General features: G+C 38.1%; 1 protein-coding gene and 2 long non-coding RNA genes across 4 annotated transcripts; 1 reads left to right on the plus strand and 2 right to left on the minus strand.

The window, feature by feature from the left end:
- Positions 1 to 5,500: 5,500 nt before the first annotated feature.
- On the minus strand, positions 5,501 to 7,154 carry LOC118491347. Of its 2 annotated transcripts, XR_004891383.1 has the most exons (3): positions 7,010 to 7,154; positions 6,677 to 6,909; positions 5,501 to 5,962 (listed from the first exon to the last, which is right to left on the minus strand). It is a non-coding gene; the product is annotated as an uncharacterized LOC118491347 (long non-coding RNA). The 2 variants fall into 2 exon arrangements; XR_004891382.1 differs by having other exon boundaries at positions 6,677 to 7,146.
- A 24,137-nt stretch (positions 7,155 to 31,291) lies between these two features.
- LOC110936502 lies at positions 31,292 to 36,061 on the minus strand. The gene is made up of 12 exons (XR_002590068.2): positions 34,981 to 36,061; positions 34,839 to 34,875; positions 34,470 to 34,564; positions 34,174 to 34,236; positions 34,016 to 34,095; positions 33,796 to 33,945; positions 33,326 to 33,723; positions 33,024 to 33,251; positions 32,786 to 32,878; positions 32,211 to 32,354; positions 31,681 to 31,783; positions 31,292 to 31,595 (listed from the first exon to the last, which is right to left on the minus strand). It is a non-coding gene; the product is annotated as an uncharacterized LOC110936502 (long non-coding RNA).
- Positions 36,062 to 37,443: 1,382 nt separating this feature from the next.
- On the plus strand, positions 37,444 to 39,437 carry LOC110933449 (glutathione S-transferase T3-like). The gene is made up of 3 exons (XM_022176670.1): positions 37,444 to 37,714; positions 37,771 to 38,243; positions 39,297 to 39,437. The coding sequence occupies exons 1-3, from the start codon at positions 37,444 to 37,446 to the stop codon at positions 39,435 to 39,437; spliced, it is 885 nt and encodes a 294-aa protein (XP_022032362.1).
- Positions 39,438 to 72,089: the final 32,652 nt, after the last annotated feature.

Consider the following 72,089-nt stretch of genomic DNA (forward strand, 5'->3'; position numbering starts at 1 on the left):
TGAGAACGCTAAATATTGTGAGAACCGTGAGAACGAATGAAAAACCAATCAAAACAATTTTTTTTAATACAAATCTCTTTGTAATTAAGATACAACATTAATTAAAAAACGAATTTACAACATCAAATAATTTATTTCTCCTTTCAAAATCACTTTTTTAGTTTTTTTACACATGTGTAAATATAACAGATTTACACATGTGTAAATGGCAAACTTACACATGTGTAACTTTTTTTATTTACGAATTCACGTAAATTTAAACGTGTAAAGTGTAGAAAAAAAGATTTGAATTTGAATTGTTTTTGACCAAGTTCTCGCGGTTTTTTCATTTGTTCTCACGGTTCTCACAATATTTAGCGTTCTCATTTAAACACTCCTCTCTCTCTATATATATATATACAGCGAAAGGATGTATAGAAAACCCACTTGTCGTTAGAAAACCCGGGAAACTCAAAGCTCCCGAATTTTTTTTTTTGAAAAAATTTACATATGTTATATACATGTTTTTAAGGGTTTTGGAAAAAAAATCTAAAAAGCGCCGAGTAGATATTTAAAAAAAATAAACAAGTTTTGGTGTAACATATGTTACCCCAGAAATTTGTTTATTTTATCCACTCATCGCTTTTTTTATTTTTTTTTGCCCAAAACCCTTAAAAACATGTATATAACATGTGTAAATTAAAAAAAAATTGGGAGGTTAGAGTTTCCCAAGTTTTCTAAATTATAAGGGTTTTCTACAGATACTTCCATTATATATATATACATATATATATATTGAAATTTTTTCCCTTTAATTAACTTAAATTTAATTAAACAATGAACCGAACACATCATTTTTGGGGGTTTCCGAGTGTGTCGAAATCAACCAAGAAGAAAGAAGCCCGGAGAGATGGAAGAAAAGACGCAACGATACGTTTTATAAAAGAAATCATCATGTCTTAGAAATCCAAACGTGTCAAAAATCAAATGATGTGCTTTAAAAACTTGAACATCCAGCGAAAAATTGGATACTTGTTTGCTACAGTAAGAACAACTCACATACACTAAGTTGCATTCTAAAAGGTAACATAATATAATATGTAATATTGAACACATAAGACGCCAGGGAGTGGGCTCGGGAAAGGAATCGGGGGTCTGGCGTGGTGGGGGACCCCGTGGGGGAACACCCCCCCCCCCCCGGTCGATGATTCGGTACAATCGGGGAAACTTCCCCGTCCTCAACGATGATTGTTGTTGGTGATGTTTGTTGTTGTTGATTGGAGGGGGGAGATGATGAGGTGAAGGGTAACCATGCCCTTTCATGAGGAAGAGGATGAGAGAGGTAGTGATATGGAGATGAGGTGGAGCTTATGTGGATGTTAGGGGAAGCCATCCCACACCAACAGTCTAACAAAGATTACAATATTTGATGGTTCATGTGGTTGTAGGAGTAATTTCTTGATTGTTACATTTCATTTTTTTTATTTAACAAATTATGAATGAAACAAATTTTCTGAATTTCAGTTACTACATGTTTCAATTCTTTCAAAGTTATTACATGAACCAAAACCTCTTAAGAACGTTACTTACTGACAGGGGCGGAACCATAGGGTTAGTAACCGTAGCACGGGCTACGGCTCAACCCCGTATTAGTAGTGTGTTTTTTTTTTGTTTTTATACAAATGATACCCCTAAAAAGTACGAGGATATCCATAACCAAAAAATTGGATATTTGCTTTTAGTAAAATCCAGTTTTTCTTAGGAGCCTAAACATTTTACAACCCGAAAACTTGTAGAATAATTAAGCCCGAATGATAAAATAAGCCCAATTAACAATAATAGATTGAAAGGAGGCCCAAAATATAATTGATAAAGTTAGCGCAAGACCCAAAACAATAAAAAAGAATTGGAATACCCCTAAATTAATGGGCTAACTCTATCACTGCTTACTGAATCATGCATGGCACCGTAATGTGTATGTTTAGGGTCCAGTGATCCAAATATAAACCCGATCTTTTCACCCTCCACCAAGTGATAATATATAATCTCTAGGGGTGTCCAAGATCGGATTATCCGGTTTTCGGATATCAGAAAACCGGATATCCGAAAATTTCGGATAATGAATATTGATATCCGAATCCGTATCCGAAATTTCGGATATCCGATTTTCGGATATCCAAAATTTCGGATACAGATTCTGATATCCAAACGGATATCCGAATTTATAAAAAGAAATCAAAAAATCTGTTTCGTATATAGATTAAAACTAAACTTATATTCAATTTTCCAAATTTACAACATTTAAAATTAAAAACAATCATAAATTCACACGAATACAATTATTTACTACTTTTTTACTATTTTTTACAATACTGCAAACTAAATATAATGCTCATATACTATATATATTTATAAAAAATAATTAGTTTTCGGATATCGGATAATCGGATTATCCGAAATTTTTGAAATTCATATCCGAATCCGAAAATTCGGTATCCGGTTTTCGGATATCCAAATTTTCGGATATCCAAAATTTCGGATATTTCAGATACGGATTTTCGGATATTTCGGATTCGATTTCGGATCCGGATTTTTTTGAACACACCTAATAATCTCTGCCTTCCTCACTCCTCAGTACCTATCACCTTCTTCTCCAACTATTGTATATCTCACGTCTTGTGTGTTAAAATAAATAGCATACCTAAGAAAAAAAAACTATATCTTTAAAATGCAAAATTACCTTTCTAGAATTGAAAATACAACTCTTTAAGAGCTAGAATCCATGCCAAACATATATACATTTAAAAGATATCTAAAATTAAATAACTTAATTTAGTAAAAAAATCGAGCTAGGTATAACTTTTCCATTATCTTTTCCTTAGAACTTGAATTAACAATCACTAAATTAAAGAAGCTTAATATATTATTATAATCATCATAGAAAATATTATCTTTTACTCTTTAAGACAAAAAGAATCAAGAGGAAATAAAAAAAAGAACGTGACTTGTAGATTTGCACGGAAACCAAACCAAATATTTCCAAATTATCATATGTAGTTTTCCACTTTTAATATCGTAAGTTGGTTTTGTTTTTTCACCTTAAATTTGACACCATTGTATCGTTTTGATATCCATATATTTAGAGTTTTAGAAAAGATTGTAGTAAGGGTGACATATAAATCATCATCATATATAACCAAGTAGTTATTGAGGCAGATTTATTATGTGTGTAGAATTTAGGTGATTGGTTCAAATGAGAGTTTTTTTTTTTTTTTAAAGACTAACCAAAAAATTTTATTCATCTCTTCCAGTCAACCAAATCAGTTGACCAGAAAGTTTACCATTACATACACCAATGCTTTGTACTTAAACTATCAAAACATATCAAAGTTAAAATCGCACCAGTTGTCCCATGCCAAACGATCCAGCTTCACCCTGCTTTTTAACCACATATAGCCATACATCCTCACTTCCTCCTTCATTCTGTTTACATTTGAACGTTTGCCGTTAAACACCGCATCATTTCGGCTCCTCCAAATCACCCATATTGCTGCTTGCGTTACAAGAGAGACCGCCTTTTTCCGTCGCTTCGAGCCCCTATTCCTTTTGTGAATATTTGCCAGATCTTCTAGTTCTAAAATAAAAATCGGTTGAATCCTACACCAACTCGAGACGAAATCCCATATTTGAATCGCCGCTTGACAGGAACCAAACAAATGAAGAGCCGATTCGTCCTCTTCTTCACATAGCTTGCACCGATTACTAGCGATCACAACGTTTCTTCGAGCAAGAGCTGAAACCGTTGGTACTTTGTCTTGTATTATTCTCCACACTAAAAAATTAACCTTTATTGGGGACCAATTATTCTATTCAAACTCCAACCCGAGGTCCGAAAAAGTCATGATGTTTACTGCATTCCTCACACTACTAACCGAGTAAACTCCCGAGTTTTCCAACGTCCAGGTTCACCTATCCGAACCCAGCCCAAACTCAAACTCCATAATGGCAGTTGAGAGGCTGTGAAGCTCATCTTTTTCAGCTTCAGTTGTTGGGAGTCTGACCCACAAAAACCTTAGTTCTCTACCGTCTTCCCCATCCACTACTCGTTCCTTTAGGTTCAAATGAGAATTATTTAGTATATATATATATATATATATATATATATACACATTAATATCTTTGTGTGAATACACTATAATTTTGAACATAGTGTATTTACCAATAAATTTAATATAGTTTCTAATGAATATACTTATAGTGTATCAGTTATTGTATTTATTCATTTGTTAGGCTAAAGGGTGTGTAGGCTTGTAAACGAACTAAACGAACACGAACACTGGCATGTTTATGTTCATTTATTTAACTTTAACCGAACACGAACATGAATACGAACATATAATCGAACACATTTTTTTTGTTCGTGTTCGTTCATTAAGAAATCAGGCATATTCGTGTTCGTTTATGTCCGTTCGTTTAAAGCCTAAACGAACAGTTCACGAACATAAACGAACATAAACGAACATAAATGAACATAAACAAAAAAATTAACTGAACATATTGGAATAAACATAAACAAACATAAATTAACATTTATTAAACAAACATAAACGAACACAAATGAACGTAATTGTACATATATAAACAAACACAATTTAACATTAGTGAACCCGAACAAACATGTCTAATATATTACAGTTCATCCGAAACACATCTAAATTAGCGCTCAAAGATACTAAAATTTAGTAATTGTTTTATATGAACATTAAGTAAGTAATCAATTACGATCTAAGAAAAAAATTTGGATTTCATTTCTATTACTAGAAAACTCAATTACTAAGTAGTTATGTTTATATAAGTAGTTAGAAAACCTAATATTTATATAAATATAACTATTTATGTATTTAAGTTATGCTTATATAAGTAGTTAGAAAACCTAATATTTATATGAATATAACTATTTGTGTATTTAATATTATTTAACGAATGTTCACGAACATAAATGAACGAGCACAAGATGTGTTCATGTTTGTTCATTTAGTTAAACGAACAAAATTTTTTGGTCGTGTTCGTTCGTTTATTAAATAAGCGAACATAGACGAACTTCCCGCCGAACAAGTTCATGAACAGTTCATGAACGTTTGGTTCGTTTACAGGCCTAGGTGTGGGGGTCATGGTTGGGACATGATTCGCCACGTAGGAACATGAATGGAAGGCTACACCACCCCCTTTGCATGATCCACTATGGTTTGCATGGATTAAACAATGGCAACCATGGTCCTCATTTCCATTTTTTAAGAAATCATTTGCTTTTTCTTTAGACAAAGATAAATTAAAATAAATAAGGGGATAATGGTTTGGGTCATGACCACACTTTTAGGGTATTGGTTTTGGATGGTGGATTAGAGGTGGGTGACATGGCACTGACGTAGAGGGACATGGTGTTCATGACCATACCCTTAGCTTACTATATGGTGTTATACTAGGTGTTTACCCGGGATTGCTTCCCGGGCTCAAAAAAATAGATCCAAAGTATTTTTGAAGTACTTGAATTCATGCTCAAATTTAAAAAGTTGCAAAATGCCTATAAAGGCTATCTAGGGTCAATCTCTTTTATGCTAAATATTGAAACCTACTCGACATAAACAACTAAAAAAAGATACATGCCAGAGTTGAACTTGAACTGATTCAAATTATTGATCAATGTCGTTGATAGATACCCATCGCTCCTCATCCAGATTAGACCACAAAAGGTTGTGTTTTACCAAATCTACATCATCGGAATGTATATATCAGCATACATAATCCGGCTTACTGCAAAAGAAGATTGAATTCGCGGTAACTTCATGAGTTTCTGACTAAAAATTCTTGCATCAAAATTTTGTTACTTTGATCTTGTGAATCTTGACGCCATTTGAATCGGTAAACACTCCATTGGTGGCAACCCTGAAACTACCATTGTTCGACATCCAAGCTTGTAGAGCTCCTATTAAAAACCACCATCATCATCTTCAAAAAAAAATTACTAAGGTAATTAAAAACCACCATCATCAATTTCAAAATATAACTACTTAGGTAAGTTATCGCGAGAACAAAATGATTAATCTAAATCCTTTAAACTTATATTTACATACAAATAAATATTACATTAGTATTATTTTCTCTTGTTTTAAGAATTTTTGACATTAGAAAAGTAAATAACAGCCGGGTGACACTTTGACATGAATTAGAGTATACAGACCATTTAATTTTTATGTACAAAAAATTAAATGTTGTATGCAAGATTGACCATGTATGTATCTTGGTAGCACCAATATAATACCCAAATAAAAAGCTACCCAGTGCTGAGGATAAAATCTAAATGTTCAATAAAAGTTACCATAAAGTATAGAGTTATGTGCTTTCTTTACTTCTAAACAAGCTAGACCTAGAACATGCGTATAATTTGTCCAACCTGATATGGTCTTGTTAATGAGAAAACAATTAAATTTGGTGGCACTTGTTCAGTACCGGTATTTATCGGTTTTTACCTTTAAATACTTGTTTGTATTGGTACCGAACCTGTACAGGTAATGAACCATACCGTACCAGGTATTTTTGGTACTGGTATCAGTACCCGTTTTTGGAAATTTCGGTACCCGTTGATCCGCGCTCATCCCTAGATTATAGCGGGTAAAGTTGTTGTATGATTAAAACTTACATTGCTAAATGCTCCCATCAATGAGCTATATGATATGATCCCCGATATTCCTTTATTATTCCTGGCTTCTTGTAGAATTCCAAATGAAGCATCCAACTTCCCATCATGTCCTACCACATCTATCAATGCACTAAAACATCTATGCATAAAAAGGAAACTTCTTTTATATATTCATTTATAAAATAAACCTTAGATGGAGATCACCTCTTGAATCTTGATTCTAGAAGGACCCACTTACATATCAAACATGGGAAAATAAAACTTTCAATCAACAAACTTATATAAAATTCAGTTGATCAATCAATAAAAATTTTAAAAGGTGAAAACTTGAACCTTGAACAGGACATGATCAAGCAGTTCCTGAACATAGGGTAAAAGCTATTCAAACTCTCCAGCTAGCTGTTGCGTACCATATCGAACTCCCCAGCTAGCCGATGCATAATATTGAACCACATTCCTTGTGGTTGAAATGGGTTGGCTCACTGGGCCACAAACACATCATTTACCAATTTTAGTTATACAAAATCTGTATTATTACAATGTATTCTAACCATTTATGAGGACTCATTTTAGGTTTTGGTGTATTTACATACACTTCCACTAAGTTTTAAATCGTTTGACCAAGCTTCACTCATCTAATCAGTTAGACTCATTCAACCCATTCTCTTTAGTTAAATCATTTAGAACATAATATGTTTAACCCGTTTAAAAAAAAAATTAACCTACTAATATATAGAAATATTAACTCTTCTTAATTGGTAATTTATACCTGTACTTAGCCGAAGCCAGACAGCTGGTTGTCGGTAGCTTGGAGTTTAAGTCCCAAAATCCCAGGTCGACGTCGATCAATTTCCAGTGTGGCTATCAGGGTTCAAAAAACATATTAAAGAGGTTAGAAAAACAACAAATAAAATACACCAACATTTTTTTTGCTTTCAGTTTCAACCCATTTGACCCATCCATTTTCTTGCTGAAATTCTGTTACTTGGCCTATTGTGGGTCAAAACAGGTCTTATCAAATTGGATCCAGTTAAGAGACAAATATGTTATTTTGGCTCGATCCTTTTAACCCGTTTTCTCTTTTGTTGAAATTTTCTTAGTAACCTACATAGACTCATGTCAAAATGGATCTGAAATATGAAGGAACATAATACGGAAAGTAAGGTGCACCAAGTGTTTAGTTGAGTGGCAAAACAATCAGGTTTGGATGGGAGGTGGTGGGTCAGGATGTGTTCAGGTCGAAATAGGTCAGTTCAAAACATGGTTATACTAGGTCGGGTCAGAATGGGCTTTTGTCCAAATTAGGTTCAGGTAAAAACAGGTTTTATAACAGTGGTTGAAACCACTGTTGGGTAATATTTTATTTGGTTTATTAGGTTAAAACAGTGTTTTGTGGAGAAAACAGTGGTTGAAACCCATTGTTGGGTTAAAACCGTGGTTTGAAACCACTGTTCGGCCAAAACAGTGTTTTGTGGAGAAAACAGTGGTTGAAACCACTGTTGGGTTAAAACCACTTGTAAAACCCGAGAGGATCTTTCAATGATATCAATGTTAACTTGTGTAAGTGCGGAATCCAAACACAAGCGGATTCAAGAAAACAATAAAGTAAAATAAACACAATAATCAAATCAAAATACTATCTTGCATTCACCTTAGAACCGATGACTGATACAAGATGCACAAGGATCTCGAGTGGCCTCTAACTCTCTACCAAGCGATCAACCCCCTAAACACAACAAGGGTTTTCTTATATACTAACTAGAATGGGTCGAAACCATTCCTAGGCCCACTCGAGATCACTAAGACCCATTTACACAAATGTGACTCAAAACTAACATGTTAAAACATTACAAGATCAACCCTATACTTTAGTATTTCTCTATGAATAAACCTCAAGGTTCCAACAATCTCCCCCTAGGTTTATGTATAGAGTGTCTTAAGACTTCAACCATCACGAGCACCACCCAGACGATCTTTGAGCCCACCAAAACCTTTTGTGCGAATGTGAATGGCTGAAGCAACAGCTGCAGTCCATCCTTTAGCAATTTCTTCATATTTTTCAGTAGCTCTAATTTGATTCTGAGCTAACACCTCTAGATCTTCATAGGCAAGATTCAGTAAATCAACTTGATCCACCAAGCGGAAATTCACATCATTATCACAAACAATCACTGCCTGCCCTAAACGCTCATCATAAGCCCAAAAATGCAAAGACTTCAAAGCGCCTTTTTGAATCTTTCTTACTATAGGAATCACTTTCTCCTTGTCAGTTGCAGGCCAGTGAACAATCTTCATTCGCTTGTTTGTATATGGATCTCGAACACCTTTAGCTGGTTTAACAAGAGACTCTGCAGTATGCATAGAAGGAAACCCACAAAGAACCTCCCTCTTCAATCTCTCATAAAACAAATAACCACGACCTCCAGGCTTATCATCCACATAAGGTGAATTGGACAGATTTGTCAAATCAACCTTTGTAAACGTCTGAAATTGAGCTGGATTTTTGTACCACTCCACTGGTCCAACCTTTCTCTTGATCCACCATCTTCGACGATCATGATCAAATCCCCAGCTAACCACACCAGATCGATTTCCAACTTTATCGTAGAGAGTTTCACCAACATCCATTAGATGATGAGTTGCTTGAGCATCATCATCATCAGGATTAAGATTCTTGTTCTTCAATATAACAAACTCCCTTTTCTTCTTAATTCTCTCAGCCTTTTCCTTTTCTGCAACAGGATCAATCACCCTTTCAAAACACTTTTCAATTGCAGCACTTTGCTCAGCATCATCTCTATCAAAGGCTTTTCTTCTGTTCTCTACATCTGTTTGATCAGAAAATTCATTCCCAAATTTCTTCTCCAACTTTCCACGTAAATCATATACCATGTTGAACAACAAACTGACATCTCCTTGAAGCTGTTCAATTGGTTGATTCTTTTGCACTATAGTATCTTCAAGTTGGATGATCTTGGCGTCTTTATGAATTGAATCTTGCTCAACCACAATTAACCGTTTCTTCATTTCTCTCATACTAATGAAATCATCATCATCGCTTGAATCATCATCAAATGGCATTCTAAACGGCTCTTCAGGTCTCTTACCACTTGAACTGCTAGGCACATCAAGAACGACTCTAGAAGGACCTGCAGATTCAGAAACACCAAGTGGCATTGTCTCAACAACAGTATCAGTATCAACATTTGTAACCTGAACATCTGCAGTGGCGGTCTCCAAAACATTTCTTTGAGTGTCAGTGTTGAACTCAAAGATATCTTCAGTAGTGGTGGTGGTATCAGTGACATTCTTCTCAAAATCGAAATCATACAATCCATCATCATCTTCGGCAGCGCACACAGATTGATCTTTGTTTTGTTCAACATACATTCCAAGTCGAGGATCCCTCCTTTTCCGCTTCAAAGGCAATGAATCAGAATCCTTTGGGGTCTCACGAGGCTCTTCATTTGATACTGTAAGATTAGAAGGAGGATTTCCCATCTTATCAGTCACAGATTTTAACAGCAGAGCCAAATTTTCAGCAGTAATCACAGACGGAACAGTAGAAACAGCAACATCGGCTTCATTTTCAGGAGGAGGCTCTTCATCATCTCCTGAATCACACATGATCTCTATGCCCTCATTGTCAGAGTTGATTGTTAAGATCTCTGTCTCAGGCTCATCATTAACAGCACCCTGAACATCATGCTCTTCAGCAACCATTGCATTTACAGGAACGGGTTGAACTATTATTGGATCAGCAACTACATCCTCAGTCTCAGCAAACTGACCAAATTTCTCCAGAGGAATTATCCTTCAAACTTCTTCTCAGTACCCTTCTTCGGAGTAAGAGCTCCAAAGCAAGCAGGACCCATAGGCTTCAACTCCAAAGTATCTCCAGATCTCACCAAATCTGGATACCGAGCATTTAGAATCATCTGCAAAAATCTTGGATACATCAGAAACTTGTCCTTTCGAACTCCTGTCACATTTCTCTTCATGCCTTCGAATATGTACTTCGAGTAATTGAAAGGTTCATTGGTTATTAGACAGGTAAAAGCAGCAGACTGAGTGATGTTCAATTGATCAGTGCCTCCTCTATTTTCTGTCATGCAGAGAATAAACATGTGCACCAACAGACGCCAATAGAGATGCACAAATTTCTTTACTAACGGTGGGTACTTTCCTTCATAACTCAATCTCGGCAGAATCGCTTCCACAGTTCCGGCTGGCAGCTCAATAGGATCAGTTTCCTGGTCGTTGAACTGCAATACCTCCCTTATCATCTGTTCAGTCACAATGATGGATTTCTTCTGAATCTCAGCAATTAAAGCTCCCTTTCCTTTAGCTCCAAGAACGTCAAAACTAGCAGTCTTCCAAAAATCTTGAATTAAATTCTCGTAGACAACGGGATTCTCTCTCAATGCATGAACGGGTCTGCAACTATTCAACCCTTTAATCAGTGACGTATATAATCCCCTGTGCTTCGCTGGAGGAGCAGCCAAGTATCCAGCTTGATTATGCGTAGAAATAAACTTTAGATCCATATCTACACAACAGAAACATTAATCCCATGAGAATTTCTTACTTGATGAAGTTTATTAACAAGACAAATCTGGTCAACAGTCAACAGGCTGGTCATTGATCAACAACTCAGATTGCAAGAGTCAGCAATGATGTTTCAAGTCACTCGAGACCTAAGTCGAGACAAAAAAATCACTCGAGACTACTGAGTTTTTTACTCGAGACCAATATAACATCGACTCGAGACCTTAGTCGAGACAGAAGTGATTGCGACTCGCAAACACAGATCTCGAGTCCCTAAAAATTTTTCTTCAATCTGAGTCGAGATCTCCCAAACACCTTTTGATCTGTTAAAATTTGGATCAAAATCCAAAAACACTTTCAAAATCATTTGAAGACCAAAACATGTCCAAATTTAGGGTTCATGAGCATCTTCAAACATTCATATGATGTTCAGACTATCTTCATCAAATCTTTAATAAAACCTGCAAAAACTTCAACTAAAACATCATCAAGTTCATCAGATTACCTTTAACCACAAGTCGAGACCGGAGTAATTGTCGGAAAAACAAGAAATCGCCGGAGAGTGAGAGAGAGTTTTGAAAGTGACAATGATTTGTTTCGAGTGCATAGTGGGGTCTTGATATGGACAATGATTTGTTTCGAGTGCACAGTCGAGATCCCTTTAAATATCCCAAATCTGTGGGCCGGCCTTTAATGATATGGGCCAAGACCATAGTCTCGATTCGAGACCACTCATCAATTTGAAACTTGGATTAAATAAATATATTTTTCAATTATTTCAGCAATCCAGTTTAAAAAAACAATATTTTCTTATACAACCCTTCAACTTCCTGAGCATGTTTTATTAGACCAAAACCTACAAACATAAAATTAAATAATATCGAAATATTATTTACAAAATAAAATAAGGAAATATCATAATTTGCTCAGGGATCAAATCACAGGTTTCGGGCTTGACTGCACTTATCAACACTGATCGACTACTGAATGATCTAGACGATTGCCAATATATTTGTCCACCTAAACTCATCTCCCTAGACCTTTTCATATAATTGCCTGTAAGAAATTTTATCATGTGTTGATTTCTTAACAATGAACACCCAAACAAATACTAATCAAATCCCGGAAATATAAACAGCACACTCTATCATGCAAGTAGTTTCCCTACCACATATTTCACAAGTCCAATCCAGATCTCTGAAATCTTAACTAGGAACAGAATAGATCTTAAGCAGAGATGGTATAATATACAAATCAAATGAGATTTTCTCAGTTTGATAGAGGTTTCTTCGTTTTCTTTTGGGCACTTGAGGGCCTCTTTCGGGTGTTTAATTGATCTACAGCGCGACAACGTACAGCTAGGTCAGCATGTATCTGGATGCAGCAGAAGCTGACGTTGCCTAGCACCTCCAGGTCAGCATGTATCTGGATGCAGCAGAGGAGGTACACGACTTTTTCAGAGAAAATTTCAGAGGCAGATCAAAATTGTGTGTATCGGGACAACATATAAACATTCAAATAGAAATGAGCTAATTTCAAGTGATTTTCTTTCCTGAGGTCATGTACTAATTTGGTTCTGAACAGAACAGCCGATGTTTCCAGTCTTTAAGGATAGAGTCTACCAACACATCGTTCTAGAGTCAAAACTATTTCGATACTGGTCTTACATGAGTCAGCCCTCGACCATAATGTGAAAATTCATTTCATTTCCCAGTCATGCAATGTTTCTTTTTGGATTTTTAAATTTTTTTAATGTTTTTGTATTTTTCAAATTTTTAATGTTTTTGTATTTTTTAAAATTTCTCCCCCTAAATTTGTGCATAAATAAAAACTACCTAAGAATAGAAAACTTTATGAACAAATTTACTTAAACACAAACAACCATGCTCAGTCGGTATACCGGATCATTTTCAGAAAATCAACAAGCACTTTGAATTTTGAGCTGCTGACAGGTTTGGTAAACAAATCGGCAGCATTTGCATCTGTGTCGATTTGCTCGAGTTTAATAAGACCTCTGTCAAAGCAGTCTCTAATGAAATGAACTTTTATGTCTATGTGCTTGGTTTTGGAGTGAAAAACAGGATTTTTAACAATTTGTATTGCAGCATCATTATCGCAATAAATAGTAGTATTGAGATAAGTCAAACCGTAGTCCTGCAATTGATGTTGCATCCACACCACTTGAGAGCAAGATGCAGAGGCGGCAACGTACTCAGCTTCAGCTGTAGAAATCGCCACCGTTTGTTGTTTCTTGCATTGCCAAGAAATGAGCCTGTCACCTAGAAATTGACATCCAGCTGATGTAGATTTCCTGTCAATATCAGTACCTCCAAAGTTGCTATCAGAAAATGCAAACAAGTCAAAATTGGAATCCCTCGGATACCACAGACCAAACCGAGGTCGGCCTTTAAGGTACCGAAAGATTCGTTTAACAGCAGTAAGATGAGAAGTTTTAGGATTAGCCTGATATCTTGCGCAGTTGCAGACAGCAAACATGATATCCGGACGGCTAGCTGTCAGATACATCAACGACCCGATCATAGACCTATACTGACGTTGATCAACAGAAGACCCTTCTTCATCTTCAGTCAATAACGGTCTCTCCGCCATTGGTGTTTCAGCTGATTTTGCGTCTGAAAGCTTGAATTTTGCTAGCACATCATCCACATACTTCCCATGATGAATAAGAATGCCTTGTGAATTCTGTTTGACTTGTAGACCCAAAAACAGTGTCATTTCTCCGAGAGCACTCATCTCAAACTTCTTTTTCATAACTCTCTCAAACTCCTTGCAAAGCTCCTCACTTGTAGATCTGAAGATAATATCATCGACATAAATTTGAACCAAGATCTGATCTTTGCCCACTTTCTTGATAAACAGAGTCTGGTCTATCGTGCCACGTATGTACCCATGATCCAAAAGATGTTCAGTTAGTGTAGCATACCAAGCTCGTGGTGCTTGGTGTAATCCATACAATGCCTTGTCTAGCTTGTAGGCATATTCCGGATGATCTGGATGCACAAAACCTGGTGGCTGCTCAACAAAGATTTCTTCCTTCACATCTCCATATAGAAACGCTGTCTTGACATCCATCTGATACACAGTGAACCCCATATATGATGCGTAGGCTAAGAAGATCCGGATGGCTTCAAGTCGGGCAACCGGAGCATATACTTCATCATAATCCAGACCCTCTATTTGTCGAAAACCCTGAACCACCAGCCTTGCTTTATTTCGAACAATAACCCCTGCAGAGTCTTGCTTGTTTCTGAACACCCATCTAGTTCCAAGTTTGCGCTTTCCCTTGGGTAACTCGACAAGTTTCCATACTCCAAGCTTCTCAAACTGATTCAGCTCTTCATGCATAGCATCTACCCAGCCTGGTTCCTGCAAAGCTATATCAACAGTTTTAGGTTCTATTTATGAAATGTAGCAAGAATATAAACATGTATTGATGGTTCCTGATTGGCTCCTGGTTAAAACTCCTGCATTTACAGGACCAATCACATTCTCTATAGGGTGATTTCGTTGGACACTTGTAGGTATTGCCATGTCAGGTACGGTCTCGTCTTCAGTAGAAGCATTTTGATTATCAGGAGTGGTGTTGCTAGACTCCCCCTCATTAGATGCTGCAGTATGATGAACGAATGGAGTTGTGACGATGCAATCTTCAGGAATGGATTCAGGAAATAGTGCAGATCCTGAACCACTAGGTACAACACCACTTGATGAAGCACCTTCACGGGATTGATGGGACGTTTGCTAAGGTGAAGGATGCCGAGTGAAAATCATTCCCGGTGGGTCAATGGTATGATTTCTTGATCTTCCTTCAGCTTGTTCTTCTTCTTCAGTATCACCAAATGACAGCGGTTGTTTGGGCATAGACACACCTGCAGCTGTAGGGACACTTGACAAAATGTTAAACGATTTAAACAATGCAGCATAATCATATAACCAATCTGGTCCAACTCTAGCGTCCGTAGCATTTTCTTCTTGCCATTCAATGTTGCACGACTCAACGACCTTTTTAGTTACCTTGTTGTATACTCTATAGGCGGAACCTTTAGCTTATTCAACAAAGTAACACTCGTCCCCTTTGACTTCAAACTTTCCATTGGTGTCCATAAGTAGTAACACACATGGACAACCAAAGATGCGAAAGTGTGAAACCGAAGGTTTACGTCCTTCCAGAATCTCATAAGAAGTTTTCATATGACGTTTGTTTACTAAAGCATGATTCTGGACGTAACAGGCCGTGCTAACAGCTTCAGCCCAGAAGAAACTAGGAAGCTTCGAATCGGCCAGCATAGTACGCGCAACCTCTATAAGAGTACGATTTCGTCTTTCAGCCACTCCATTTTGCTGTGGAGTTCGAGGTGCACTGTACTGCTGATCAATTCCCTTTTCTGCACAAAATGTATCCATGGCAACATTTTTGAATTCTGTCCCATTATCTGATCGAATAGCCTTCACTTTTGTACAGGTTTGATTTTCCACCAAAGTAATAAATTGTTTGATCAAACCCACAGTCTCACTCTTGTGACTTAGAAAGTACACCCAGGTGTAGCGTGAGTAGTCATCGACTATCACGAGACAATAAGCCTTCTTGCCAATACTTAACACATTCACGGGACCAAATAGATCCATATGAAGTAATTCAAGCACAACCTTGGTTGAAGGAGTAGGCTTGGATTTATGAGGCTTCCGATGAGCTTTTCCCTTGGCACAAGCAACACACTTTTCTACCAACATAAAGTCTTTGATTGGTAGATCACGGACCAGTTGACCTTTGGCAAGTTGATTCAAATTCTTCATATTCACATGTCCAAGGCGACGATGCCACAATAAACCATCATGTTATGATATCTTCGAAAATAGACAAGTAATTTGTTCACACGGCTTCTTGTTCATATCAATGACATAAGCATTTCCCCGTCTCTCAGCTGTCATCAAAAACCAATCTTCAGGAATGACAATCCCTGGTTTCAATACGTAGTATCCTTTCTTTGTAAAATGAACTGAATTTCCTCGGTCACAAATTTGTGAAATGCTCAGCAGATTGTGTTTCAGTTCTGGGACATAATTCACATTTTCGAAGCTTAAAACGCCGTTTTTCACTGTTCCCTTCAACGTGATTCTTCCAGATTCTCCTCCCGCAAAAGAGACATATCCACCGTCAAATTCTTTTACATTGACCAGTTGAGACAAGTCTCACGTCATATGCCTGGAACAACCACTATCCATGTACCAGAGGCGCACCGTAGTCCTCCACAGCTGTTCCTACACGATTAGCTGGATCAGTTAGATTTAGGAACCCAGCCCATAGTGGATCTGGGTTTCCCTTGTGCATCAAAGTAAGTCACTCTCTGCCATACCAAATTGTCTTTATTTAAAAATTTCGAAGGATTTTTAACGGCAGAATTTTGATGAGAAGTATGAGATGAATTGGAATGCGTGGTCTTAGCTTTAGGTTTCCAATGCTTATTTGACCATCGAGAATTGTAGTTACCAAACGCTTTATATCGATCTTTTCGAAAATCCTTTTGTTGATTTTGATTTCTACGTTTGGCTGCATTCCAATCTTGATCAGAAGGTTTAGCCTTACGATAGTTATTCCTCATTGTCTTAGACTTTTCAGTCGTCACTGACTCTGAATAACGATATCGGTTTGGCTTGACTTTCTGATTTTGTGCATATTTATTTTTAGACTGCACACTTGGGAGATGAACACAGTTTCTGGCAATGTGTCCGGCAACTCCACAATTGAAACATGTTTGACGTTTCAATCTATGGAAGTTTTGATGCTTCATAGCAGACATGTATTTATTGGGTTTAGAAGAATGAGCTTGATTTATGTTTCTTGCTTGGTTAACTTGTGCCTTTTCTGAGCATTTAGGTACCTGTTGATTAGAACTAGCACTGGCACAAGTATGAGATTCAGATGGATTAGATTTATCGTTATCAGAATCTTTTTGAAAAGATGTTTCAGATTCAGTTTGAATTTTCTTTTCAGAAACCTTTTCTTGCAATTTTTCATTCAAAACAATCACTTCTTCCTGTTGAAAATCAGATTCAGTTTTAATCTCAGAAGATGTTGAAACTTCATCAACACATGTATCATCTGAGTTTGATAAGGGTCCTTTTCATCCTCGGTTTTCAATGGGGTCCCACTAGGTTCAACATTAGGGACTTCCACTGAGACCGATTCAGAAGAAGAATCAGAACACGGTTGATTCTCTTGAGAAGAAGTTTCAGTGGTTTCACTGAATGCGTCCTGAGGGACCTCACCTGTCACGCTGTCAACAGCTGAAGAGTTAGAAACATTAGAATCACAATTTTTAGCTACTGAAAAACATCCATCATCACACACATTATTCAAAGTTTCATCACAAGCATTCACAGTTTTGCCCAAAACATCAGGCCCAAAAGAAGACGAAACATAGCTATGAAACGAGTTCAAAAATGATTCTCCAAACACACAACCAGAATCAGTTTTATCAAAAATAGGTTTAGAAACATCAGAATCTAAAGGTGGTTCATTCCCAAACATATCTCCTCATCTTACTTCAGGTACTTCATCTGCACATGATGAAGAAGCGTTTGGATCAAAAGTACCCTTGGACACAAAACAAACTGGTTTAACCACCTTTTTTTCAACAGGTCTGACATTTACTGATGGCTTACAGTTTTTGGGACCATAAGTCATTTTGCTTTCATTTATCATTTCCTCCTCAGTCATAGGTAAGTAAGTATAATTGTCATTATAAGGAGGAGGAGCCTGATTAAAACCCAATCCCAACCCTTTCCTTTTCTGGTATGCTAGCTGTTGATCACACAGGTTTTTGACTAATTTGCTGGAAGAATCAAACTTTTTAATATTTAGCTCATTTATTTGATATCTATCTCTGATATCCTCCAGTTCTTTAGTCACATCGCATAGTTTTTCTTGAACCATGAAGAGTTGGGCAGTTTTTACACTAACATCATCCTTGAGTTGGATGATGTCTTTTCGCTGAGCTTCGATTTTCTCCTTAAAAAGTTTATTATTAGCCAAAGTGAAAATTTTCCTTTTAATGTCATTATAATCTTCGATTAGCTCAGCGTTGTGTATTCTATAGGCTTCAACTCGTTCTCTACATTCAGGGGTACAGAAAACAGAAATTACCTCTTCTTTGGTGAGACCTTTGACTGGAGCTGAAAGAATCTGAGTCATGAAAGCAAGATTTTCAGCTGAAATCTCCTCCTCAGGTGCTGAAATCTCATCCTCAGGCGCTGAAACTTGATCATCTGTGGCCATGAAAGCAATGTTGCTTGAATCAGCTTGATTTTCTGGAGCTGAGATGTTCAGTCGCTCAATTTCCGAATTCCAATCAAAGGGCGAATCAGGCTGAACCACCAAGGCTTGAGCTAATCCCAGAGGTTGAGGACTTCCACTGGCAGCAGCATCAGCGGACATACTCGATGTAGTCACAAGAGCTCTCTCTCGATTAGGTGTAGCAGGCGCAGCAGGTTGGGCTGGAGTTTGTTCACTATTGACCCTAGTTTTGGTACAGTTTCTTACCAAATGACCTGGTTCATGACAATTGTAGCAACGAAATTCAAATGGCATTTTTGTGGGTCCAGTAAAGGTAAGACCTTGCCATTTATTTCTACCGGTTTTCTTCACAAAATTTTTGGCTCTAAATGCTGCCATAGCCATCTGCCAAGTTATATCCATTTCTTCTACATCTTCGGGATGAATTTGATCTAAGTCATCCATAGAAAACTTAGGAGGATTAAGTTTACCAGCAGCAAAAGCATTCAAGCAATTTATGACAGAAGCAGCTATATCAAGGTTTTCCTTTGACTGTTGCGAGAAGAAAGCAATCATCTCGTTGTTAGCAGTGGGAGTTGACGATGCAGCAGTAGTAGCATTAGCAGAAGGTGGTGCAGCAGCAACAGCAGGTGCTGGAGTTCCAGAGTAGTAAAGATTTGGTGAGGTAGGAGCAGCTTTAGCAGAAGCAGAGTTGCTGAACATTTGAAAACCAGTGTGAGACACAAAAGCAGTATTATTGCTTGATGTCGAGGGTGTTGCAGTGAATCCAGCAGCTAACATGCTATTCTTGTAATTTGTTTCTCTTTGTTTATCATCTATCTCACAAGCCTTAATGTGAGAAATCATTTCAGATAAGCTACATCTTGCTAGATCCTTGGTTTTCTTGATCATTGTGACGTGATGATCCCAACTTTTTGGTAAAGCATTTAGAAGCTGCCTATTAGATGAGGCATTTGACGTGTGCATTTCCTCTATCTGCATTTGAGTAACTAACTTAACGAATCTCTGAATTTGATTATCAACAGTCTCTCCATATATATGATTAAAATTGTTGGTGCATTACATCTGCTGATTACGTCTTGTATCGAGTCAGAGTCATAGAATGATAGATCTTAGCTTGAAATATAGAAAATAGTGAGATTGTATATGTTTAAGATAGTTGGGCCGCTCATTAGTCGTTTAGATATATGGACCGCTCGAATGGTCATGTTCTGGGCCGCTCTTATGACAAGATAGTTGGACCGCTCGAGTGACTGTCTGGGCCGCTTATTGGGCCTGTCCAATAAGCGGTCCCAATGTCCTATAAATACCTTATGAGCGGATTCATTTGTAACGGTTCCTGATTTTCGTACCGAAGTGCTGCCGGATCGAAAACAGGTTGTATTCATCGTCAAATCAATAGAAAAGTAGTTTAAAGTGTATGTCAAGCTATTCCTACGTCATTTACTTGTTTTCCGCACCTGTAATTGACGAAAACACCTCTGAACGACTCGTTCGGGTCGCCAAACGATCCTACAAGTGGTATCAGAGCTTCAGGAGGAGGAGTTCTACAGGAAATAGCTGAAAATTGTCGAAAATTCTGTCTTCTACTCATTCTTTTTCAGTTTCAGATATTTTTTACGGTCGAAACTTGCTCAAAATCTCAGGGATTGTGCGCGATGGTATAAAGACAAACCCTTGAAAGTTTGGGGTTGAAATTCGAAGAAATAGTGGGTTAAACTGTTGTCCGAAGTTGGATCGCTTTTCTGGAACAACTCTGGATCGCTTATTGGACCTAGCTTGAACCGCTTATCCAGACGATCTTTGGACCGCGTATTCGGTCGAATTACTTGAACCGCTCCAAACTATTTCAAGTGTGAACCGCTCGAACAACATATTTGTGAACCGCTCATTTGTTCGGTCTGACTTGAATCGCTCATTCGGACCGCTTATACATCAAATCCTGAACCGCTCAAATTGATAAGTGTTGAACCGCTCATCCGAACATCATTCTTGAACCGCTCGAACAACACATCTTGAATCGCTCAAACGACATATCTTGGACCGCTCCAAGGAATTATTTTTGGATCGCTTTTCTGTCAGTTATTTTGAATATTGTGCTAAATCATCATGAATTCTGAGTTTTACAACGCCTTTGCTACACCAAGTACTCCAGCCGCGATTGCTCAAGCCATGAATCTTGAAAATGAGACGGGAACCACCCAGAAACCCCCGAAACTGATGAGTATTGAAGAATACTACGGGTGGAAGGATAGATTTGAAAATTGGGTTCAAGCAAATCATCTTAGATCATGGGAATGTATCTTGAAGAAGTATGTGTTACCAAGAACAGAGGTGAATGTTATCAAACAGATATTTGAATTCACAGATCAAGAACGTGCAATGTATAGAGCAGAAAAAATGATGATCAGTTTATTACAACAAGCGATTAAAGAAGATATATTCATTCTGTTAGAACACGACAAAACTGCTAAGTCAATATGGGAAGCTCTTAAAATCAAATTCGAGGGAAGTACGAGTATGGTTAAAAGCAAAAAAGCATTGCTTAAGAAAGAGTTTGATCTTTTTAGCAGTTTACCAGGAGAGGATACTAAGACGCTGATTGAAAGATACTGTCACTTAGTGAGATCATTAATAATGATTGGTGTTGATAAAAATCGTGAAGAGTATGTGGATAAATTGGCTGACGCGTTACCTCAGAAAGAGTGGGGAACGTATTTGATGATATTGAAAAACACGGGTGTTTATGACGGACTGACAATTGGGCAATTTATTTAAAAATTAGAGGCTCAGAATCTTGAACAGCAAAAGATCGCTAGAATGAACAGTCCTAGTGGTCAACAGGATGTTAAAATGTACTATAAAGGTAGTGTTCCAGTTTCTGAAGCTGAAAGAAGTCCAAAGATTCAAACCGCCTTCAGTGCTGGAGATTCATCAGAAAAAGCTGATCAGAGTTCAAACAAGATTAGCAGCGGGTTTTCATCATTTCCGAGTGTGAATCCAAAAGAGACTAACACAAGCTTTCAGTCTCAGAGTACGAAAACCGGAAATGGATACATAATTCAGTGCAACATAGCTCTCAACCTTCCAGAAGGTCAAAGCTTCTCTGAAGACACTGCGAAAGACCACATGGCACTTCTGGGTTCAGTTCTGTTATCCTATGAAGGTCTAGTCGCTGGTCGGATCGGAAATCCTATGCTTACCAAAGAGGATTATGATCAAATAGACGCTGAGGAAATGGAACTCATGGATATCAAATGGTGTCTTGCAAGTGTTCTTCGTCGGGCTGAGAAATTCAAAACTATAACCGGGAGAAATGACTTTCTTGATGCTCATGTTTCAACTTTAGGTTTTGATAAATCTAAAGTTACTTGTTTTCGTTGCAGGGAGAAAGGCCATTTCAAGCGGGAGTGCAAAGGAAGAGAAGCTAGCGGAGCACAGAATCCATTCGGGAAAGATGACTACTACCGCAAAGCTATCTATCAGCAAGTCGGGCAATCCCAGGAACCTCAGACAGCTCATGGAAGAAAGATTGAAGATCCCAAAAGAGCTTGTTTGGTAGATTTTAGCTGGAATGACTATATATCATCTGAAGCCACAGCTGCACGCATTATCGATCAAGATGATGAGAGACTACCAGAGGGTTTCAGTTGGGATATGTTTGTGGATGAGAAGGGAGAATACAAAGCTTTCATTGCCAAGATTGTCCGAGAGCCAGATTTGTTTGCTACTTGGATGAAATCGATTGGTGTGAATGTGCAAAGTGAGAATGAAAAGTCTGTATCATCTGCTGAAAATTCAGAAAGTACTGATGAACTTTCAGAAAGATCTGGAGAAATTTCAGACGGTTCAGATGAGAGTTTATCGAGTTCTGATGAGAGTGTACAGAATGAAATTGTTTCAGAAAAACCAGTTGTATTTGATAAAACACCGTCTGATTCTGGTGTTTCTGATGGTGATTCTGAAAAATCTGTTCAGTTTGATCAGTCACCTGATCACAGCAGCAGTGATGATGAGGAAAAACATATAAATGTTGCTAAGTCTCATCTTTCTTCTGATAGTTTTCATTTATATTTTGCAGAACGGATGGAGAAACTGAAGGAAAAACGAGCTGCTCAAGAACAATAAACTGAATCTGAAGGTGATTTTCAAATTACTAAGAATGTTGTTGAGAAGATTACTGAGGTTGTAAAAGAAGAAGAAAAGGTGATTGAAGTAGAAAAGGTGGTCGATCAAGTGTTGGATACTGATGAGGAGTCCGAGTCGAAATCTAAGTCTGGAGGGTCAAAGTCGTCAGTTAACAGTCAAAATTCGTCGGTCAAACGGTGTTACAGTAAAGAATTTTTGTTATCGAAAGCAAATTTGGATGATGAAACATTCGAAGTTGTTTATACTTTGAATGGTTCTGACAAATTATATTACAACAAAGAGTTTCCGATAATGAATATCAAAACGGAAGTAATCAACAAAATTTTTAAACTAGTAGAGGTTAATATTCCTGAATTAAAAGTTTTGAACAATTTTGAAAAACCTATAAAATATACTTCTAGAATTCAACAACGTCTAAACAAGAAAAAAGGTTACAATTCTGGTTCTGATTTTCCAAAGAAACCTAACCAAAATCGTAGCTACAAAAAGAAAGGTTTAGGTTTTATTCCACCAGAAAATGATAAAAATATGAAAAATTCTAAAATGAAATCTGAATTTGTGTCAGGTGGAAGCTCAGACGAGGAACAGAAGAAACCGTTCTGGAGACAGTCAAACCAGGAGTTTCTTGCTGAAAGAAAGAAGAATGGAGTTGAGATTAGTTATCTAAGAGAGACTCGAACCTGTTACAGATGCAATGAAGTCGGTCACATTGCATGGAACTGTACACGGAATGCCAAAGAAAAACAGGGAGTTTCTCAGAAGTTGAAAGAGAAAGTTGTTGATGTTGAACCACCTACTGAAAAACTTAGAATGTTTGAGAATTCAAAATTCGAGGTAGGTGAATGCTCAAAAAAGAACAAGTATGAGAAGAAAGGAAAAGACAACCAGGTCTGGGTTGCAAAGAAAGATGAAGTAAATGTCGGCGATGAATCTGGTTCCACAAAGCCAGAAGAGCCACAGGTTGAGAAAAAGATCTCAGTGAATGATGAGGAGTTTCCATCATTGAAGTTTGAGGAAGTAAAGAAGAAAGTGGGAAAAACTGAGATTTCGAATCAGTTTTACAAAGAAAAGAATGATTTTGATGTCGAGAAAACATTCAACGGGAATGTTAAAAAGATATTTGGGAAAATGTTGAGTGGAAGAGCAAAGGGGGTCAAAGATTTTTACGCCACGAAAAAGGCTACATACAACCCGACAACTCAGGAGTTGAAATCCATCAAGTCTGAGAAGACTTGGATGGATGTTTGTTTTCCATGATAGTCTAAGGACTACGCCGGAGATCCCAAGTTTATATCGTGGATCAGGAATCGGCATCATTCTAGTTTTTGATGTATTTGTTTGAATGATTGTGATTAATGTTTGAATGTTTTGCAGGTGAAAGGACTACGCCGGAGCTTCCAGGGTGGTAATTGCGAAGCAGGAATCGGCATTCTGATTGATATAATGGTGATGTAGACGTAATATTCCTACATGTGGTAGTTGTTTGGGTATCTACAAGTGGTAATCTTGATCCCACAAGTGGTATTTGTGGTTAAATTTTGAGATGTTTGTATACTTTGAAGAGGTTACATTTACGAGTGATACAGAAGGTTCTTAGATGCAAATGGTAAATCAGGGACATTAATTTGTACTTGATTTACTATTCATGACAAAAGACAGACAAGATGATGAACCACATCCCCGTACTTAAAATTGATACTCCTACAAGTGGTTGTTATCAACACAAATTCATTTTCCGGAAAAATCATTTTGATTAAAACAAACTTAAGTGTTTTGAAATCTAAATGAGAAAATGATTTGTGAAAGGGGGAGTTCAGATTGTTTATGCCTAGTGGATGGCGATTTGATGTGTTTCAGTGTCAGTTGTCAAGTTTCTGTACAGTTTGTTTTTGTATTTTATGTTTCTAGTAGGTCAAGAGTATAGAAGTTTTCACATTTTCTTTAAAATGTGTTTGCATTTTAGGGGGAGTAGGGAAATTTCAGAAAATCCAAAAACATTTGAAATTTTGAAAAAGCCAAAAACATGATAAAATTCAAAAATGAGTTTTGTTGCGAAAAAGGGGAAATGATAGTACATCAGTGGACTATCACGGCACGCTAAAGAAATGTAAAGTCTAAAAAGTGTTAAACAATCTTACTGCGGATGTGTCAGTAGATTTTCGCACATTTAGTAAATTGAAACGAGATATAAACCTAATTCAAACTTGCTTAATTTGTGGGTAACTATTCTTGGATATATGGGTAACCCCCAAAATCTTGTTTGAAAGGTCCCATATTCTGAGATACTAGGTCTTTATACTCAGTGATATCTGGGGTATTATCCCGGGACTTCTGCTATATGGAAATACTGACCTAGTCCCCGGATAATACTAGGGGTGAGCAAAAGGAAATACCGACCCTACCCGACCATTACCCGACCCGACCCGACCCGAGAACCGATCAAACATAAAATATAGAACCGATTCACTACCCTAAATATAGGGTCGGTTCCGGTCCATAGGTCAAAGTCGGGTTTCACCATGAAAAGAACCGAGAACCGACCCGACCCGACCCTATTTTATATGAAAAATTGGAACCGATCTAAATACCTAGGTACTTAGGTTCGGGTCGGGTTGGGTATTTTTCGGTTCGGTTCTCGGTTATTTTCGGTCCGGACCTAAACTTGCTCACCCCTAGATAATACTTTCTGCTAAAAGCTTTGAAACATAAGCTTCGCCCTCAGCATGCTGATGAAACAATAAAATTGATAGTCGCTGCTGTTGAAATGCAAAAAGATCCTCTAAAGGGGACCCACCAAAAGTCGAGCCGTCATCTCTCTGCTGAACGGAAGTTCTGACCTGAGCTCTCATGGTTTTCGTAGCTAACCCCTTTACAGATATCAGTTGTGGTATACTCACCTGTAAGACTGAATATTTGGGATCTGGATACGGGAGTATATTCAAGTGGAGTGATACACAATTAAGTTTAAGTCTCTAAAACATTAATATCGTATCTCGAATCAATTGAAATTTGTGTTGAGAATTTAAGAGGACAAACATACTGACAATCTAGGTAAATTGTTTAAAGCTTAAAATGAAATCAAGCTTAATGGTGTTGGTGATATGTCTCAAAACTGATATGATCCTCTTGCACGAGCAAACAAAAAATATTGTTTGTAAATATTTCATTGTGTGCATTTCATTTCTTTACATTGAAAAATCCAAAAAGATTTTGTGTGTGTTTTAGCATAATTTTTGAAAAAGTCAAAAAGATTTTCGACAACTGATATTGGAAAACTGATTTTCAAAATTCCGAGTGCTAAACATGATGAACAGAATTTGAGGGGGAGTGTTTGTGTAAATCTAACTGTTTTCGTTAAATCTAGCCTTCTTCAAGTGGTTCATCATAGATTGTTTTTGAGGGGAGTCAAATGTTGGTGCATAGTTGTTGAAATTAACTTGCAAAAAGAAATTTACTTTAAGGTAGAGTTTATGCAGGTTAGCCAGGCAAAGAACCTGAAGATGTTGCTGAAGATCAAAGGAATGCCAGCAAATCGAGAGGGGGAGTCTGTTGATAGAGAGAGAGAAGCTCAAAGACTGATCAAGACTGAAGATGTGAAGATACAGCATGGTGTGACTCGATAGTCGACTCCATCAACATCTGAGGGGGAGTCTGTTGGTGCATTACATCTGCTGATTACGTCTTGTATCGAGTCAGAGTCATAGAATGATAGATCTTAGCTTGAAATATAGAAAATAGTGAGATTGTATATGTTTAAGATAGTTGGGCCGCTCATTAGTCGTTTAGATATATGGACCGCTCGAATGGTCATGTTCTGGGCCGCTCTTATGACAAGATAGTTGGACCGCTCGAGTGACTGTCTGGGCCGCTTATTGGGCCTGTCCAATAAGCGGTCCCAATGTCCTATAAATACCTTATGAGCGGATTCATTTGTAACGGTTCCTGATTTTCGTACCGAAGTGCTGCCGGATCGAAAACAGGTTGTATTCATCGTCAAATCAATAGAAAAGTAGTTTAAAGTGTATGTCAAGCTATTCCTACGTCATTTACTTGTTTTCCGCACCTGTAATTGACGAAAACACCTCTGAACGACTCGTTCGGGTCGCCAAACGATCCTACAAAAATTGTTGAAACTTTGACTCAGCAGATTTCTACGACTCTCTTTCATATCTTCATTGCCTTCATAGACATCTATTAATGATTCCCACAATTCCTTAGCAGATTTGCAAGTGCGAAAACCAATAGCAATGTCTGGTCCCAATGCCATGGTCAGGTAAGAAAATGCCATATCATCTTCCTCAACAATTTTAAAATCTTCTTCAGTGTACCGATCAACAGGCTTTTTCACTTTCACACCAGCATCAGTAGGACTATCCATCATAATTTCTCTTGGGCCTCTTAGAATACTTCGCCAGATTTTTGCATCTTTGACCTTAACATGTTTTTCGAAACGCCACTTCCACTCAGGGAATTCATTTCCATCTAACATCCGGGGAACACGAGTGGTAGTTCCAATGATGGAATCCAATTCTTGATGCTTAGTCATAGCTGCCAGGTCAACACTTTGATTACTTGAAGTCATTGTTACTCAGTTACTTAATTAATTTACTGATTAATTAATTATTTAAGTTCAAGAGTCCAAGAGTCCAAAGTTCACAATCAGAATAACGTTGCAAATGTCGTTGCGAGTCGAGACAGGAGTCGAGACTGAATCAGTAAGTATGTCGAGACAGTTGTTGCGAGTCAACCAAATCCTAAGTCGAGACCAGTGTTGTGAGTCGAGATCAGGAACAACCAAAACTTGAAGCCAGTCGAGACAAATGGTTTCGAGTTAAAGATGCCCAACTCGAGACCACAGCAGTTGCGAGTCGAGACCAGAACGTTATTTCCACTCGAGACAGAAGAATTAAGCAATCGAGACTGATGATCTTGAGTCGAGACTAAGCTGAATGTGAGTCGAGATCCTGCAAAACAAACTTGTGAGATAAACGTAACTGTGATTCCTGATTTTTAGCAGCTTCCAAAAATTCAAAGATATGAGATCTTTGAATCTTTTATCCTCAACAAACTTCCGTTGATTTAGCAAACACCTTAGACAACGAATCACAATCCAAAATCAGCAACTTTAAACAATATTTGCGAAGAACAGTTGAATCCGAACACAATAATAATACTGAAATTCTGTAAAACACTAGCAAACAAGATCAGTAACAATTAATGCCTTCTTGAATCCAATGATATCAAAACCGAACCAAGACTTGGTTTCTTGGCTCTGATACCACTTGTAACTCCCGTAGAACGGATCTTTCAATGATATCAAACCTAATCTTGTGAAAGTGCGGAAACCAAACACAAGATGATTCAAGATCAATCGAAAAATATGAAAAACAAATAACAAACCGAATCACCTTTCAAACTTGCACATGATTCTATTACTATCAACTAGCAAAACCGTCTGGTACAAGTTCACAATCAAAATCGCCTCCCTCTCTAACTCTCTAGAATTTGTGTAACAATGGAGGTTCCAAGAAGTTCAAACCTAAAAACAAGTTAGAAACTTGTTTTTATACTAACTCAAGCCCACTTCCCTACATGGGCTCCCTTGGGCCTGCTTGGCCCACATGGCCTAAAGCTTGGCCCAAGTGACCTGTAAAGGTCCAAAACCTAATATAAACTAACTCGGTAAGACCCAGTTCGGAACCATAGCTCGTTCTATTAATTTGATGCATTAGTCTCACACTTTAGGGCCTAACACCTGACCCAACCTCTTCATAGCATGAATTCAGCAACGTCTTCAACAGAGTCTATGGTCGTTGCTATGTTGCAGATGTTGTGGAAGTTCTTGACTTCTGAACTCTCAGCACTGGGTCTCTTTCTTCAGATTTTGTGGTTAGCTTCATATCAAGATCACGATCAGCATTTGCTTGAAAATCTTGTCAAAAAGAATGTGAGAGGAGGATTCTCAACAGCTCTTTTCTTCTTCAATCTTTGTCTTTCAAGCAGGTTCATGGTACTTCTTCAAATGCACTTTCATTGTCAGACGGCGTCTCGTATCCGGTTCTTCTGACTCAGGTACATCTTGTTGTTGTGATGCTTTAGGCTTCTTTAGCAACTAACAGCATCTCAGTCTTCATCAACCCCTGTTCTTGATTGAAATCAAGTTCTGCACATGCTCACATACTCATAAGCAAACATTTCTCATGCAACAGGGAGAGTACCGTATGGACACTAGGTACATCAAATTTCACAATTTAAATTCTTTTAACTTTTGATGATCAGTCAAATCTTCAAGAACGGTTATAATTTTTAATTTTAAGAAAAACAATTAAAAACTCTATTTTTGGATTTTTGGTTTTATAGAAAAACAAGACGCTATTTTTGTATTTTTGAATTTTTCTATTTTTTTTAATTTTAAGAACTAAAACAAATAAAAAACTCAAAATATAAACAACTACCATAATATACAATTACAATTGCAATGGGATCAAAATTCGTTCTCGGGCAGACTAAGGAACAATTTTCAGTACGAGTCTAATCAAACTGGTCTTTGCGATTGCCAATATGTTTGTCCACTTAAACTTTAACGCTCAACCTTCAATTTTTCAACTTCGTGATATGCTTAAGGTAATATTATACTATTATACCCGTGTGTCCCATTCCAAGGCATACCCCCGCGATCAAGGTAAGCACAACGATTCATCGTAGCAGGTGAGTATACTAATGTCATCCTTTAAGATATCCTGACTGTGTCTAGGTCTGCATATAATCTGTTTTATCATGTGTTTTTTTTTCAAATCAGAAAACTATACTAATAGTTATTATTATTATTAATATATTAATATATTATAACTAATGATTATGTAATGATAACCAAATGATTATAATTATTATATTATGCCTTCTTCTTCCTAAAATAAACCCACAAACCCTAATTTCCAAAATATCAGCCGCCACAATCTACAGACGATCAAGACGATGAAGGTGAACTGTTCTGAGATGGTTGGGTGTCGTATTGCAGGTATGAGATGATAACGAAAGAAGATGATGGGGTCGGATAATGTCGGAACGATGACCGGAGACTACGGTGACTCGAAATAAATGATGAAGGTGATCGGACGTTGGAGGTGATGATGATCGGAGAGATGAGCGGCGTCGACGATCAAGCTAGCAAGATATAACGACAGTGAAGCGGTAGTGTGCTATGGTGATTAATGGTGATCGGAGGTGAGAATCACGATGATGGCAGTAGCAGGTTGGTCGGACGATGATGGACGTAGATGAACAATGGAAGTGACGAACCGGTGGTCGGAGAAGATGGTTGGAGGTTCACGTCGGGTTCACGAAGATGATGATAAACTCGAAACCGGAGTCGAAATCTGCTGATAACTCGAAACTGGAACTCGAAAACTCGAACTCGAAACAGTGAGTCGAAACGGTGAAATTGTGAAGTCGAAACCCGAGACCGTTGTTGCGACCACCTTCTGTGAGCAGTGAGTCAAAACAGTTGTTGCGACTCGAGAAGAATCACTCGAGACCATGTGAGGGTGATGAGGAGTCGAGACCTTGAAGGCTATGTTATCGGTTGCGACTCGGAAAGCTTAAACTTGAAATGGTGATGACTTTGGTGATGAGTCGAGACCGTCACGAGACCTCCTTGACTCGAGACCAATTGATGAAAATGACTCGAGGCCAGGAGTGAAAGAGATGGAGTCGAAACCAGTTGATGATATTGTATTTAGATGAGTCGAGACCTCAATGTACTTTTGAAACAGGATCTGGTCAACCAAAAAATCTTTTGAAAATATCTTTTAGAAACAATTTGTTCCGAAACTGTTGGAAATTATTCAAACATTTAAAATCTTATCAAAATTAGAATATATTTCCAAATCAGGTTAATAAGAAAATTTAATCCTTTAACACCAAAAAAAATCAAAACACCAAATTATGGCTATTTTTCAATAGAAACTTGATGAACACTTCGTTGTCGCGAAGAACACGAAGAACACCAACTCAAAAATTACGAAAATCTTGAATCTTTGATATCACACCGAGCCTAGAAATAGGTTCTAAAAGCTCTGATACTACTTGTAAAACCTGAGAGGATCTTTCAATGATATCAATGTTAACTTGTGTAAGTGCGGAATCCAAACACAAGCGGATTCAAGAAAACAATAAAGTAAAATAAACACAATAATCAAATCAAAATACTATCTTGCATTCACCTTAGAACCGATGACTGATACAAGATGCACAAGGATCTCGAGTGGCCTCTAACTCTCTACCAAGCGATCAACCCCCTAAACACAACAAGGGTTTTCTTATATACTAACTAGAATGGGTCGAAACCATTCCTAGGCCCACTCGAGATCACTAAGACCCATTTACACAAATGTGACTCAAAACTAACATGTTAAAACATTACAAGATCAACCCTATACTTTAGTATTTCTCTATGAATAAACCTCAAGGTTCCAACACCACTGTTGGGTTAAAACCAACAGTGGTTTCAACCACTGTTTTCTTCATAAAACACTGTTTTGGCCGAACAGTGGTTTCAAACCACGATTTTAACCCAACAGTGGGTTTCAACCACTGTTTTCTCCATAAAACACTGTTTTAACCTAATAAACCCAATAAAATATTACCCAACAGTGGTTTCAACTACTGTTTCTCCAAGCCCAATTTGATTACAACAGTGGGTTCAACCACTGTTTTCAAACCCACCCACGAAAGATGAAAAGATTATCAATTGAAACAAACCTAGCAGGTTATGTGTATTATCAAAATTGTTAAAGACCCAACTTTTACAGTACCTGCTTCTCTAGGGAACCCTAAGGTAACAACACTTTCAACAGTAGCATCCAAAGCTCTACGTGCTCTCTTCTTCTTTCGCGACTCAATAAAAAGCTACGGATCTAAAATAAAATCAAGTCAATAACACATTTACTATTAGCTTTTGAGAACTCACAATGTACCCGAAATATTAATTTACCTGTATATCAGAATTAGTATCTGGATTTGTCAAGTCATCAAGAGCTTTTTGCATTTCATTTTCTTTTCTTCTAAGAGATTCTGCCGCAAGTTCCTTCTCAAAACTGCCATAATCAAAAACCATATCATATCAGCTTATGTGTATATATACACATGCATGCACACAAAATAATGAACGACTTTAGTCAAAATAGGGTTGTATTCAAGCCGCTTGAGATTGAGCTCGAACTTAAGGCTCGGCTCATTTATTTTATCGAGCTGAAAAGTCGACCTCGAGCTCAACTCGTAAAATGTTTGAGCCAGCTCAAGCCAAATCGAGTCGGTTCGTTAATTTTTTTTTATTTTTATAAATATTGGTAACATAAAAGGCAAAAAAATAAATATTACACATATATCTAAAATTATATTTATATTTTTTTTAATATCTTAAATATCGCAAGGCATATTAAAAGTATTATATGTATAAATAGTCAAGACACTGAATATAAATAGTCAATGAAAAAATCATGAAAGAGTAATGGTTGATTTTACCTGAACAACACTGGAATCGCATAGTGAGAACGCCTCCTACAAAACAGTCGCTTCGGTTTTTATCAGTCGTTTTAACCATCTTAATTAGTTATGAGCATCCAATGGCTGGTCTTGTTTGTCCACCGATCCAGGTAAGTAAAATGACTGAAAGGAGTCAAGGACCAAGAGGAAGTATATGAGCAAGACCGTAAAGCGTAATTAGTTAACTTGTTAGCTGGATTAAGTACAATGAAGTGAGATTAACAACTTAACTAACTTTCAAATGGTTAATTAAGGTTGTTTAACCCATCATTTACAATGGCAGTCCTTTTACTATCAATTGTGACTATTAAGTACTCATACTTGTATGACACTGTAACAATCCAACTTTCATCAATATTAATTTTGAGTAAAATGTCATTTTTGTCCCCTGAGGTTTGGCTACTTTTGCGACTTTCCTCCAGATGTGAAAAACAAACACTTGGACGAAAGTCGCAAAAGTAGCCAAACCTAAGGGGACAAAAATGGCATTTTACTCATTAATTTTTGAATAATGTGTTTAAGGTAGATTAACACGAGGAACACAAAGATCATACCTCTTTAAGCTTATCTACTTTTGTAAAATGTCGCCCAAAGGAAGTATAACGTGTTCCGATTAGAAAAGGGGCGAGAATGACACTTAGCTTTTTCTGCACATCAACAAAGAAACAGATCAAAAGAAACCTTCTTCATAAATCTTAAGAATCTTAAAATGGGCAATAATAAATTAATTAAATTAAAAATAATAATCAGTTTTATCATGAGATATAAGTGTTAAGGGTCATGAAGCTATACCGACACCCAGCCGACTAATAAACGACCGAATATAAGCATGTACGGATCGGGTGCAGCTGCGAACACAAAAGATCCAAGTGCGAAAATTACATCAGCGATCTTCAAAGGATCCGGAGAACCTCAGCAACAACCATCCAGATCATACACCCTGCTGCAAAGCCCGTACAGAAAGGCAGCAGTTTGTTAAAGGCATCAGCACATATAAAAGAAGGGTACTGCTACAATGGGCTGCAAAAAAACATGAACTATATAAGATACTCTAAAAATACGTTAATGCTTCTTTTGACAGTGTTAAATAATACCTGGGGCAAAGATGTAATTACGCTCCATAACATAGCATTTTGTGGAGAAACTCCCCTTGATGCAAGAACCATACTAACAGCTAACCCTTCGGGTTTGTTATGAACAGCGATGACCATCGCTATGATTTTACACCATGTGAATAGTCGTAATGTGTTTCTTCCAAAGCGCACCCTCTCGGTACAAATTAAGTGGGCACAAATATATTTTAAATAAATTATTAAAAAGGGACAACCTGAGGAATAAGTTACAACATAAAAGAGTTTCTACATTCAATTACAAAACACACCTGAATACAAAGCCACTCCACTAATCCTTTCAAAACATCATCACTTAAGGTGGTTTTCTTCTTTATGCGTTCTCCATTTGCAGTTGGACCATATTATTGTTAGGCATGTCACTACAATTACATAAAAAAAATGTAAAAAAATATAATAAGTACAACCATCTACAAATCGCATTGCTTTATTACCTCAATATCAAAATAAGTATCTTAGAGCTCCTTTCTTGAATAAACCAGCTACATTTCCAAAAACACATAATACAATCCATCATTTAGTTACCCTGCTTCAGTTGCTCTCGTCCACTCTTCATATTGTCTCTCTCCAGATCCAAGCATAACCTGACACAATTTGCCATCTTTATTCATCCATCAGTCATAACTCCATTCCATTCTTTAGATAAATGCTTACAAATTGAACATCATCTTGCAGCAAGGCTGGAGCCGCATATTAATTCCCTTTTGGTAGTCCAGTCTTCCAATAAATCCAATCTGTTAGATTCACACAGTTAACAAAAGGGGGAGTCTAGTCCAGTCCAGTCCAGTCAACAATGGAGATAGATAGTTTACCAATAGACAATCTGGCCAGATTGGAAGACCTAGTTCCTTTTGTAGAGCAATCTTGCACTCCATCTGCATGCATTTCCCAAACAGATTATTATAATCCAAGTACCATTTTATTAAGTAGTAAACCTTCGATGATACCAAGAAACGCAATGTCTTTATGTTTCTACGGCACTCGTAAAGAAAGTCGAATAATATCACTCCATCTAAGTATAGGTATGAATGTCAGAGTGTGAGAGTTTTTCAACTAAACACAAACCAAAAGCATCTAAATTTACAACTTAATCCATATAGAGAGCAACCTTGGTCCGCAACACGTAGCCAACGATGAAACCCTCAAAATGCTAGTCGGAAGCACCCCTTGCGATTCAAGCTCACTTATCATTCTCTGCACAACCTAACAGCAAACAAAACCCCAATAATCAACACCAACACCAACCCTACTCCTACCACAAACCAAAACTAACTGCATCTGATGATCAAAAACAAAAAATTAAAATTCAATATCATCATTCATCAGAAATATAATCAAAGCTCGGGCTCGTAATAACATTTCGCAGATCCAGTAAACAAACATATGGCATAATCATCAGAAACACAATAAAAAAAGTTAGGGCTCGTAATAGCGTACGGTAAACAAACATATGCAGCTTATAATAATCGAACAATACCTTGTTGAAATTGTGTAGAGATCGACTGGTTATCCAGCTTGCTCATTCCAGATGATAGTTGCAAGATAAACACGATAATCAACTTCAAATTAAAGATACAAACTTCTTTAAAGACAAAAACCCTAAACTAAAGAACACATACCACATCTGGTTATCCAGTTGCTCCATTGAGCAGCTCTAATCAGGTATCCTTCAAGCAAGCGCCTCCAGTTTGATAATAATCCAAATCAGCGATTTCCATTTCTTGTTAAATTTTTGCCAATATAAGCGCCTCTAGTTTGATAATAATCCACTAATAAGCATATACATCATCCATGGTCATCACATTTTCGGAATTCAAACTATCGAGAACCACTTCAAGTTTCATAGTAGATATGACAGAAAATCAAATATTAAGCTTCAAGCAAGATATATATAAGCAAAAAATGAGAAATTTCATGAGGATTATACAAAATAAGCATAAACGAACTTATACACTTGGTATTAATAATTAAATATGAATGATTAATGATTAACTAACATAGAAGATTTACCACTAACTTCCTGCAAAAAACCATGTATCTTGTATACAAACATCCAAACAAATTTCTAGTCAACTTGTTTTACAGGATTGGATAAACTTAAACTACAAGAACATGTGCAAAATCTTCACACAAAGAATTTCACAAACAGTTGGTATGCATTCAAAACCCTTTTAACATAAATCTTTAAACCCCAATTCAAATAAGAACCCTAGAATCTATCTACTCGATGATTCCACCCTTTGTAAGTTGAAAAGAAGAATAGATCATTGTAAAGAAAGTAAAAAAGAACTGAAATAACCCTAAAACCATTGGCAACCCTTAAATGATGTACATAAGTAGATTCATTAAAAACAACTGAAATACAAATCGAAACAAACCGTATCTAAGATTTTCAAGGTGAGTCTCCTTCATAGCATTTTAGAGCACTGAATCTCCATGAAGATGATGAAGAATATGTTCTGATGTAACCCTAGCCATGCCCTGTCGTCGTTAACGTCCTGCAAGAATGAAATTAAATAATGAAATCGAGTTTTGGCACCACATCTATACCTAATTTCGATATATCAATTGAGAATGCATAGAGAAATAAGAAGAAACGTTGAAGATTGTTAGATGAAACGTTGATGATTGTTAGATCTGGTTTTTGAATCGCCATTTGAATCGCCAGAGAGAGAGAGAGAGAGAGAGAGAAGAGAGAGAAGAGGGAAATGAAATCTGGATTGAGAAGCAGACAAAAGTAGAAGAAAAAGAAGGGGAAACACTGTTGGGCGGGAAAAGGGCATCAAGGGGGCTCTCTGGTGTTGACACGTGGCCCAAATCTAGTTTCATTTATTATATATAATAGATAATAGATTTTGGTGTATTTAGTGGTTTTTATTTGAATTAAGTGAGAATTACATCTTAAAATAGAATTGAAAATTTGTAGTAACTTCAAGAACCGATATCAGCTCTTAATTATCACAAATTTTGTTCAAAACCCTTGATAAGTGTTGTGGTATTTTACCCATGGTTGTAAAAGTCCCGCTTAGGCTCCGAGTACTCCCCGAGTACTCGCTACAAGGTAGGCTGCCGAGGCCCTAGTACTGTTCCCCTAGACCAATTACTCTCCGAGTAATCTCCGCCTAGGCCGAGTACTTCCCGAGTACTCCCGAATCCGACTAGGGAGCGCCTAGCGACTTTTGCAACCATGATTTTACCCTCACACCTACATAACCCACCTCAATGATGTTCATGTATTATAAAGTTTCTTCATTCCCCGCGCCCCCCCCCCCCCCCCATCTCAACCGATTCTATATTCGTAGCCGCTAAACGCACAACCGTCCTACAACAAGAATTTTGTTATTCCTAAAACTTTTGAATATAGTTTGTCGGTTTGAAACATTAGGAAAGAGACAATAAAACTAAAGTTTTTTGTTACAAGTGTAACATTTCTTTTATAATATCAAATATTTTATAATATACAACGAAATGTAGAATTTATTTAGAATATTAAAGACTAATGTTTAGCTTATAGCTACCATATATGTGGAAGGGACGGCCTTGACCCTGGCCCGTCTAGCCACGTCGTCGGTCCCCAATACCGTTTTTTACAGGACGTTGTCGTCCTCTTTGTCTTGTCCCAGACGTTCCAGCCGGCCATCCACCTCATCACTTTAATGCCGTTCAATGGCTACTTTTAAAAAAAAAAATCCTATTAAATGCTTCAACGGCTACTTTTATAAAAGAAAATTAATTATTTTATCTTTAAATAAACATATTTCACCCCATTTTTAAAACTATTTCAACCCAAATTCTCTCTCAACTTTATAAAATTCTTTACTTTTTTTATTAATTTTGCCATGGATCCATACAATCCAAACAACCCGAACCCGAACCCGAACCCAAACGCGAACCCAAACCCAAACCCAAACCCAAACCCAAACCCAAACGTTTTCTCGCTACCCAGCTACTATCATACTATGGATCTGAGTTGGTCGGCATCGCAATTTTTTTTCTCTGGTTTCCAACAAACCCCCAACGCTTTCTCTCAAATGATCCAAATGCAATTTATGCAACAAATGCAATCCTTGGAACAAATGCTAATGCGAAACCTGTTCAACTCACAATTTCAATCGCAACCACATCCTTCACCACCACCGGTAGAATCGTCTCCCCAACCACAACCTGTAGAAGATGAAGTTGAAGAATGTGTTCCAGAGACGCAACCCCAATTCTCGAAACTGAAAAAAAGGAAGCAAGTTGCGCGTCTAACTGGTGATCAACCTTTGAGAGCCAAGTCACAACCATGGTCAAAGATTGATGAGGAGGCGTTAGCTAAGGCGCAGATTGGCACGTCAAAAAGTCCCATTGTTGGTATGTAAAAATATATATTTTTTAATATATAGTTTTTGTTACATTCTAAAATATAGGTAACAACCAAACCGGCGACGATTTTTGGAAAGAAATATTATCAAAGTTCCTTATGATTATGGAACAAGGTCATTATTGGGACCTCGATTCCGTCGCTTCGAAGTGGAGAAAGATGCATTCAGTCGTGAACCGATTTTCCGGGATATATAATAATTTATATGTTAATCGTCGTAGTGAGCAGAGTGACGAAGATGTTTTTAAAGAGGCGATGTCTAGATACACAGATGAGCATTGGGTCGTTTTCTCACACGTCCGGGCATGGGAGGTTATGCGAACCAATAAGAAGTGGGCGCCAGTTCCAAACGAGGTAGCAGCCGCTAAACGAACAAAAACCTCGGAGACCGGGAGTTATAGTGCAGGGGGCTCGGACGCACGATACCAAATAAATATAAACGACGAGCCTGAATTTGCCGAAGAAGAGCACGTAGTTCGAGAGGAGGCACGTCCACCGGGCAGTGACAAAGCCAAAAAGGTAGCGACTGCAAAAAAAACAAGCCGCTTAGGGGGAGGGGTCGAAAATGGACGACTTGATAGCCCAGTTCAAAGCAAAAAATTAAATTAGTTATGTAATGTTTGTTTTTTAATATTAATGATTTTATTTTATAACTTATTGAATGTTAAAAAGACATGTTGAATTTTTAAGAAAAAAAATTAAATAAGTGGGGGAGGCCATTTTTGGAGGGGTATTCTCCTTAAACGTTGACATGATGATGAGGTGAAGAGGCATGCTTCAAGGAATTTTATGCTTTATAGATATCACCGAACTTCCATTACAAATATGTGAGCTACGTCAACCATTATTTTGTTACTCTTTAGACCATGTGTAGTGGGGCGTTTTTTTTTTTAAAAAAAATTCAAAAATAACGCCCAAAATCGCCCCCCCCCCATTACATAGGGTTATTTGGCATTTTTTTTGAAAAAAAAGTGATTAGGCGTTTTAATTATAACGCTGAGTTGTGCATAGGGTAAACCAATTCCATTCTTGTTTGGCCAATAAAAACATTCCAACAAATATTATTTATTTTATTTTTATTTTTTTTAAATAATTGGGTAATCATTGAAGGGGCGTTATTGGGCAATATTCCTACTACGACACTTTTGCAATAACCCCCAATAATGCCCCATGCTGACTAGACTGCCACGTGTCGCAAAACGCCCCATAATGAAGGCATTATTTGAGTAAACCACTACACATGGTCTTATGGAAGTTAAAAGATATATTAGTTCATATATTTGTTGTAGGCCTATACGTTTTACTCATTGGTTACACGTGTATAATTTCTAATTCACTTATTTATCTTTTATACGCTTTATATTCTCACATTATCATTTATTTAGGGTATGTGGTGTAGTTATAACCCTTATTATGAAAGTTAAAACCATATCAGTTCATTTACTTGTTGTAGGCCAATAGGTTTTACTCATTGGTTAGTTAATTTCTAATCTACTTATTTGTCTTTTATACACTTTACATTGTCTCAGTCTTTTATACACTTTATATTGTCTCACATGTATCATATAATAGGTTATGTGGTGTGGTCATGATCCAATTGATTATCATTCTTCCATGTCAACGTCATATCATTCCACTCTCATCCACCAATCTAATCCACCATCGTATATGGTGTGGATCATGACCCATTCACTATTATCACCCACCGATTAAAATCCTCTAAGTAATTGAAAGAGGATCATGGTTGCCATTAATTAAACCATGTGAACCACCAAGGTTTGGGAAGGGAGGCGATGTACCATGAGAATCATGTTCCTCATGGCAATCCATGATCCAATCCACCACTCACATACCCTATAGCTTTATTCGGTAAATTATGATATCACACGCTACTTTATATGACAAAGTCTTACGATAGAAGAATGTGAAAGAGTATGACACAAGAGTCCAAATCCAATCTCATATTTTATATAGGAAAAAGCTAGGGTGTTTGTAAAAGGAAATGGAATAAAAAGTCTCAATTATCCAAGGTTTGTTTTTATTTTGTTAACAAACAAAGATTCAGAACAACTGAGGTCACCTTGATAAATGAATCATATTTCCACCCGAAGAATAAAACATGATGAACCGGCCCATCCGCCTAGGAGGAAACTCTTAACTTGGAAAACTTGTGATTCAACCCAAAGCAAATTGCTCCTAACAATACTCCAATCCACAACCTACCATAAAGAAAGTCATAAGGATACCATTGGGCAAAATTAGGGGTGTTCAAAACTATCTGTATCCGAAAATCCGATCTGAAATATCCGATATCTGAATCCGAAATATCCGAAATTTCGGATATCCGAAATTCGGATATCCGAATTTTTCGGATTCGGATTCGGATAGTGATTTTCAAAATTTTCGGATATTTCGGATATCCGAAAATTTAAGTTTCATTTTTTTTCGGATATCTGAATATCCGAAAATATCCGAAGTATCCGAAAATATCCGAAATATCCGAAAATTATCCGAAAATATCCGAAAAATATCCGAAATATCCGAAAACTTATATTCGGATATCCGAAAGTATCTAAAATATCCGTTTCCGAATATGAAAAAAATAATAAAAAAATAAAAATTAAATAAAAAGTTGGATTTTCAGATATCCGATTCACTATCCGAATCCGTATCCGATTTTCGGACGAAATTCGGATATCCGAAATTTCGGATACGGATTCGGATAGTAAAATCTGGTATCCGAAAATTTCGGATATCCGAATTTTCGGATATTCGGTTTTGAACACCCCTAGGCAAAATGACCTTTGGTATTATCCTAGGTTTGTATTACAATTTACAAAAAAAAAGTTGCTAAACATTGCTAAAAATTAAAAGTGGTCACACAAGGTTCATGAATCATGGCTTCACGCCAATAGTTTCGGACTTGAGTTGGAAGTTGTAAGTTGCAAACGGGTTTCCTGTTTTGGCCCTTGGAAGAAAGAGAGAGGTGAATGGACCCACAAAGACCATTGGCCTAGTTGGAGGGTCGCTATAGGTCTAATTGTCCTTTTCACCTTTAAAAAGGTGACATCCCCTATGTATGATCATGTTTTTCTTTTTCATTGTTATCATGAAATTAATATATAAATTACGAGAGAAAATAATTTTGTATAGAAATTGGCACTTACTCAAATTGGCAAGTTCAATATTAAATTCAAGGATCACCGTAGATTGACATAAAATTTAGGGTAGCTTTTATACAGATTTTAGGATCTAGTATACGTGGTTTGAATTGTTTTAGGGGTTGTCGATTGTAATATTGTTGTTCGGTTATAGGATTTTAGAGACAAAGGAACAAAGGTAAAACTAGTGAACACAAGGGAAGGAGGGTGGCCGACGAGAAGGGGCAAGGGTGGCCGGACATTGTTTTATAGTACAGTTATAATATAACAAGGGATAATTGAGATTAGACCATTTGTGTACGAGCATTTCTAGACACCTTAGGCTATGTGTTGTGAGTTAACACATTTTTCTGATAACTAAGAAAAAGTGTTGCCATATCAGCGTCAACTCAGCACAATTCCATTAACTAAATTTTTCATTAACTAGTAGTTGTGGGTTAACTAAACCACAATCATTAAACAATCATTATTCTTTTTTTTTTATAAAACATTTTTTTATAGAATGTAAAACAAACTTTAAAAATAACATCTAAATTAAAAACTACAATAAAAAGTTACATTAAAATTTTTAGATTTAAAAGTTATCATTAAACTTTGTAAACTATACAAACCAGATGAGCTAAATGTGTCAAAATTTTTAGATTTAAAAGTTATCATTAAACTTTGTATACGGCCCCTCTCATATATATATATATATATAGAATTGCGCTAAAATAAGAACCACATCCAGTTGTAAGAACTGTGAGAACTACTTGATCCGGGGCGAGTTGGACCAAATTTTTTTTTTCATAAACGTAGATGCGTATATTATAAACATATTTGTGAAAAAAAAATTCAAAAAAAATGTCGTGTGTGTAGTTTTGAGCACCACAAGTTTGTGTTAACCCCTCCCCTCCACCCCAAAAACCTAAACCCCCACCCCCTACCCAAGCTAATTGCTAAAAACTAAACCTACCGAAAAACCTAAAAATAATTTAAAATCTTAAAAAAAAAATAAAAAAAATTAATATTTTTTTTATTTAAATCGCTACTTTTAGTAGCCAAAAAATTTTCTTTTTCTAATAACGAAAAGCAGCGATTTTTCATAAAAAATATTAAAAAAATTAATGTGTTTTTTAGATATTTTTGGTTGTGTTCACATTGGTTCGCGCAATAAAGGGTGGTTCCTAACGGATCCGTCTCCTATATATATATATATATATATATATATATATATATATATATATATATATATATATATATATATATATATATATAGGGAGAAGATCATGCGAGAACCACCTCTTATTGTGAGAACCGCGAGAACCAATGTGAACACACCAAAAATGCCTAAAAATAGCTAAAAATCACACAAATTTTTTTTTTAAATTTGAATATTTTTTATAAAAAAATCGCTACTTTTCGAAGCCAAAAAAAAAAAAAAAATTGGCTTCTAAAAGTAGCGATTTTAACATAAAAAATATTAAAAAATTCAAAAAAATTTTTTTTAGATTTTTTAAGGTTTTTTGGGGGTTTAGTTTTTAGCATTTTAGCTTGTGGGGGGGGGGGTTTAGGTTTTTGGGGGGTGGGGGAGGAGGGTTTAGGTTTTTTTTGGGGGGGGGGGGTGGGGTTAGGTTTTTTTAGGTTTTTTTTAGCATTTAGCTTGGGGGGGGTTTAGGTTTTTTTTTTTAGGGGGGGGGGGTGGGGGTTAGGTTTTTTTAGCTATTTTAGGTTGTGTTCACAATGGATGGACTAATACCTTTCAAATCGGCTATCGTCCATCCAATTGCCGCCTTGTGATCCTTCAACACCCGTATCAACTCCTCCTCTTGAGCTACCGCCAAGTTAGAAGCAATGATCACCGGTAAAGTGTCATTCTCCCCCAAAAATGCGTACTTGAGATGTTTTGGTAGCTCCTTCAACTCCACACTTGGTGGGCATTCCAAAGAAGGCTTTGTACCCGAATCAATTCCCATCGGTAAAGAGTCCGTTTGGTGGGTCCATGGCGGTCTTCCTTCTTTCACCGCAAAAGCCTCTTGCTCTTTCTCTTCCACCTCCAATTCACATGTGTGAACCTGCAAAGACCTATCACAAACACAAGAACCCAAAATTTCTTCTTCGAACTCCTTCGGGTCATAACCATCTATGAAATATTCTAAGAAACACTCATCACCATACACATTAGTACCATTAGTAAAAACATTTAATCTCATTTTTCTATTACCGAATGTCATGTCGACCGTACCATATCGACAATCAATAATAGCATGTGCGGTTCAAAAATGGCCGACCCAAAATAACATTTTGTTGTTGAATTGGGTCCGCGGATGAGTAATCTAGCACAAGGAAATCAACGGGATAATAGAATTCATCAACTTTAACTATCACATCCCATACGATACCCCGGGGAAGTTTATGAGACAAGTCGGCTAGTACAACCGTTGTCTCAACCCGCTTCAATGGACCAAAATCGTATTGGTCATACAACCCCCCCGGTAGGATACTTACTCCGGCTCCAAGATCCAATAACGCCCTTGTGGTTTGAAAATTTCCAACTTGAATGTTTATTAGGGGCGTTCCCGGATCTTGTAACTTAGGAGGAAGGTCTCCTTTCAATACCGCACTTACCCGCTCCGTCAAGTCTACCAATTTAGGCACTTTTTGTTGCCTCTTTTGAGTACACAATTCTTTTAGAAACTTGGCGTAAGCGGGTACCTGTTTGATAGCTTCAAGTAAAGGAAGATTAATTTTAACTTGTTTAAAAACCTCCCACATTTCCTCTTTTTGAGGACCCCGTTTTGAAAAAAAAAATTTTTTACCCGGGTCTAATAAAGCCGAAGGAAACGGTACTTCACTTGACCCCTCACCCTCATTTACTTTTTCTTTTTCTTTAGTAACTTTGGGTTTTTCAAAATTGGGTTTTTTAGAAGAAACAATGGGTGGTTCATTTTCTTACTCACTATCTTGACCCGTTATATCCTCAACCACCCCATCAACCAAATCCGGTGAAGGATTGGTTTTATACTCTTTCCCACTTCTCAAAACACTTACATGATGAATATTAACATTGTTACCTCTTGAAGTACCATGAGATGGGTTTACCTTAGTGTCGCTTGGTAATTGACCTTTGTTTTTCTTCAATTCGGACACTTCGGTTGCAAGTTGACCCATTTAGGTGGTCAAAGTTTGGATTGCTTTGTCTCGGGCCTCATCCTTTTGAATGCGAGCATCATCCATTTGGTTCCTCTTTTGCATCTCTGCTTGCATGCTCTTCAACATTTCCATCATTTCATTTCCACCCGAAGACCCCCCTTGTTCTTGACCCGTTTGATATTGCCTTTGGTATCCTTGGTTGTTCCCACCTTGATATCCACTTTGGTTATTGTAAGGTTGGCGTGAACCATAATTACCTTGGTTACCTTGGAAATTTGGGTTTGCTTGATTCGAAGGGTTCCCGTAACGAAAATTTGGGTGGTTCCTCAACCCGGGGTGGTAAGTATTAGAATTCATGTTATTGTAATTTCTACCACCCCCTCCTTGACCTTGCAACGCATTCACCTCCTCATATTGCCCATCTAACATCCCTTGGCAATTTTCGGCCGCATGACCTAATTCATTACAAAGAGCACACACATCATAAATTTGGTTAGAAGTTTGTACATTACCATCCTCGGCGGCATGCACTTGTGTTCGGGTAATGGCCGGTCGTGCTCTCCTTGATGCTTGAGCTTTCCTCTTTGAAGTAATGGCCATTTGTTCCAAAAACTCCCAATCCTCATTCTCGTAATTGGTGCCGAAGGTCCCATTTGTGATGGACATCAAATCTCGTGCATCTTCGGCACACAACCCTTCATGGAAGGCGTTCATCAATTCCCAAAGCTCGATACCATGATGCGGACAATTTTTGATCATCATGTTTAAGCGGTCAAAGGCTTCATGAAACATTTTGCCTTGTTGTTGTTGGAAACTTCTCAACCCTTTCCTCACATCATTAGTCTTTTGGGCGGTATAAAATTCATCTACAAATGTTTGTTGCATTTCCCCCAAGTGTAAATCGATGCCGAAGGCAAAGTGTAGAACCACTTCTTTGCCTTATCTTCCAAAGAGAATTGAAATAAGACCAATTTCACATCATCGGCCGAAAAACCTTGACTCCCAAGAGTGTTACAAATTGAGTCATAGGCCTCCAAATGAAAATAAGGTTCCTCCGTTGCTAGACCTTTATATTTCGGCAAACTTTGTAAGGAATTAGTCCTTACTTCGAATGTTCTTCCTTGGTTGTTATGAGGGATAACCACCGGTGAAGGATTGTGAGTAATTACCGGTCTAAAATGTGCTTCAATACCCCTCGCATGCTCTCTAAGATGCCTCCTTGGAACACCAAACCTACCCCTTGGACGAACTCCCATTGGTCTTGGTATATGCCCTTGTGGTACATTTGGTTGTTGAAATTGTTGTTGTGGCATTGGTGGGTTTTGAATTGGTCTTTGAAGATGTGGTTGCAAATTTTGTGGGTGAAATTGTTGTAAAGGTATAGGGCGTTGCACTTGTGGCCCTTGTGGTCTTGGCCGAATGTTTTATGGTATGAGTTGTTGTTGTATCCCACTAACATTTGGCATTACATGCATTTGACCTTGCATATACCCAACTTCTCCTTGATCTCCTTCACCACCATAACCGTACCCGTCTTCATCAAAACCTTCAAACTGCTCATAACCTTCATCATACCCATCTCCTTGAATCCCCGAAGATTGCCCAAATGGAAAAGTCGAGTATTGGAAACCCGACTGGTTCGATGGTCGAAATGATGAAGCATGAACAATCGTTGAATTTGGTCCTATGGTATGACCTGAATATGATGGACCCACACCTGGAAAGAAATGGGATAATGGTGGTATAGTAGTGGAAGGGTTAAATGTGATGGTTGGTTCTTCTTGGGTAGTAATGGGTTGTGTGGTGTTGGTTGGTGTGACATTTTGAAGTATGGTGGGTTCTGTAGTATTTGGTGGAATAGTGGTATTTGGTGAAGGTTGAGTGGATGTTGGTATAAATGATGAGGTGGATTCACCCGTAGTGGGTGGTGGTGGTGGATCCATGTATCGAAGTGGTCTAATCGGTGTGATTGGTGTTGTTGGTGAACCGCTGATTGTGTTTTCCCTTAACAAAATTCGGTTTGCTCGCAAAGTTCGCTCGATTTCCGGATCAAACACTAGTGGTGAAAGCTTGTGAGAGCTTCTAGTACGCATGCACCTGTAAATACCTGCACACTAAACACACCTCGCGTAAACCAGAAAAATAACAAACTCAAAACAAGAACAAAAATAACACACGTTGCGCACTACTCCCCGGCAACGGCGCCAAAATTTGACGTGATGTCGTGGTCACAATCAAATTTAATCCCAATAACAACTATATAGATAGTGGCAAGTGGGTATCGAACACAGGGAGTTTGTGGAAAATGTGCTATTTCAATTGTTTCTCTAAATTAACTAAGTTAACTAATTGTAATAAAAATAAATTTAAGAGTTGGTTTGATTAGATTGGTTTTTAAAACTAAGAATGCTAATTAATTTGCGAAATGAAAGTTGAGTTTGTAACAATTTGGAGACGAATGACCACCCTAGGTTTCCAGTTTGCTTCAACAATTGTGCTATCATCCACTAGAAAGAACTACATAGACATAGTTCGCGTGTAATTACTTATTGTGATAAAAGGGAACTAAGTACTCAGATTCCTAGAACGTGAGGTTGTTACCCGATGACCAATCAACCCTTACCCAATCCTACTTCTACCCATGATATCTCGATTGCCAACGGCACCAAGAACGTATGGTTTCAAACTAGAATTTCATAAGAATCAACAATTTACAAATAAGCAATCACACACCATGATAAACAAAACATAGATAGAGTTTACCATTCTAGAAATATGGAATCAAAACACAATTGTCTCATACAAACCTTCAACCTAGGATGACCATAAAGAACCTAGCCACTCATAGCTTCAAACAACATCTTAACAAGAGTTTCAATGTTCATATGGATCAAAAGAACCCAAACTAATGATTAGGATAATGTCTTTCTTGCCAAAAGTCTCTAACAAGCTCCCACAATCGAGTTCCAAGCAGGTGTAACCGAAAGCAGCTGATTAGCCCCTATAAATCCCCTTAAAATGATCATTTAATGCAAGAGTTACATGGAAGCATCAGTCGGAGCCGTAACCTACGGCTCTCAGCCATAGGTTATGGCAGTCAGCAAGTCCCCAAAGTCAACAGGTAGCCGTAACCTACGGCCACCTGCCGTAGGTTACGGCTGGCAATGAGTCTTACGCCTGGAAGCCCCTGTTTTACGGCTGGAACATTTGGCAAATGATGGGAGCCGTAACCTACGGCTGGGAGCCGTAGGTTACGGTTCTGAGTGACTTTCTTCTCCTTATTTCTTCATCAATTTGCCATTTCCTCACTTCTCGATTTCGCCAACTTCCGCCATCCTTCTAATCTTTCTAAATCCCTCATCTTAAGTACTTTAACACCTGCATCATTAAGCATAGAGTGGTTACCAAGTTCAAGCAATTAACCGAATAAAACATGGAATGTGCATATATTTAGACCTTTTAAGGGTTGTCCTACGGACCACCCGTCACATCCCACACTTACTCGTTGCTTGTCCCAAGCAACTCATTCAAAAACCATGTTCACACACACGCGATCGACATAAACCAAACAAAAACATGTTGTCCTTTTAGTAACCCATTCTTAACACCCAAAACAATGCACCCCTCTCTAAATCTCTCATCTCGGCTACAAATAAGCACTAGCATTTGTAAACTAGACACACAAAAGGCAAACGGGTGGTTGCACAACAATATGCTTGTACCTAAATCGGTCCTCCTCCTACGGGTGTCAAACATGAATGCAAATCAAAGGGGCTCTTAAGGTTGTAATAAGGCTAAGTGAATGGGTAGGACATGGAATATATATATGAAGTAGCGAAGGACTTGCCCGGTCTTTTATTACATAATGAAATAAACAAACAAACAAACTTAAACTTATATACAAGACAACTCAACATTACTTTTTTTTTCTTTTCTTTTTTTTTTCATTGCTTTTCCAGTTTTTTTTTTCTTTTCTCTTCTTTTTTTTTTCAAACATTCAACATAACATCGAACGTATCTACACACTACTAAAATAACTACTAACACTATAAGACCAGGTCAAAGCGGGTAAATTTTTAGGAAACTAGCTAAGGGGTAACAAATGATAGGCTTTAGGCACAAAATGGGCAACTAAATGTCCAAACCCCCGCCCCTCTCGCAACCATGCTCATATATATAATTAATGAGGTCCAACCCCCCAAATCCCACATTCGCACTCACCAAGATGAGGCTACCTAATTGCCCTTATCCTTTTTACATTCACGTTCAACTAAGGACTCAAACCGTATCAAGGCACAAGTTCTAATGCACCCCCCACCCGTTGCCACTCTCATTAAGGACAAGTATTATTTATTTACATGTGTGGCTTCAACTCTCACCAAGAACAAAAGGGTATCAAGGGTTACCGGTGCATCATTTGGAGTTAATCCCAGGTGTTCAAATTCTCACAATGTTTTGCTTGATTTAAAAATTTTTAAAACCTCAAAAATTTTCCCCCATCCCCACACTTGGGATACATTGGGATCCCCACACTTGGGATACATTGTCCCAATGTATGGTTATGAGGGAAAGATAGCTTTAACCAAGAACATCCTACTTGCTTGTATTCTCAAACCCCAAATTTTTTTTTAGATATTATAAAAGACACCACCAACTCTCACAACCCCACAACACATCAATTTCAAACACCACCCTACCTCCCAACCATAACATAAACATACCACATAAACATATATACAAAAATGTACAAAGGAGCAAAATACAACCTGGCTAGTAGTACTTCGGCTGTGGAGGCCCGAAAATGGATGTCATCATATCCGTCCACTCACCAAAGCCAAATGCTCCACCGCTACTACTGCTTCCTTGATCACTACTTGGATTTGCCTGTTGGTAACTCATAGCATGCGGATCCACCCACTGAGAATGGTGCAATGGTGGGGTGGGGTATGACACACTACCATCATGTGGTGGCAATGTGGTGTAGTCCACAACGGGCGGATCTCCTACAACTGGCTGCCCCGCATGAGATTGGTCATGCATGCGTCTCTGACGATCATCCAAGTAACGGTTGTTTGTTTCCTCTTCATGGGCATATCTATGAGCACGGTTCCATTGCTCATTTCTATCATAACTTCTTTTGGTAGCCCTTTCCACACTAGCACCCATGAAAGTTTGTTGATCAAATAGCACTTGGTTTGGTTCACTCCAATCACCGAAAGTGGGTGGCCGCCTTTGTTCAATGATTTGACCCATATCCCCCGAGTGAGCCCAGTATGGATCATAAGCCTATTGTGCATAATCAAATGCACTCCCCACGTAACCCGATTGTACACCAGCTCCCTGGACTCCCGCCTGACCGGCACCCCCTATCTGAGCATCTACCATGAATGTGTCTTCACGGTAATCATCATCTCCACTCACTTCATCATCCGTTGATTCAGGTTCCTCGGCCTCTCCCGGTCGTAACGGTCTCGCATCCACTTTCAATGCTCTCCACCTCCTCCCATTTGTTTTCAACTTATGAAACCTCTCCGATTCTGTGTAAGTCCACCCCGGCCCAAGATTCTTAAGGTCGAATGGTCTAAACCTCTTGTAAGACCCCTTTTCATCCCCTTTAATTGCCCCATATTTTTTAAGCAATGCCGTGATCAACCGGCAATGAGGTATAATCTTCCTCTCCCCACTATTCTTGCTCAACCATATGTTATGCAATATTAGGAATCGAAATGGGACTTTAGGAGAACCATGCATCAACATATACAGGATCGGTACCTCTTGGTGCCGCACTTCCATCTTGTCACCCCGCCTTGGAACAACATTGTACATGCACAATGTCAACAATAGCTTTGCTTCCATCCTTAAATTGCTTCTATATAGCTTCCCATATGTTGTACCCGGAAGGAAAAGATAATCAAGCATATTTTGCCATTGCAGATGCTGATTGGGCTCGTGATAGAGGTCTTTGAGACTCGGGTAGATGTACTCATGGGCTGGCTTGTCATCAAACTTTGCTATCCGGCGCAAAGAGTCATAAGACATTTCTACTTTCACTCCATTACACCATCCAACAAGTCTCATCTTGCTTGGGGCCTTAAACGGGGGACATTCAAGTGATGCCACCCATTCTTGAATCTGCTTGTCATACATCTTCTTTACCTCGCCATCATAACACTTCATAGCCGCCCCCAACCTAATGCATTAAACTTAGCCGTAATCCCGAATGGCCCGAAATCAACCTCCCGAATCTCCTTTTCACAAATGAAGGCTTCACCTCTTTGTTTCAAATTGTTCATTTGCTCATGAAACAGATCTTCTCTCCATTCTGCGGGTTGGTCTAGCAATGAACCGGATGTCCAATCCGGCTTTGGACCCCTTGGAGGTGCATCCTCCTCCGAGTCCGGGTCACCAACCCGGACCAATCTCCTTTTCTTTTGTTGAGCATTATCTCCTTGAGGCGCATTTGAAGAGCTTGCAATCCCTTTTCCCTTCTTTGTCACCATGCCTACACACATTCAAAGCTGCACAAACAACTCAAGTTAGTATTTTTCCCAATCTTCCCCACACTTGCTTCATGCTATGGGTATAGATGTGCAAAAACCAAAAATTTCATTCTTTCAAACAAAATTTCGGCATGATGTCCCCATAAATCAGAATTTTTCCAAAAATTTCCACTAGACATCAACACATTTATACCCATACATGCATTAGTTCACAAAATCCTACATCTATCATGTACAAGCAAGTGTGTATGTAAGCAAAAACAAAGATGACAACTTACAAACCTCAATGTACATCAAATAATGACAAGAAATTGCATACCTTGGTGTTGTAGAAGATGAGAATCACAAAAACTTGAAGTTCACAAAAACCCACAAAAAGCCCCAAATTTTCAGCACCCCTAGGCTCAAATACGACCCCAAAACAAAGGAATCTTCAAGATACAAGAGTAAATCTGGATTCCTTGTGAAATTTCACCCAAAATGAACCCAAAAATCACTGAAATCGGACTAGATATGAAGAAGTTATGAAGCTTTGAAGATGGTGGAACTAGGGTTCTTGAAAGATGAAGGTGAAGAAGATGAAAGTATGGTTGGGGTAGAAAGAACGAAATGTGTGGATAGGGTAAGTTATGTTTTATTAATTAGGTTATTATTATTATTAATATTATTTTCGGATTTATTGTTTTTTTTATATGCAATGCCGACAAGAAGGGAACCCCCATCATTTCACTGCGAGCCGTAACCTACGGCTCCCTGCCGTAGGTTACGGTTGTATCTGGGCAACAAAAAACTCACCGTAAAACAGGGGCTCCGAGCCGTAAGATTCAATTATTGTGATTGCCACCGTAAGCTACGGCTAAATGCCGTAACTTACGGCTCTCGCTGGGCATATATGGGAAATCGGCCAAAACTTTTATTAAGCCAAAAACTTTTTTTTTTAACTAAATAATTTTTATTGTTTTATGATTTTATTGAAAGCCTGAAAATTATCACCCTAACCCCCGTTAAAAACCCGTGTTGTCCTCAACACTATGTTCGGGAAATTCGTACGAATTTCCCCACACTTGTTTCAAACACCGGTTCTAAACGGGACTTTATTCAAAACACGAAACTAAGCTACAATATATACAAAATACCAAACCTGGGCCTCTTTCAAGTTTCCTCGTCATCCAATGGGCGTAAAATGAAGCCCACTTTGTCGAGCTCGAGATTGTTGATATCATTACCTTCCAAGTACGGTTTGAGCCGATGCCCGTTCACCGTTTGTTGCTTATTTGTTTGTTCATCTTGAATGTCAATATCTCCAAATCTCCCCACTCTTCGAACAACGTAAGGACCCATCCACTTGCTTTTGAGTTTCCCTGCGAACATTTTCAACCTTGAATTGTACAACCACACCTTTTGACCCACTTCAAAGTTCTTTTTCTTTATCTTCGCATCATGAACTTTTTTCAGTTTGTCTTTATATGCGGATGCACACTCATAGGCTTGATCCCTTATTTCCTCAATTTCATTCAATTGAAGCTTTCTCGCCCGACACGCTTCATCATAGTTTGCGTTCACCGTTTTAATTGCCCAATATGCCCGATGTGCCAACTCCATAGGCAAATGACATCCTTTCCCGTAAACCATTCGATAAGGAGTGGTATCAAGTGGAGTTTTGTAGGCCATTCGGTAAGCCCACAATGCATCATCAAGCTTGCTTGACCAATCTTTCCGATCCGTTCTAACCGTCTTCATTAAAATTTCTTTAAATTTGCCGATTAGATACTTCCACTTGACCACTCGTTTGCGGGTGATATGGTGTAGCAACGCGGTGGTTCACATTATATCTTTTTAGTAATTTTCCAAAATTGAAGTTTTTAAAATGTGAACCACCATCACTAATTATCACCCTAGGCATACCAAAACGAGCAAAAATATTAGATTGCACAAACTTACATACGACGGAATGATCGTTGGTCCTTGTGGCGATAGCTTCAATCCATTTTGACACGTAATCAACCGCAACCAATATGTACAAAAAACCATTTGAGTTTGGAAAAGGACCCATAAAGTCTATTCCCCAAACATCAAATACTTCTACTACCAAAATCGGTTGTAACGGCATTTCATCACGTTTCGAAATGCTCCCCATTCTTTGACAATTGATGCAATTCCGGGCATACTCGCAAGAATCCTTGAAAATCGTGGGCCAATAAAACCCACTAGATAACACCCGATAACCCGTCTTGTTCCCACTAAAATGCCCTCCACATGCCGATGAATGAGCATGGGTCAAAATCTCTAAAACTTCAGTTTCGGGAACACATCTTCGTATCACTTGATCAGCCCCGATTTTAAAAAAGTCGGGTTCATCCCATATATATTGCTTCACTTGACTAAGAAATTGTTGTCGTCTCTTCTTAGTCCAATGATTTGGAATTGCACCCTTAGCCAAATAGTTAACGTAATGGGCATACCAAGGTGCAACATAAGTAGAGACGGCCAACAAGTGTTCATCGGGGAATCGTTCATTGATTTCACTTGGGTCATCAACACATTCCAACGGGATTCGGGACAAATGATCCGCAACAACATTTTCACATCCCTTTTTGTCCCGAATCTCAAGATCGAATTCTTGTAACAAAAGCACCCAACAAATCAACCGGGGCTTCGCATCCTTCTTTTCCATCAAGTATCGGACCGCACTATGATCCGAATACACTATCACCTTGCTCCCCCAAATATAAGATGTAAACTTGTCCAAGGCATACACCACCACTAATAATTCTTTCTCGGTTGTGGTGTAGTTGAGTTGCGCCTCGGACAAAGTTTTGCTTGCATAGTATATCACCACCGGTTTCTTATCGACCCTTTGACCCAAAACCGCTCCAATGGTCGTGTCACTAGCATCGCACATAATCTCGAACGGCTTTGACCAATCCGGTGGTTGCAAGATAGGAGCCTTCACCAACTGTTCCTTCAAAACATGAAACGCTTGCAAACATTTGTCAGTAAAATCAAATGGAACATCTTTTAATAACAAGTTACATAAAGGTTTTGTAATTACACTAAAGCCTTTAATAAACCTTCGATAAAACCCCACATGTCCCAAAAAAGATCTCACCCCCTTAACATTCTTTGGTGGGTTGTAGAGATGAAATTACCCGAATCTTTGCTTTGTCTACCTCCATTCCCCGGTCCGAAATCACATGTCCCAACACAATACCCTCTTGAACCATAAAATGGCTCTTTTCCCAACTTAGTACCAAGTTTGTCTCAACACATCTTTTTAAAACTTTTTCTAATTCATTAAGACAAGATTCAAAACTTGGACCAAAAATGGAAAAATCATCCATAAACACTTCAAGAGATTCTCCGACCATGTCCGAAAATATACTCATCATACATCTTTGGAACGTGGCGGGCGCGTTGCATAGTCCAAATGGCATTCGCCGAAAAGCGAATGTACCATATGGACATGTAAACGTGGTTTTGTGTTGGTCGTTCGAGTGAATAGCAATTTGGTTATATCCCGAGTACCCATCCAAAAAACAATAATATTTTTGACCGGAAAGTTTCTCGATTATTTGGTCAATGAAGGGTAACGGGAAATGGTCTTTTGAGGTAGAGGCGTTTAGTTTTCTATAATCAATACACACTCGCCACCCGGTTACCGGGCGGGTGGTGATTTGTTCACCTTGTTCATCTTTCACTACCTGGATGCCGGATTTTTTAGGCACTACCTGAGTCGGACTTACCCATGCACTATCCGATATGGGATAAATGATCCCCGCATCCAACCACTTGATAACCTCTTTCTTTACCACCTCTCTCAAATTTGGGTTCAACCTTCATTGGGTTTCACGGGTCGGCTTCGCATCCTCACTTGTAATAATTTTATGCATCACAATGGATGGACTAATACCTTTCAAATCGGCTATCGTCCATCCAATTGCCGCCTTGTGAGCCTTCAACACCCGTATCAACTCCTCCTCTTGAGCTACCGCCAAGTTAGAAGCAATGATCACCGGTAAAGTGAACCTGCAAAGACCTATCACAAACACAAGAACCCAAAATTTCTTCTTCGAACTCCTTCGGGTCATAACCATCTATGAAATATGCTAAGAAACACTCATCACCATACACATTAGTACCATTAGTAAAAACATTTAATCTCATTTTTCTATTACCGAATGTCATGTCGACCGTACCATATCGACAATCAATAATAGCATGTGCGGTTCAAAAATGGCCGACCCAAAATAACATTTTGTTGTTGAATTGGGTCCGCGGATGAGTAATCTAGCACAAGGAAATCAACGGGATAATAGAATTCATCAACTTTAACTATCACATCCCGTACGATACCCCGGGGAAGTTTATGAGACAAGTCGGCTAGTACAACCGTTGTCTCAACCCGCTTCAATGGACCAAAATCGTATTGGTCATACAACCCCCCCGGTAGGATACTTACTCCGGCTCCAAGATCCAATAACGCCCTTGTGGTTTGAAAATTTCCAACTTGAATGTTTATTAGGGGCGTTCCCGGATCTTGTAACTTAGGAGGAAGGTCTCCTTTCAATACCGCACTTACCCGCTCCGTCAAGTCTACCAATTTAGGCACTTTTTGTTGCCTCTTTTGAGTACACAATTCTTTTAGAAACTTGGCGTAAGCGGGTACCTGTTTGATATCTTCAAGTAAAGGAAGATTAATTTTAACTTGTTTAAAAACCTCCCACATTTCCTCTTTTTGAGGACCCCGTTTTGAAATAAAATTTTTTTTACCCGGGTCTAATAAAGCCGAAGGAAACGGTACTTCACTTGACCCCTCACCCTCATTTACTTTTTCTTTTTCTTTAGTAACTTTGGGTTTTTCAAAATTGGGTTTTTTAGAAGAAACAATGGGTGGTTCATTTTCTTTCTCACTATCTTGACCCGTTATATCCTCAACCACCCTATCAACCAAATCCGGTGAAGGATTGGTTTTATACTCTTTCCCACTTCTCAAAACACTTACATGATGAATATTAACATTGTTACCTCTTGAAGTACCATGAGATGGGTTTACCTTAGTGTCGCTTGGTAATTGACCTTTGTTTTTCTTCAATTCGGACACTTCGGTTGCAAGTTGACCCATTTGGGTGGTCAAAGTTTGGATTGCTTTGTCTCGGGCCTCATCCTTTTAAATGCGAGCATCATCCATTTGGTTCCTCTTTTGCATCTCTGCTTGCATGCTCTTCAACATTTCCATCATTTCATTTCCACCCGAAGACCCCCCTTGTTCTTGACCCGTTCTGTAGGATCGTATTCTGACCCGAACGAGTCGTTCAGAGGCTTTCTCCTTGGTTTCAGGTGCGGAATTACAAGAAACTAAGGTAGAAACAGCAGGCAAATCACTTTAACTACTTGTTTTACTAATATCAGACGTTTACAGCTCAAATCTCGCACCGGCAAAGCTTCGGAACGATTTCTACACAATGTTCCAACTATTACAACTCAGATCGCTAATGAGGTATATATAGTGATTGGGAACCGCTTATTGGACAGGTCCAATAAGCGGTCCAGACAAGTCATAAAAGCGGTCCAAGGAAGCTGCCACTCGAGCGGTTCATACCATTGACGTTCGAGCGGTCCAAACACTAAATGGACCTAATGAGCGATCCAATATCTAAACCTATACAATTCTAACAAATTCTCATATTTACAATCAACTCTATTCTAAGACTCTAAGACTCGAACGAAGATGTAGTCGACAGACAACTGCACCAACAGACTCCCCCTTGAATGTTGACGGAATCTTCAGTGAGAGTCTTCAACAAGACATTCTCGGATATAGTTCGGTCTTCTTCAAGAATTCTGCCTGGATCTATCTTTCTTTGGCTATAACCTTCATCAGACTCCCCCTATCACCCTGCTAGGATAGTCGTCTGGGATTTTGTTACCACCATTGAAATTATCTCCTGGCTTCTCTCTGTTCAGCTCATCATCTCTGGTTCTGATATGTCTCCTGGCTATCTGTAGCAACAGGATCAGAAACCTGCAAAACTCAACCATACTTTCACAAAACAGAATAATTGTGATTCAATCTAATGAATCAACTTAATCATGTGATACTGTTCTCAATTAATCACTGATTCACAAATTTGAAACATTCCAATTTCTGATTCAACCTAATGAATCATTTTAAACATTTCAAACAACTTAACCAACCTGTCTGTTCATCAAGTTTAGCCTTTGAGATTTTGAAAATCAGCTTTTCACCATCAGTTGTCGAAAATCTTTTTGGATTTTTGAAAATATGAAACATAAATGCAAAGACAGAAATTTAAATGCAAAACAAACATATTTTTGTGAGTTTGTGCAAGAGGATCATATCAGTTTTTGAGACATAACACAAGCACCGTTAAGCTTTTAATCGTTTTAAGTTCTAAACGATTCACGTAGATTGACGATATAATTGTCCTCTTAAATTTTCATACAATTTTCAATCTATTCAGGATACTATTTAGGTATTTTATGAACTTAGTTCAATTCATGTGTCCCACCTCTTGAATATACTCCCGTATCCAGAATCCCAATATTCAGTCTTACAGGTATGAACACTACAATGATATCTGTACATAAATTAGGGGAAAGATGCGAGAACTGAGGGATCTCAGGTCAGAACTTCCGTTCAGCAGAGAGATATCAGCTTCGACTTAGCAGTGTGTCCCCTTTAGAGGATCTTTTCAGCTACAACAGATGATTATCAATTTTATTGTCTAATCAACTGAGGGCTTTATGCTATATTTCTAGCATTTTGTGGAAAGTATTAGCCAAGGACTAGGTCAGAACTACCGTTCAGCAGAAGTCCCGGAATAATACCCCAGACATCATAGAGTATAAACACCTAGTATATCAGAATACGAGACCTTTCAAACGAGATTTCAGGGGTTACCTATATATCCAAGTAGTGTTCCCCATGAATTTCATAAGTTTGAAATTTTAGGTTTATATCCCGAATAAATCTACTAAATGTACAAAAACCTATCATCACATCATCAGTGAGACCGTTTATCACATTTTACATTACATTTCTTTAGCATGCTGTGATAGTCCACTGATTTACTATCATTTCCTCTTTTTCACAACAAAACTCATTTTTAAATTTTTAATGTTTTTGACATTTTCAAATTTTCTAATTTTTTTAAAATTTTTCTCCCCCTAAAATCAAAATATGTTTCAATTTTGATTTTCTGGGAAAATTTGAAACAAACTGTACAAACTTGACAACCTGATGAGAATCACTTCAATTCTCTATCCACCTGGCATAAACAATCAGAACTCCCCCTCACAACAAACTATTTTCCCATTGTGATTTCAAAACACTTAAGTTTGTTTTAATCAAAATGGCTTTTCCGGAAAACTTAGTTTGTTTACCAAACAGTTTAGGTACGGGGTTACTTCATCATCTTGTTTTCTACACAAAAGTAGGAAAATCCAAGTACAAGTTAATGTCCTTGATTTACCATATGCTGTCCAGAATCCTCTGTACCACTTGTAAAGCATTCACAAACACAACTAAACCTCTTTACCGTTTGCATGATTGACGTTACCGAATAAAATTCAAGAAAGATGCCGATTCATGATCCACGATACCATCTTGGGATCTCCGGCAATTCCTGCAAAATCTTCAAACACAGATTTAAAAAGATGCCGATTCATGCTCCACTCTTACAAACCTGGGAGCTCCGGCAAGTCAGGTTTTTTCTATTTGAATAGTTTCACCCAAGCCTGACCAGCCTTGGGTGATTTTGAATTCTTGTTCAACAATGGTGGAAAATTTTTCTCATCCATTGTTAAACTAGAATTCTCGACCTTTACCTCAACACATGGCTCTTCTGGTTTTACCATACCAGAATCATTGCCTGAATGTGGCTTGTCTGACTTTAATGAGTCAGATTCATCGCCGACATGTGGCTCCTTTGTTTCCGAAGAAACAGATTCATCGCCAGGAAGTGAAAACTTCACTTTCTTCTTTTTCTCCTCTTTTGTCCTCAGATTTGCATCTGATGAATTCGACTTGCTTGACTTTGCAGTTGAGGAAGTTGATTCATCAGCACTCTTCTTCGATCTGTCGGGTGAACCCGAGGACAAAATCTTTTCGAGATATTCTCTCGCTTTCTTTCTCTTTTTCCTCAGTCTGTCTTTCTGCCCCTGTGAAAGTTTAACTTTCTTTTCCTGAATTGACTGTTCTTTGACGTTTTGACCCGAAGCTTTCAATTCTTTGGGCTTGACAACGACTGGTATCGTCTTTGCCATTTTCTGAGAATTAGCCCTCAATCTGTCATTCGATCTTCTTGGGCAATCTCGGGCAATGTGACCTTTGATGTTGCAGTTAAAGCACCTCCTGGTCTCATAACTCCAGTATTGGCAGTTAACAGCAATATGCCCCTGATATCCGCAGTTGTAGCACATCCTGTTATCATACCAGTTACCATTTTCACACCAAACGCTCAGATCATAACATTGTCTGGATTGGTGATATTCCTTCCTCAAATGTGCTGGTTTTGACGCTTTTGCACTGTAGTTCCTCCTGCACACAACAATTTTTGAATTTTCAATTTTTACTTTTTGTAATTTTTTCTTTTGATTGGATGATCGTACTGATGAGTTTTTTTCTTCATTTTTAAAGTTTTGATTCTGTTTTACAATCTTCTTCACAGGTTTTTGCTTAGAGCATTCTCCTTTTTCAGTCGATTGCAAAACCGTTTTCTGAAATTTTTCTTTCAACTTTAAAAACAATTTTTGTTTTTCTTTTTTAACATTTTCATCATCAGACTCTGTCTCAGACTCATCTGCTGAATAAAATTTCTCATTTTCCTCATCAGTTTTATCATCACAATCTTTGACTTTGACTTTGTCAAAGTTTGTAGCATTTGCACTTATCGGAACTGAATTGATCGGTTTTGGACAAGGAATATTCAACTTGTCAGATTTAGTCGCAAAACTGATCAATTTCTTCTCAAGTTTATCTATCTTGATCCTGGAATTCTTAGCTTCTTCCTCAAGCTGAGATATTCTCTCAAGATGAGACTTGATGGAATTTTCATTCTCAACCTTCAAATTTTCAAGAACAGACTTTTCATTTATCAAAATTTTGATCTGTTCCTGAAATTTTGATTCATTCGCTTTCAGGTTTTTGTTTTCAAGCTTTATCCAGAAATCCTCATCTTCTGGCGATTTCTTTTTGCTTTCAAGCTCTTTTACCAACTCTTTGATTCTCTTTTGAGCGCTTTCACCTTCTTTTTCAAGTTCGACAATCTTCTGAAGATGGGAATTTATCATCTTTTGTTTTTCAATGTTGTTTTTACTAAACACATTTCTCCCATCTTCAAGAATTTTCACTTGCCCCTCAAATTCTTGATTTTTCAAAGTCAAACTGTTAAAATCAACCAACAGTTTGTCATTTTCGGCTTTCAACTTCTCACAATCTTTTTCCAGAGAAAGAATCTGATTTTCAGCAACGTGCTTCTCGTCTTTCAGCTTTTTGACTTCAAATGCCAAACTTTCTATGTCTCTCACGAGTTTGTCATTTTCAGTCTTAAAGTTTTTCGCATGTTGAGCACATTGTTTCATTCTTCACCGATTCTTCAGCTTTTGAAGTTTCTTCTTCCTTTGCTATCAATGTACCTGCACAAAACAATTTAACGAAATCAAAAGGATTTCCATTATTATCAATATAACAACCTCGTTTGAAATCGTATTTCAGCACATGTTTTGTCCTGATACATTTAGTAACCCTTTTGTGCATCTCTTCAATCACATCTGAACTTAGATCTAGCACATTATACTCCAAAACCTTGATTCAAATCTTTCTTTTTCTTTCTATCTTCAAGTTCATGAGCTTGAAGTTTGCTGATGAATTGATTTAGAGGTAGTTTTGAAAAATTTGAGTTCTCCCTTAAATTCTTCAAACATTCACCCCATTCAATCGGTAATGCATCTGCAAATTTTTCCAATTTTTCAACATTTGACGGGTATATCTCATGATCTTTCATATAACTCAGTAAAACACTATATCTGTCTTTAAGATCATCCAACGTTTCGTCTTTCAGACACACAAAATATTTGAACCTTTTTGCCCAACCATCTTTGCTCACTTTCCTATACCCCTCATCTAGAAATCCGTTATTCCAGTTATTAAATCTTTCGAAATAATAGTTCTCCTGTTCATCAAACATCATTGCCATGTTTCGCAAAACAAACCGACACGTGTTTGTTGACGAATAAGCGATCTAAATGTGTCAGAAAAGCGAACCAAACAGCATTTGAGCCAAATAAGCGGTCCAGATAAGCGATCCGAATGACAAATAAGCGATCCAAAAATTTTCTAAATAAGCGATCCAGGAGCAATTCGACCGAATGAGCGATTCACAATGGTCCGGATAAGCGGTTCCTGATCGTTCGGATAAGCGGTTCTTGATCGTTCGAATGAGCGGTTCCTGATCTTTCGAATGAGCGGTTCCTGATCTTTCGAATGAGCGATCCCTGATCTTTCGAATGAGCGATCCTCAACCGTCCGGATGAGCGGTTCCCGACCGGCCGAATGAGCGATTCAAGAGCAGTCTGATCGAGCGGACCACATTCAAATCCAATTTTGATCCACTTAGACTTTGAATTTTGATCTGAAACTTTCTAGGGTTTATCTCGATACTATTTCGCACAATCTGTGAAAAATTGAGCAAATTCCGACCGTGAAATCTTCCCGAATCAGAAAAAGAAGGTGTAGAAGTAAGAAAAAGTGACGAAATCCGGCTAATTTCTGCAGAGAACCTCCTCCTGAGCTCTGATACCACTTGTAGGATCGTATTCTGACCCGAACGAGTCGTTCAGAGGCTTTCTCCTTGGTTTCAGGTGCGGAATTACAAGAAACTAAGGTAGAAACAGCAGGCAAATCACTTTAACTACTTGTTTTACTAATATCAGACGTTTACAGCTCAAATCTCGCACCGGCAAAGCTTCGGCACGATTTCTACACAATGTTCCAACTATTACAACTCAGATCGCTAATGAGGTATATATAGTGATTGGGAACCGCTTATTGGACAGGTCCAATAAGCGGTCCAGACAAGTCATAAAAGCGGTCCAAGGAAGCTGCCACTCGAGCGGTTCATACCATTGACGTTCGAGCGGTCCAAACACTAAATGGACCTAATGAGCGATCCAATATCTAAACCTATACAATTCTAACAAATTCTCATATTTACAATCAACTCTATTCTAAGACTCTAAGACTCGAACGAAGATGTAGTCGACAGACAACTGCACCAACACGTTCGATATTGCCTTTGGTATCCTTGGTTGTTCCCACCTTGATATCCACTTTGGTTATTGTAAGGTTGGCGTGAACCATAATTACCTTGGTTACCTTGGAAATTTGGGTTTGCTTGATTCGAAGGGTTCCCGTAACGAAAATTTGGGTGGTTCCTCAACCCGGGGTGGTAAGTATTAGAATTCATGTTATTGTAATTTCTACCACCCCCTCCTTGACCTTGCAACGCATTCACCTCCTCATATTGCCCATCTAACATCCCTTGGCAATTTTCGGCCGCATGACCTAATTCATTACAAAGAGCACACACATCATAAATTTGGTTAGAAGTTTGTACATTACCATCCTCGGTGGCATGCACTTGTGTTCGGGTAATGGCCGGTCGTGCTCTCCTTGATGCTTGAGCTTTCCTCTTTGAAGTAATGGCCATTTGTTCCAAAAACTCCCAATCCTCATTCTCGTAATTGGTGCCGAAGGTCCCATTTGTGATGGACATCAAATCTCGTGCATCTTCGGCACACAACCCTTCATGGAAGGCGTTCATCATTTCCCAAAGCTCGATACCATGATGCGGACAATTTTTGATCATCATGTTTAACCGGTCAAAGGCTTCATGAAACATTTCGCCTTGTTGTTGTTGGAAACTTCTCAACCCTTTCCTCGCATCATTAGTCTTTTGGGCGGTATAAAATTCATCTAAAAATGTTTGTTGCATTTCCCCCAAGTGTAAATCGATGCCGAAGGCAAAGTGTAGAACCACTTCTTTGCCTTATCTTCCAAAGAGAATTGAAATAAGACCAATTTCACATCATCGGCCGAAAAACCTTGACTCCCAAGAGTGTTACAAATTGAGTCATAGGCCTCCAAATGAAAATAAGGTTCCTCCGTTGCTAGACCTTTATATTTCGGCAAACTTTGTAAGGAATTAGTCCTTACTTCGAAGGTTCTTCCTTGGTTGCTATGAGGGATAACCACCGGTGAAGGATTGTGAGTAATTACCGGTCTAAAATGTGCTTCAATACCCCTCGCATGCTCTCTAAGACGCCTCCTTGGAACACCAAACCTACCCCTTGGACGAACTCCCATTGGTCTTGGTATATGCTCTTGTGGTACATTTGGTTGTTGAAATTGTTGTTGTGGCACTGGTGGGTTTTGAATTGGTCTTTGAAGATGTGGTTGCATATTTTGTGGGTGAAATTGTTGTAAAGGTATAGGGCGTTGCACTTGTGGCCCTTGTGGTCTTGGCCGAATGTTTTGTGGTATGAGTTGTTGTTGTATCCCACTAACATTTGGCATTACATGCATTTGACCTTGCATATACCCAACTTCTCCTTGATCTCCTTCACCACCATAACCGTACCCGTCTTCATCAAAACCTTCAAACTCCTCATAACCTTCATCATAACCATCTCCTTGAATCCCCGAAGATTGCCCAAATGGAAAAGTCGAGTATTGGAAACCCGACTGGTTCGATGGTCGAAATGATGAAGCATGAACAATCGTTGAATTTGGTCCTATGGTATGACCTGAATATGATGGACCCGCACCTGGAAAGAAATGGGATAATGGTGGTATAGTAGTGGAAGGGTTAAATGTGATGGTTGGTTCTTCTTGGGTAGTAATGGGTTGTGTGGTGTTGGTTGGTGTGACATTTTGAAGTATGGTGGGTTCTGTAGTATTTGGTGGAATAGTGGTATTTGGTGAAGGTTGAGTGGATGTTGGTATAAATAATGAGGTGGATTCACCCGTAGTGGGTGGTGGTGGTGGATCCATGTATCGAAGTGGTCTAATCGGTGTGATTGGTGTTGTTGGTGAACCGCTGATTGTGTTTTCCCTTAACAAAATTCGGTTTGCTCGCAAAGTTCGCTCGATTTCCGGATCAAACACTAGTGGTGAAAGCTTGTGAGAGCTTCTAGTACGCATGCACCTGTAAATACGTGCACACTAAACACACCTCGCGTAAACCAGAAAAATAACAAACTCAAAACAAGAACAAAAATAACACACGTTGCGCACTACTCCCCGGCAACGGCGCCAAAATTTAACGTGATGTCGTGGTCACAATCAAATTTAATCCCAATAACAACTATATAGATAGTGGCAAGTGGGTATCGAACACAGGGAGTTTGTGGAAAATGTGCTATTTCAATTGTTTCTCTAAATTAACTAAGTTAACTAATTGTAATAAAAAATAAATTTAAGAGTTGGTTTGATTGGATTGGTTTTTAAAACTAAGAATGCTAATTAATTTGCGAAATGAAAGTTGAGTTTGTAACAATTTGGAGACGAATGACCACCCTAGGTTTCCAGTTTGCTTCAACAATTGTGCTATCATCCACTAGAAAGAACTACATAGACATAGTTCGTGTGTAATTACTTATTGTGATAAAAGGGAACTAAGTACTCAGATTCCTAGAACGTGAGGTTGTTACCCGATGACCAATCAACCCTTACCCAATCCTACTTCTACCCATGATATCTCGATTGCCAACGGCACCAAGAACGTATGGTTTCAAACTAGAATGTCATAAGAATCAACAATTTACAAATAAGCAATCACACACCATGATAAACAAAACATAGATAGAGTTTACCATTCTAGAAATATGGAATCAAAACACAATTGTCTCATACAAACCTTCAACCTAGGATGACCATAAAGAACCTAGCCACTCATAGCTTCAAACAACATCTTAACAAGAGTTTCAATGTTCATATGGATCAAAAGCACCCAAACTAATGATTAGGATAATGTCTTTCTTGCCAAAAGTCTCTAACAAGCTCCCACAATCGAGTTCCAAGCAGGTGTAACCGAAAGCAGCTGATTAGCCCCTATAAATCCCCTTAAAATGATCATTTAATGCAAGAGTTACATGGAAGCATCAGTCGGAGCCGTAACGTACGGCTCTCAGCCGTAGGTTACGGCAGTCAGCAAGTCCCCAAAGTCAACAAGTAGCCGTAACCTACGGCCACCTGCCGTAGGTTACGGCTGGCAATGAGTCTTACGCCTGGAAGCCCCTGTTTTACGGCTGGAACATTTGCCAAATGATGGGAGCCGTAACCTACTGCTAGGAGCCGTAGGTTACGGTTCTGAGTGACTTTCTTCTCCTTATTTCTTCATCAATTTGCCATTTCCTCACTTCTCGATTTCGCCAACTTCCGCCATCCTTCTAATCTTTCTAAATCCCTCATCTTAAGTACTTTAACACCCGCATCATTAAGCATAGAGTGGTTACCAAGTTCAAGCAATTAACCGAATAAAACATGGAATGTGCATATATTTAGAACTTTTAAGGGTTGTCCTACGGACCACCCGTCAGTGGGTAGACAAGCTAGCAGATGCGTTACCGCAGAAAGAGTGGGGAACGTATTTGATGATTCTGAAAAACAAGGGTGTTTATGATGGGTTAACTATCTCTCAGTTCATTGAAAAGATCGAGAGTCAGGATCTGGAACAGCAGAAGATTGCTAGGATGAACAGTCCGAGTGGTCAACAGGACGTGAAGATGTATTACAAGGGTAGCATTCCAGTTCCTGAAGCTGAGAGAAGTCCGAAAATTCAAACTGCGTTTAGTGCTGGAGATTCTAGGGAAGAAGCTGATCAGAGTTTTAACAAAAGCAGCAGTGGATTCTCATCATTTTCAAGTGTCAATCCGAAAGAATCAAATACAAGCTTTCAGTCTCAAGGCACAAAAACAGGAAATGGTTACGTGATTTAGTGCAACATCGCTCTAAATCTTCCAGAAGGTCAAAGTTTTTCGGAAGACACTGCTAATGATCACATGGCTCTACTTGGTTCAGTGTTGTTATCTTATGAAGGTCTTGTTGCTGGTCGAATCGGAAATCCTATGCTCACCAAAGAGGATTACGATCAGATAGACGCCGAAGAGATGGAATTAATGGATATCAAATGGTGTCTAGCAAGTGTTCTTAGGCGTGCTGAAAAGTTCAAGACAATTACTGGGAGAAATGACTTTCTTGATGCTCATGTATCTACTTTAGGTTTTGATAAATCTAAAGTTACTTGTTTTCGATGCAGGGAGAAAGGCCATTTCAAACGGGAATGCAAGAACCGGGAAGCTAGTGGAGCTCAGAATCCGTTCGGTAAAGACGACTACTACCGGAAGGCCATTTATCAGCAGGTTGGTCAATCACAAGACTCACAGACGACTCATGGTAGGAAGATTGAGGATTCAAAGAGAGCATGTTTGGTGGATTTCAATTGGAGCAACTACATATCTCCTGATAGCAAAGCTTGTTTAGTTGATCAAGATGATGAAAGTCTACCTGAAGGCTTCAGCTGGGATATGTTTATTGATGAAAAGGGAGAGTTCAAAGCTTTCATTGCCAAGATTGTCAGAGAACCAAACATGTTTACCACATGGATGAAGTCTATTGGTGTGACTGTAGAAAATGAGGAGGAACAGTCTGTTGCATCTGATGAAAGCTCAGAAAGTGCTGATGAAAGTTCACAGAGTTCAGATGAGTGTGTACAGAATGATGTTACTTCAGAAAAAGAAGTTATATTTGATCAAACACCGTCTGATTCTGGTGTATCAGATGCTGATTCTGAAAAATCTGTACAGTTTGATCAATCACCAGTTGATAGCAGTAGTGATGAAGAGGAAGAGAAACATATCAATATTGCTAAAACTCATCTTTCTCATGAAAGTTTTCATTTCTATTTTGCCGATCGCATGGAGAAACTGAAGGAGAAACGAGCTGCAAAAGAACAACAACAAAAGAAAACTGAAGATGTTGTTGAGAACAAGAATGTTGAAAATGTTGCTGAGAAGATGGTTGAGATTGAGCAAGTGAAGGTAGATGAAAAAGTGGTTGAGACATAGAAAGTGGTAGAAGTGGTGAAAAAAATTGAAGTTGAAAAGATTGTTGAAGTTATCAAGCCTTGCACGAAGTGTTTGGAAGCATGCAAGGGATGTGCAGCAAAAGACGAGATAATTGCTGAATATGAGAAAAAGAAGGAGCAGTTACTGTTCAACCTCAACTATGTGAAAGAATCTTATGATGTCTTGAACAAAACAGTAACTGGTCTACAAAAGACAAATTCAGAAAGAGAACAAGCACTAACGATGATGAATGCTGTGATGATGACTAAGCAGAAAGCTATTAACTTCTATATCGAAGAGAGTGCTAAATGGAAGCAAGAGTTGGAGACAGAGAAGATTGAGAATAAGAGAATTAGACGCTTGTTACAAAGTTATTCTAGTTCTGATTATCTCATTGATCGTATTTACCCAACTGTTGCAGGTATGGAAGCTTTTCAAGACGAGAAGCCGAAGAAAAAGAAAGATAGTGGTAAGAAACCGACTGTTAGCTATAACAAGTGTCCGCCTCCGATTTAGGAAGGGTATTCTCCTAGAAAACCAAACGAGGAGCAACTTGAAAAAGTTGTCAATATAAAGCTAAAAACCGACACAACTGATGAATTACCAGAAAACATTGACGTCATGTTTACCTCGTCTGACACTGATCATGAGTCTGAGTTAATCAAAAAGGTGGTCGATCAGGTGTTGGATACTGATGAGGATGAGTCAAAGTCAGAGTCTGGAGGGTCAAATTCGTCAGTCAACAGTCAAAAGTCGTCGGTTAAACGGTCTTACAGTAAAGCGTTTTTATTATCGAAAGCAAATTTGGATGATGAAACATTTGAAGTAGCAGACACTTTAAATGATTCTGACAAATTATACTCTGACAAAGAGTTTCCAATAAGAAGTGTTCGTTTTGATATGATCAAAAAGGTTTTCAAAATGACAGAAATTAATATTTCTGAAATAAAAGATTTAAATTTTACTGGAAAATCTAAAAAGTACACTTCAAGAGCTCAACAACGTCTAAACAAGAAAAAGGGTTACAATTCTGGTTCGGGTTCTCAAAAGAAACCAAACCAAAATCGTAGCTACAAAAAGAAAGGACTTGGTTTTATTCCACCAGAAAATCATAAAAATATGAAAAATTCTAAAACAAAAACCGAATTTGTTTTAGGTGGAAGTTCAGAAGAGAAACAGAAGAAACCGTTCTGGAGACAGTTAAACCAGGAGTTTCTTGCTGAAAAGAAGAAGAATGGAACTGAAGTGTCATATCCAAGAGAAACTCGAATCTATTACAGATTCAATGAAGTTGGTCACATTGCATGGAACTGTCAGAAAAACGCCAAAACAAAACAGGGAGTTTCTCAGAAATTGAAAGAAAAGGTTGTTGATGTTGAACCACCAACCGAAAGACTTAAAATTTTTGAAAACTCAATGTATGAGGTTGGTGAGTGTTCTAAAAGGAATTTTTATAAAAAGAAAGAGAATGACAACCAAGTGTGGATTGTTAAGAAGGTTGATGTGAATGTCGGCAATGAATCTGGTTCCACAAAGCCAGAGGAGTCACAAGGTGAGATAAAAATTTCAGTGAATGATGTTGATTTTCCATCACTGAAGTTTGAAGAGGTTAAAAAGAAAGTTGGCAAAGTTGATATCTCGAATCAGTTTTATAATGAGAAAACTAAGTTTGATGTCGAGAAAACATTTAATGGAAATGTAAAGAAAATTTTTGGGAAAATGTTGAATGGAAAAGCAAAGGGGGTTAAAGATTTCTATGCAACTAAAAAGGCAACATACAACCCTACTACACAAGAATTGAAAGCCATCAAGTCTGAGAAGACTTGGATGGAAGTTTGTTTTCCTTGAAAGTCTTAGGACTATGCTGGAGATCCCAAGTTTGTATCGTGGATCAGGAATCGGCATCATTCATGTTTTTGATGAATTTGTATGTAAGTTTGTTGAAAATGTTTGAAATGTTACAGGATGAAGGACTACGCCGGAGCTTCCAGATTGGTAAGTGCGAAGCAGGAATCGGCATCATGATGGGTAAATGTAGACGTAACATTCCTACAGTGGGTAATTGTTCAGATATACCTACAAGTGGTATTGTTTGTGATTTTACATGTGGTTATTTTTACAAGTGGTACAGAAGTTGCTTAATGGAAAAAACGGTAAATCAGGGACATTAAGTTGTACTTGATTTACTAACATGATAATAACTGACAAAATGATGAACCATATCCCCGTACTTTACAAGTGGTAAACCTTCAAATGGTTAAAACAAATTCATTTTCCGAAAAAATCATTTTGATTAAAACAAACTTAAGTGTTTTGAGATCTAAATGAGAAAATGGTTTGTGAAAGGGGGAGTTCTGATTGTTTAAGCCGAATGAATAGCGAATTGATGCAATTTGATGTCAGTTGTCAAGTTTTTGTACAGTTTGTTTTGTGTTCAAGTGGGTCAAGAGTTTAGTGTGTTTTCAATTTTTCGTTAATGTGTTTGCATTTTAGGGGGAGTAGAAAATTTCAGAAAATCCAAAACATTAGAAAATTTGAATAATACAAAAACATAATAAAATCCAAAAATTTGAGTTTTGTTGTGAAAAGAGGAAATGATAGTACATCAGTGGACTGTCATAACATGCTAAAGATTTGAAAAGATAAAATGTGATAAACAATCTCACTGAGGATATGCCAGTAGGTTTTTACACATTTAGTAAATTGTGACGAGATATAAACCTAAATTTCAAACTTGCTTGTTCTGTGGGTTAACAACTTCTTGGATATATAGGTAACCCCTAAAATCTTGTTTGAAAGGTCCCTTATTCTGAGATACTAGGTCTTTATGCTCAGTGATATCTGGGGTATTATCCCGGGACTTCTGTTGTATGAAAGTACTGACCTAGTCCCCAGATAATGCTTTTCGCAAATGCTTGAAACATAGCATCGCCCTCAGCAAGCTGATGAAACAATAAAATTGATAGTCGCTGCTGTTGTAATAAAAAGATCCTCTAAAGGGGACACACCAAAAGTCGAAGCCGTCATCTCTTTGCGTATACGGAAGTATCGACCTGAGCTCTCATGGCCCTCGCACCTAACCCCTATACAGATATCATTTGTGGTATACTCACCTGTAAGACTGAATATTGGGATCTGGATACGGGAGTATATTCAAGAAGTAGGACACATGAATAAGTTTAAGTGCTTAAAACATTAATCCGTATCTCGAAGCAATTGAAGTTTGTGTGAAAATTTAAGTGGACAAATATACTGACAATCTAGGTGAATTGTTTAGAGCTTAAAATGTAATCAGCTTAACGGTGTTAGTGACATGTCTCATAAACTGATATGATCCTCTTGCACGAACTCACAAAAAATATTGTTTGTAAATATTCCATTTCTGCATTATTTTGTTTTTACAATCGGTGTCAGTCTTTGTGTTTACAAGTGGTGTCATTTACTTTCTCTCAGAAATCCAAAAAGATTTTGTGTGTGTTTTAGCATAAACTTTTGAAAAAGTCAAAAAGATTTTCGACAACTGATGTTGGAAAGCTGATTTTCAAAATTCCGAGTGCTAAACATGATGATATTGTTGTGAGAAGGAGTATGTCTTAACTGTCAAAATATGTTTTTAAATCAACAAGTGGTTCATCATGTGTGTGTGATCTGAGAGAAAGTGATTGTTGGTGTATGTTTTGAGAGGGAGTCGTCTGATTATTTCAAAGAGTTGGTGCATATGTTTATACTTAAATTGTTACAATCTTATTTTTGGGTTAAGAATGTGCAGGTTTAGCCAAGTTTCAATCCTGGAAGTTGAAGACTCTGCAGATAGAGCTTGAACCAGGTTTCGATCTTGGTACACGAAGAGCCAGACAACGATCCTGTATCAGATATTGCTGAAGAACAAAGGAATGCCAGCAAATCGAGAGGGGGAGTCTGAAGATAGAGAGAGAGAAAAGCCCAGAGGCTGATCAAGACTGAAGATGTGAAGACACAGCATTGTCGTGACTCGATAGTCGACTCGTCAACATCTGAGGGGGAGTCTGTTGGTGCACTACATCTGTCGAATTCGTCTTGTATCGAGTCTTACATTGTATTGTATAGATTAGGGCGCGTTTTACGAGAAAATAGGAAGTGTATGTGTATAGGAAGCAGGTTTCGCTCATAGGGACATTTGCTAGGGGTTTCGCTTATGTGGATAGGTTAGGGTTTCGCTTATATGGTCAATAGGGTTTCGCTCATGTGGTCATGTCACTTGGAGCGAAATCTCAGCAACTATATATAGTGGTTCATTTGAGCGAAACCATATCGATTGCCTTGTATTCCATACCGAAGTGCTGCAGGTGTGAAGAACTGCATGTAATCGAGTGTTAATCAATACAATTAGCAGTTTTAGTGAAGAATCAGCTATTTATAACTCCCTTTCTTGTTATTCCGCACCTGAAACGAAGTTGAACACCTCTGAACGACTCATTTGGGTCAGAAATAAAAATGAATAGAGAGACAAGCATTAAACGGAGACAGGGGGGGATTTGACATTTGGGGTAAAAGACCGAAATACCCTTTTAGTTGGCATAATCTGATTGGTTGAGAGTGGTTCTCGCGGTTCTTACAACTGGAGGTGGTTTTCATTTTAGCGCTCCCCTATATATATGTGTCACACCCCCAATATACCACTTGCGAAAACACCGCGGGACGTGTGACGTACAAGGATCTAGCCACCAATCACATTGAACTCATACTATATTTAAAAAAAAAGAACTTCTATTCATTATCAAAAGTGTTACAAATCGTTAAATTTAATTCATCATATACAGCGGAAGTATAAATCATTTGTTAAATGTTCCATAAACCATATGTACGAAAACCATTTGACTCGTCTTGCGATCCCATGTTTCTCGATCCATGACCACTCCAGCATCCCAGACTGCAAGTTCCAATTAAGTATACCTATAGACCTGCAAGAATGCAGAAAAGTGTATCAGACGACGCTAGTGAGTTCACTGATTTGTTAAACCGTTCGTTAACGATTACTGATTCATGTTATGTTATGTTGATAACAACTCGATACCGCAGACGACCCTTTTTGCCCTTCTCCAATGCTCTATCAAACATTGGTCATGATTTAAAGTTATTAGTTCACGCTTATCCTATCAAGGTACGTCGTGAGGGTGCCAAACCTAATAGCGCTATCAACTAATAACCACGTTGCCCTACAAGCAACTAACTCGGTAGTATGATGGGACTTAAGTGATAGAGAGTGAGTGTATTATCCAACATTAATGTTTACTGAAAACCGCTGCATATCCCCTTCAAGGATATGCATATGTGAAATCCGCCTCACATCCCCTACAAGGATGTGGGTATTTGAAAACCGCCTCATATCCCCTACAAGGATATGGGTTTACGAAAATCCGTTTACAAGTTTTGTCAGTTTGATTGTC

This window comes from Helianthus annuus, chromosome 4 (genome assembly GCF_002127325.2).
Source record: "Helianthus annuus cultivar XRQ/B chromosome 4, HanXRQr2.0-SUNRISE, whole genome shotgun sequence".
Taxonomy (NCBI): Eukaryota; Viridiplantae; Streptophyta; class Magnoliopsida; order Asterales; family Asteraceae; genus Helianthus; species Helianthus annuus.

Bases quoted from the DNA above. Each gene is read 5' to 3' on its own strand.
- LOC110933449 (XM_022176670.1), top strand. From the start codon at position 37,444: ATGCGAAACCTGTTCAACTCACAATTTCAATCGCAACCACATCCTTCA. The intron at 37,715-37,770 runs GTATGTAAAAAT...TCTAAAATATAG, and splicing joins GTCAAAAAGTCCCATTGTTG to GTAACAACCAAACCGGCGAC. The intron at 38,244-39,296 runs GTAGCGACTGCA...ATCATATAATAG, and splicing joins GCAGTGACAAAGCCAAAAAG to GTTATGTGGTGTGGTCATGA.